This window comes from Arachis hypogaea, chromosome 9 (assembly GCF_003086295.3).
Source record: "Arachis hypogaea cultivar Tifrunner chromosome 9, arahy.Tifrunner.gnm2.J5K5, whole genome shotgun sequence".
Taxonomy (NCBI): Eukaryota; Viridiplantae; Streptophyta; class Magnoliopsida; order Fabales; family Fabaceae; genus Arachis; species Arachis hypogaea.
In genome coordinates this window covers 10,601,449-10,662,396 of record NC_092044.1, presented here as the reverse complement: position 1 = coordinate 10,662,396, position 60,948 = coordinate 10,601,449, and the positions used below count along the sequence as shown (strand labels likewise).

At 31.9% G+C, this 60,948-nt stretch overlaps 3 protein-coding genes across 22 annotated transcripts; 1 reads left to right on the top strand and 2 right to left on the bottom strand.

Moving 5' to 3' along the window:
- Positions 1–292: 292 nt before the first annotated feature.
- LOC112710336 (uncharacterized) lies at positions 293–3,139 on the bottom strand. Its single transcript, XM_025762510.3, has 2 exons — positions 2,720–3,139; positions 293–2,511 (listed from the first exon to the last, which is right to left on the bottom strand). The coding sequence occupies exon 2, from the start codon at positions 2,501–2,503 to the stop codon at positions 1,517–1,519; it is 987 nt and encodes a 328-aa protein (XP_025618295.1). The 5' UTR covers positions 2,504–2,511; positions 2,720–3,139; the 3' UTR covers positions 293–1,516.
- An 847-nt stretch (positions 3,140–3,986) lies between these two features.
- Positions 3,987–32,273, bottom strand: LOC112710334 (uncharacterized). 20 transcript variants are annotated; one of them, XR_011865355.1, is made up of 47 exons: positions 32,102–32,239; positions 31,951–32,011; positions 31,630–31,735; positions 31,400–31,538; positions 28,178–28,253; positions 27,263–27,343; positions 27,094–27,174; positions 26,411–26,487; positions 26,235–26,289; positions 26,069–26,117; positions 25,701–25,838; positions 24,956–25,034; positions 23,963–24,041; positions 23,811–23,860; positions 23,498–23,692; positions 22,748–22,823; positions 21,548–21,628; positions 21,364–21,444; positions 19,922–19,998; positions 19,782–19,836; positions 19,624–19,672; positions 19,290–19,427; positions 18,978–19,059; positions 18,790–18,868; positions 18,164–18,210; positions 17,355–17,566; positions 16,832–16,919; positions 16,367–16,486; positions 16,154–16,272; positions 15,993–16,065; positions 15,773–15,892; positions 15,524–15,592; positions 15,255–15,425; positions 15,125–15,172; positions 14,798–14,939; positions 14,342–14,439; positions 13,655–13,799; positions 13,455–13,543; positions 13,253–13,363; positions 13,072–13,146; positions 7,585–7,650; positions 7,248–7,436; positions 7,049–7,159; positions 6,812–6,892; positions 6,368–6,603; positions 5,834–5,959; positions 5,747–5,773 (listed from the first exon to the last, which is right to left on the bottom strand). XR_011865355.1 is itself a non-coding variant. In XM_072202487.1 (45 exons), exons 4-45 carry the CDS (start codon positions 31,499–31,501, stop codon positions 6,424–6,426), a joined length of 4,134 nt encoding a protein of 1,377 aa, XP_072058588.1. In that variant the 5' UTR covers positions 31,502–31,509; positions 31,630–31,735; positions 31,951–32,011; positions 32,102–32,273; the 3' UTR covers positions 6,306–6,423. The 20 variants fall into 20 exon arrangements, 7 of the variants coding, with proteins under 7 accessions (XP_072058588.1, XP_072058587.1, XP_029144729.1 ...); XR_011865357.1 differs by lacking the exons at positions 5,747–5,773; positions 5,834–5,959 and adding an exon at positions 3,987–4,496; XR_003811629.2 differs by having other exon boundaries at positions 5,394–5,959; positions 31,400–31,509; positions 32,102–32,273.
- A 10,452-nt stretch (positions 32,274–42,725) lies between these two features.
- LOC112710333 (uncharacterized) lies at positions 42,726–46,137 on the top strand. Its single transcript, XM_025762500.3, has 4 exons — positions 42,726–42,976; positions 43,747–44,191; positions 44,271–44,496; positions 45,475–46,137. The coding sequence occupies exons 2-4, from the start codon at positions 43,754–43,756 to the stop codon at positions 45,993–45,995; spliced, it is 1,185 nt and encodes a 394-aa protein (XP_025618285.1). The 5' UTR covers positions 42,726–42,976; positions 43,747–43,753; the 3' UTR covers positions 45,996–46,137.
- Positions 46,138–60,948: the final 14,811 nt, after the last annotated feature.

Genomic DNA, 60,948 nt, shown 5'->3' with positions numbered 1-60,948 from the left:
AAAGAGAAGTCTTTGTTCTGTCATAGTTAATATTTTTGAATGATATTGGCATAATATGGATTGTTCCTAATCTATACTAGTTTGATTTTCATGTGATACATTGATGTAGATACACAATGTTTGAACTTGTTGCTGCAATCTAAAATGATTCTGATAACATTAAGGATCAAACAGTAAGCTGAAAATTAGCAACCTGATAATTTTGCTTTTCAATATATGAGTAAGGAACAAATTGGATGACGAAAATGTTGTAACAATAACAAAAGTGATATCAAAAAGAGGCAAAAGATGGCAGGTATATAATTGCCTTAACAAGTAAATTGTTCATTATATATATATATATGGATGCTGGAGGCACCAAATATTCTGATATTAGACAAAAAAGTCAAGTACTGGCCACTGAATTTACACCCTCAAAAAAAGCCTTACTAAGTCAAAACTAAGCAATAGGATGAAAATGCATCAGAAAACACAAGAGTTATGTATCTCACAAGTGTAACCTAAAAACAACAAAAAGCCAGATTCCAAATTTTGCAGTATTAGTCTATGATATTGGGGTCGAGTTACTGCTCCCGCTTGATAAACCATTTTTTCCTCTACTTGATCCCCGTATCCTGCCTCAACCTCTACCTTGACCTCTCCCTCTATCAGATGTGCCTGGACCTGTAGCTGTTGGAGTCACAACTCCAGGTGTGGGCATGAACTGCATAAACCGGGTGCTTGTTCCTGCACTAGCACCTTGTAGTGGATGTGGTGTAGTTTGAGAGTTGTGTGTGGAGGGAGTTGTTGCTGGCTGGTTGGCAGCTGGTGTACTTGGCTGCTGTCTTCAAAGCAAACATAGATCCTCAAAAAAACTGGATTTAAATAAGGCATGAGATTTGTTTGTATCCTTACTGTCGAACCTGGATTAGTCTTCAATATCTGGTTACCATAATCACGAAGTCGTGCATATTGTGCAATCTCAGAACCTTCAATCCGCTCTTTTGCTTTCTTCATAGATCTATAAATTTTCCTTTTATTGATTAGTACATCATACTCGGATCTGAAGTATTGGTCAGCCTCTCTAACTGTCAAGTTTGGCTGCACTCGAATCCTCTCCTCCAACTCATCTATGACCCACTTTCCATCTGCTGACTTACATCGATTGTCCCTACTACATGTATGTTCATTTACGAATGTCTTTACCTGAAAACTTGCTGGAAATGTTCTCTTGGCACAGTATATTTGCCAAGGACACTCCTCATCATAGCATATAGCCTTCGATCTTGTAGAATCACATCGAGCAAAGAATATGCTCCTTCCAATATTGATATTAAACTTTCTAACAGCCTTCCTGAAGTGGCTTAGAGTTTCAAACTCCATCCCAACCTCCAACCGAACCTGGTTAACTGGAGCATCAGGATTGCTCTGAGGAAAAACTGGAGTTTGTTCGGTATCGTCGTCACTTGCTATGCTATGCAATTCCTCTGATTCATAGCAATGATGACCAGGATTTTCATCAGAGAAATCATCATCATCAACGGGGACGTAGAAGGTTGGAGGCTTGTCTGGATCGGGGTTTGGAATGAAAGACTGGCCTGTAGGGGGGCCTCCCAGTTGATCTCCTCTTATTCACCTTTGGCCTTCCCTGAACCTCCTCTGAAGGATTGCTCTGATCATTCTGGGGAGTCCTATTGGTGTCAGAGGGTGGGACTGTCTGAGAGATTGATTGTGAGAGTGGATTCCCATATGGATGAGGGGTGTATTGGGTTAGTTGTTCTGGTTCAAGAGGTGCAGAGACATTGGGTTCAGAAGCAGGGACTGAGTCTGAACAAGCAGTGTGTGTTGGGTGCTGATCTTGTTCAATAGGTGGCTGGGAAGGTTGGGACTGACTTGGTGGTGGTTTATCTGGTATGCCAGGTGTTGGGGGAGGCTGAGAAACCTGTCCTGCCTCAACAGATCCTGAGAGTTGTGGGTCTGCTGTCTCCTCTTCCATAGTGATATTGTGGTTTATCTGGGCCTTACTCCTTTTTCGGTCATCCATCCCAACTTGCAGATTACTTACAATATCAGCATCATCCTCATCTTCTACTACTATCAACCTTCTTTTGGGACTCTTTTTCGGAGTTGGAACCCTTTTAGCACAACGCTTTACTCTCATCTTTGATGGAGTCATGTTGTTCTCCTCCACTAACACGGGCTCATCCACCGGATGCTCTGTATATACATTTACTCTGTTACTGTTCTTCACAGCTGTCTCATACATCCTAATTATATCCATGTCAACCTTGAGGTCCCTCAACCCATCATCAAGCCCTTTCCAAGGTTCCAGCCAGAAAAATTTAGAAACAGATGTATATCCTATGTCCTTCACCAAATCAGATACGAAAAAACCATTCAAGGTATCAACATTAACCCTCTCTATCTCTGTGACTTCACCACCAACATAAGTAAGCTTCCCACACGACCCTCTCTCAAACTGTCCTCTATGATTAATACACAGTGTTATATGGATGGTGGCCATTCCTGAAACTGAAATAAACCAGCACATTCTAAGATAACAGTGCACGTTACTACATCTAACACAAACCATAAATCAACTACTTCAGCACCTAACAGAAACCCTAAATCAATTAATCAACTAATTTAGCAACTCTCAGCCATGATTTCATATGGTAATGTAATCTGTCCAACTAGTCTCAGTGACATTTGAAATAAATTAACACTGGCAATGACATACCTCAGCTCTCTGCCGAGCAAAGGGGGTGACCTCTACACTGTCGGCGACGAAATCCCAGGGTTCGAGCTCCGCTGCCTATTCCTTGCAAGTTCCTCTTCCAGGTTCTCGTTTTGATGGCTCTGTACTGCTCCAAATGCCTTTTCCAACTTCCGAATGACAACGTTGAAAGCCGTAGCTTCAGGGTGATGGTTTGGGAGTGTTCCCGGCGTCTTCTCCGGCTAGGAAACAAAAGGACGTTCTCTGCTAGAGCATAGTCAGGGTCCCGCGAATTTCTCTTCAATGTTAAATTCCACGTGGATTGGGCTTTGGGGGTTCGGATTGCCATGTAGGACTATACAAACCCGAAGCAGGTGCCAACCCAAGCCAGGCTATTTTTGTCACACGGAGCCCATCTCTCATGGTTACAAAGTCAGTTTCCTTCTACGATGGGTATATTTGTCAGCGTTCTGAACTATCATGGGTACAAATGGTCAATTATTCTTAAAATTAATTATTAATAATTATAATTAATTGAATTGTTCACTTTTTAACTGGTTAGGCACTTGATTCTTTATATTTTTCTTATATTTATATATAAAAAGATTTTTTTTAAAAAAAGTAAAAAATCAATTGATCTTTTGAATTATTTTTTTATTATTTTTTGATAATTCACACATATGCAACACAAAGTATGAGAACTCAAAATATACAATCCACTATAAAAAGAGAACAAAGAGAAATAACAAAACACAAAAACAAACAACACAAAATACCTCAAAACAATACCTATACTAGCCCATAGATCATTAAATTATGTATCAAAAGATCATCTTTTTATATCTTTTTATTTGTTTTAGACTTAATATTTGTACTTATATGCACATCAATTACTCCTATATTATCAATTTTGACACAATCATTTTATTTATTCTATAACTTCTTCTTTTAATTTTTCTATTACTAATATTCCATTATTAAAGATAATATTATTTTTATATCTCTATGTGTATCATATTACAAAAAAAAAAATACCATTCACACTTCCTTTATATCTTTTCTTATTTCCAAACCTTAAAGCATTTTTTGGTAATTCTAGGCCAAATCTAATTCACACTTCATTCCACCAAGATTGATCCCTACACCTTTCATATACAATCACATGAGAAAAATAAGTGATGTACAGTTTTCAGTATGTTTTATCAACTTTTAAATGACAGAAATTTCTTGGTGTTTTATCAATATTTTTTTAATTGATTCATTTGTTTAATCAATTTTTGAATGACAGAAATTATTTTTAATATAGACAATATTTATGTATTATGCAGTTATACTTCATCAGTGTGTCATGCCACAATATAAAACTACAACATTGTCTGACTCAACATACAAGTTATGTAACTTGTATTGCTTTAACTTGAACCAACTTTTGTAGAAAAGAGGGATATATGGCAAGCTCTTATCTAGGAGCAGAACTAGATGAAATATTAAAAGGAGTTAAAAATATTTACATAATAAAATAAAATTTTAAAAAAAATTAAATTAAAATTTACATATAATTTATGTATAAAAAATTAAAATTAGGGGACCATTATCCCTCTTTCCCATTATGTGGCTCCCCATCAACACACAAGTAGCATGTTGCCTATGGTGGAAGCAGCTTTTTCAGCAAAGCAGGACGCATGTCGAGCCAACCTTAACATGGAGGCCGCGTGCTGCAACAGGTGGTGTAGAGATTCCTTTTCTTTTCCAAAGAATCTGCACAACTTTTCAGTGTTTGCATGCAGGGGATATGGTTGCTCTGAAAAGAAACGATGCAACAGAAGTTGGCTTTAAAAGCTTCCCACCTGAGTTTCCCTCCTCACTCATTGAATCATATTGTGAAGAGAGTTGAGAGTGTTTAAAGTTCAGAGTTTAGAGGATGAAGAGAATTTTCAGTGTTTTATTGAAAGTATTTAGTAAGATTTATATATAAAAAATTATAAACACATATTTAATAAAAATGGTACATAATTATATGTCAGCAGCATAATATATTATCAACTATTTGAGCCAACATAACTAATTTAAAGCTTATTATTTGATTAATATCTTAAATGTAATTATTTTGGTTAATATTATTATTAGCAATATCAGTATAGTTAATTATTTGATTTTTTTTAGATTTTCTATGATGATAATATTGTTATTATTTTTTCAATTTTTTGTTATTAATTTTTATTTCCTATTATTATTTTATTAATTAATAATAAATATATTTTTTGGATATGCTATAATTTTTTTATTTTCTGTTATAATATAATATTTTATATTTTTTTAATATTAAAATTAATAAATAATATACATATAAATTTTTTTTGGAATTTTCTGTATTAATTTTTTTATTTTCTGTTATAATATTATTATGTTATTTTAAATTTTAATTATTAAAATTAATAAATAATATAAATATTAATAAAAAGTTTGAATTTTCTGTCACTCCCATAGTCATCTTCGTTCTCGTCACAGGCTTCGTATATAACTTCGAACTATTCTTTGCTAATTGCTATCACTGTTCATTCGTTTGTACACTTCAATTCTGTCATCTTGAACGTCTCGATTATGTTGAATCTCATCCACAACTATATATTCAAACTCAATATACAACTTAATCTTTGGGTGTTGCACCTGAGTTTGCTACTGAATATGAAACATATACTTGTTTCGTCAATGATCGGCATAAATCTCAAACTGTATTAAGCCACTAAATACGATAACTGGACTCCTGTAGAGAATATTGCCCACCCTCTTTAAAATATCATTCTCTATGCTTTGACAGACCGTATTATAGTTCTGCAAACGTGATAGTGTATGGAACCACAAATGAAAACAGATTCTCACACGCAAAGATCATCTCCCATATGTATTTCGTATAATCTCACCGTTGTGATAAACCACTATATTTGCGGTGCCCTCCATTACACTAACAATGCACTAAAACACCTTTCTCGCAATGAAGTAAATTGGTAGCGAGTTTTGGTTTTTATAAGCAGAGGACCTACCTCGCAGGTTACATGTTGGTATCGCATCGAATCAGCAGCTGTTACGTGTCCAACACGCAGTATGCGTGTTGCTTTCGTTGCTCACCACGTGTCTAACACGCAGGGTGTGTGTTGTGCCTGATCTCGACACATGTCCATCATGCTTCATACATGCAAAATCAGCACATAATGACCTGGGTATTGGGCCTGCCATACTTGCAACGTCCACTCACCTGTATATATACTAAAAAAGCCAATTTTCAACAAAAACCCACATTTTTTCCATATTAAAAGAAAAGCTTTTGAATGATTCATTTGCAGTAATTTTCTTTTTGCCTTGGAACAGAGAGATCAAAGTGGCTGGGTTAAATTAGTTGGTCTTATTCAATTCTCAAAACATTGCTATTTTTCTTTTTTTGGCGGAAAATTTTTCCCAATAATTCTCCAAGGTAAAAGAAGCAATTCAGTAATGGTCATTGGTATATGAATGTAGGTACAAGGCAAGTTTTAGGGATTTGGAAATATATTATTATTATTATTATTATTATTATTATTATTATTATTATTATTATTATTATTATAGAAGAAAATAATGAGATCCATGATGTTATTAAATTCTTATCAGAAGGCAATACAACAGCAAAAACCATACATGATTGATAATCTGCAATGGAATCCTAGCTACTTCGGCTTGCAAACATGCAGAAATCATGCCTTTCCTGCTGAACCAAAGAGATGCATCTTTTCTGCAACCACAGCTTTCATGGCTTCCTTTGCAGAGGCCATAACATGAACTAGATCTTTCTGTGGAGTATTGAGGGAATCCATGTAGGCCTTCCTTACTTCAGTATTAACATTGAACTTCCTAACACCAAGGTTTATGCATTCCTGTCAAGAATTAAAGAGGGGGTTGGCACTATACATTGATAAAATAAGGATAATTTGTTGCATCATTAGGGTAACTTCCAAATATTGTAATGTATACCAATTTTGTAACTTGAGCTCAATGCACAAAGCATGCTAAAGTTTAATTTGACTGACAAAAACATAAAGGGGAAACACTGAGAATCGCGACGTATCACCACTATAACGGTACCTTAACAAGTTCTTCGGATAAGCCAGATGCTCCATGAAGCACCAGGAAAACTCCTTTCTTCAAGCTCAATGCATGCAGTTCCTAAACAAATTTAGAACGCCAGTTTCAGAATTGATGAAAAAACATGAATTTCTGTTCAGGTATAGTCTTCAAAGTTCTATATCCTTTTTTTCTTTTAAGAAAATAATAGTATATAATAAAGTTTCATAAAGAATATGATTAGAAAATTATTACTACCTTCAGTAAATCAAATTTGAGATTTGGACCACTTGCAGGGTATTTTCCATGCACATTTCCAATACACACTGCCAAAGCATCTATGCCGGTCTCATCGATGAATTTTTCTGCCTGAAATTGATGAGAACAACGTTAACAGATTTAGCAATTTCAAGCACAGAAGAAAATTTGAGTTGATAGCATAGAGGAAGATAATAACCATCTTAACATCTGTTAGCTTTGCTTCATATTCTTCCACAGTCAAATCATCTTCCGTCCCAGACAACCTTCCTAGCTCAGCTTCAACCAATATCCCTTTCGAGTGAGCCAGCAGTGATATAAATTTTGTGTATGCAGTGTTTTCATTGAAGGAAAGATGTGAACCATCTACCATCACAGAATTGAATCCCTAATATCATTGCATCACAGATGCAGTTTCAACTTAGAGAATTATGGAGATCATAAAGCAATAACTAAACATGAATGCACCACATCATTTTTGTGATTAAAATGGTTTCTATAAGCAGGAATGTAAGTTTTCCAAACGTGCAAATTACCAGATCAAGAGCTTCCACAAGATCTTGCTTTGAAGTTCCATGATCAAAGTGAACAGTAATCGGGACCTGCCACATATATACATGATTATGCAGTGAGATTTAAGCTACTTCAACTAATAGTTATCTAAAACATATCTTTGTGCTCAACTCATAGGTATTCCATGTGAAAATTAGTAAAGCTAATTTTAGAAAATAAATAAATAAATAAATAATAACTAAATAAAATGAAAGGTAATAAACAATCCTAGTTTATAACCTTAGGATTTTAATGGTTGAAAAAGAAAAGAATTATATACCTCTAATTGATGGATGGTTCATATTGAAGAGACTCACCTATAAATTGAGTTTTTCTTTAATTCATTTCAATCAAGTCATCCAAAGAGAATAACATAATATTTCTTTGAGTAGTTTTCTTCTATATATATAGAGAGAAGTGTGTTCTCCTTTTGTCAAGAGAGAGTGTTATTGTAGTCTCCTTGTGAGAGAGAGAAGTAGTAATTCTCAAAGAAAGTTATTCAATTGTTTCCATATTTTATACAAATTTCTAATTTTTCATCTCTATATTTTGCTGTGTCATTTGTCTGGTACCTAACAGTGGTATCAGAGCCAAAGGTTGCTGATTAAGATTTTTTTTTCCGCTGCGAGTTACCGTCTAAAAAAAAAAATGACAGCAAAATATGAAATTCCAAAATTCAGTGGGAGTAATTTTTCCATATGGAAATTGAAGATAAAAGCCATTATGAGAAAAGACAATTGCGTGACAGCAATTGAAGGTAGACCCACTGGAATTACAGATGAAAAATGGAAGGAGATGGACAACAATGCTGTTGCAAACTTACACTTGGCACTAGCTGACTCAGTTTTATCAAGTGTAGCAGAGAAAAAGACAGCAAAGGAAATTTGGGATGCTCTCACAAAATTATATGAAGTCAAGTCACTTCACAACAAGATATTCTTGAAGAGAAGACTTTATACTCTTCGAATGAGTGAGTCCACATCGGCAACGGATCACATCAACAATCTAAATACGCTATTTTCCCAACTCTCATCGTTGGAATATACCATAGTGGAAAATGAACGTGCAGAGCTCTTACTTCAAAGTCTACCAGATTCATATGATCAGCTAATCATTAACTTAACTAATAATGTTTTGACTGATTATCTTTCTTTTGATGACATGGCTGCTGCGATTCTTGAAGAAGAATCTAGGCGCAAGAATAAGGAAGATAGATTAGAGAGCTCAAAACAAGCAGAGGCTTTGTTGATGACAAGAGGAAGATCAATGGAGCGTGGTTCCAGTGGGAGTCAAAGTAGACCAAAGTCACAAAGTAAGAAGCAGATCAAATGCTACAATTGTGGTAAGAGAGGGCACTTCAAGAAAGATTGTTGGAATAAGAAGAGTATAGAGAAGGTTACAGAAGGATCAAGTTCTCAAGGATGTGTTGCGAGTACCTCTGATGATGGAGAAATCCTGTATGGCGAAGCAACAATTGGTTCTAAAGGCAGCAAACAGCTCACTGATGTTTGGATTGTTGATTCAGGAGCAACATGGCACATGACTCCTCATCGTGATTGGTTTTGTACATATGAACCTGTCTTAGAAGGATCTGTGTTTATGGGAAACGATCATGCCTTAGAAATTGTTGGAATAGGTACTGTCAAAATAAAAATGTTTGATGGTTCTATTCGTTCACTTCAAGGGGTAAGACATGTGAAGGGCTTGAAGAAGAACTTGTTGTCGATTGGGCAACTGGATGAACTTGGCTGCAAGACCCATATTGAAGGTGGGATCTTGAAAGTTGTTAAAGGAGCTCTTGTGGTAATAAAAGCAGAAAAGATTGCAGCAAATCTATATATGCTTGTGGGAGATACTTTGCAAGAAGCAGAGGCATCAGTTGCTTCAACAAGCCAAGAAGAAATGACGATGATATGGCATTGCAAACTAGGCCACATGTCAGAACGAGGTTTGAAGATTCTTGTAGAACGTAATCTCATTCCCGGGCTCAAATCGGTAAACTTACCGTTTTGTAAGCACTGCGTTACAAGCAAACAACATAGATTGACGTTTGGTAGATCAACTGCTCGGAGCAAGCACATATTGGAGTTGATTCATTCTGATGTGTGGGAATCGCCGGAGATGTCCCTAGGAGGAGCAAAATATCTTGTATCATTTATTGATGATTACTCTAGGAGGCTATGGGTGTTCCCGATCAAGAAGAAGTCAGACGTGTTTGCGATGTTCAAAGAGTTTAAAGCAAAGTTAGAACTTGAATCTGGAAAGAAGATCAAGTGTTTAAGGACAGATAATGGAGGAGAATATGTCGATGGCGATTTTCTAACATTTTGCAAGCAAGCAGGTATTCAACGACAATTCACAGTTGCATATACGCCTCAGCAAAATGGTGTAGCAGAGCGAATGAATAGGACTCTCCTAGAAAGAGCACGAGCTATGTTGCAAACTGCAGGTTTAGCCAAGTCTTTTTGGGCAGAAGCTGTTAAAACTGCCTGTTATGTGATAAATCGGTCACCATCAACTGCAATTGGGTTAAAGACACCAATGGAGATGTGGCAAGGTAAGCCACCTAATTATTCTTCTTTACATATATTTGGTTGTCCTGTGTACGTGATGTACAATTCCCAAGAAAGAACAAAGCTAGACCCAAAGTCTAGAAAATGTATATTCTTGGGTTATGCTGACGGTGTTAAGGGGTATCGCCTGTGGGATCCCACTGCCCGCAAGGTAGTTGTCAGTAGAGATGTGATATTTGCAGAAGATGAATTGCAAAAAGAACAAGAAAATGACAGCACTATTAAAGAGATAACCACTGTTCAAATAGATGAAAAATGCAGAGAAGGTGATCTTTCTGAAGCAGAACCACAGCACGAAGAACAAGAAGCAGAGGCTAATGACATAGAAGTTCGTCGATCCACTCGACAAAGAAGAACACCATCATGGCACTCAAATTATGTTTTGACAAACCATGATGCATATTGTCTTTTGACAGAAGATGGAGAGCCAACAACTTTTATGGAGGCTATGCGCAATCCAGACGCTTCTATGTGGATGACAGCAATGCAAGAAGAAATTGAGGCATTATATAGGAACCATACCTGGAAGCTTGTTGAACTTCCAGCAGGTCGGAAAGCCATTGGTAACAAATGGGTTTACAAGATCAAACGAGATAGTAATGATCAGGTGGAACGATATCGTGCGAGATTGGTTGTCAAGGGATATGCTCAGAAAGAAGGTATTGACTTCAATGAAATATTTTCTCCGGTGGTGAGACTAACTACTATTAGAGTAGTTTTGGCTATGTGTGCTGCATTTGATTTACATCTAGAGCAATTAGATGTAAAGACTGCTTTTCTTCATGGAGAACTTGAAGAAGAGATATATATGCTCCAACCAGAAGGTTTTGAAGAACAAGGAAAAGAAAACTTGGTTTGCAGGTTAACTAAATCTCTGTACGGTCTAAAGCAGGCGCCAAGGTGTTGGTACAAGAGATTTGATTCTTTCATTATTAGCCTTGGATACAACAGACTTAGTTCAGATCATTGTACTTATTACAAGAGGTCTGGTGATAATGATTTCATCATTCTGCTGTTGTATGTGGATGACATGTTGGTGGTAGGTCCCAACAAAGATCAAATCCAAGAATTGAAGGCACAGTTGGCTAGGGAGTTTGATATGAAAGACTTGGGACCAGCAAACAAGATTTTAGGGATGCAAATTCACCGAGACAAAAAAGATAGGAAGATTTGGCTATCGCAAAAGAATTATTTGAAGAAAATATTGCAACGCTTCAATATGCAAGAATGTAAGCCAATTTCAACCCCACTTCCTATGAATTTCAAATTATCCTCAAGTATGTGCCCTAGTAGTGAAGCAGAGAGGATGGAAATGTCTCGAGTACCGTATGCATCAGCGGTGGGAAGCCTTATGTATGCCATGATCTGTACAAGACCAGATATTGCTCAAGCAGTTGCGGTAGTAAGTCAATTTATGGCAGATCCAGGTAAAGAGCATTGGAATGTTGTTAAGAGGATCTTGAGATACATCAAAGGAACCTCGAATGTTGCATTATGTTTTGGAGGATCAGAATTCATTGTCAATGGATATGTCGATTCAGACTTTGCAGGTGATCTTGATAAACGAAAATCTACTACAGGCTATGTGTTTACACTTGCAGGAGGAGCTGTAAGCTGGCTATCTAAATTACAGACTGTTGTGGCTTTATCTACTACAGAAGCTGAATATATGGCAGCTACACAAGCATGCAAGGAAGCTATTTGGATCCAAAGGTTGATAGACGAACTCGGGCACAAACAACAGAAGATTTCTGTGTATTGTGACAGTCAGAGTGCCTTGCACATTGCAAGGAATCCTGCCTTTCATTCAAGAACAAAACACATTGGAGTACAATATCACTTTGTTCGGGAAGTAGTAGAAGAAGGAAGTATTGATATGCAGAAGATTCACACTAAAGACAACCTAGCAGATGCCATGACAAAACCAATCAACACAGAAAAGTTTGAATGGTGTAGATCCTCATACGGCCTATGGAATACATAAGCAACATGAATTTTGAAAATTTATCAAAATTAGCTTTAAGTGGGAGATTGTGAAAATTAGTAAAGCTAATTTTAGAAAATAAATAAATAAATAAATAATAACTAAATAAAATGAAAGGTAATAAACAATCCTAGTTTATAACCTTAGGATTTTAATGGTTGAAAAAGAAAAGAATTATATACCTCTAATTGATGGATGGTTCATATTGAAGAGACTCACCTATAAATTGAGTTTTTCTTTAATTCATTTCAATCAAGTCATCCAAAGAGAATAACATAATATTTCTTTGAGTAGTTTTCTTCTATATATATAGAGAGAAGTGTGTTCTCCTTTTGTCAAGAGAGAGTGTTATTGTAGTCTCCTTGTGAGAGAGAGAAGTAGTAATTCTCAAAGAAAGTTATTCAATTGTTTCCATATTTTATACAAATTTCTAATTTTTCATCTCTATATTTTGCTGTGTCATTTGTCTGGTACCTAACATTCCATATAACTTGGTAAGCTTATAAATAAACAACTTGATTTGAATATTTTCAGCATTGGAGATAATTGAGTAGTGTGTATGTTCATGCCTTATTTAAGTAGATAAGGATGAACAGGGGCTACTTAAAAAACATATAGCTATGACTCTACTAAAAACATTAATATTTGATGTACTGATAAATAGCTATGATTTCCTTAATATAACACCATCATTTGTTTTCTTGTTTCTTTGGTTTGATCCTGAATACTGAAAACTAATATTTCAAACTTTATAAATTCAACTTCTAAGATTTTCATCATTAAAATTTGTTATATGAATTTCAAAGTTAAACATTTGCTGTTATCAATCATGGCTTCATTCCAGCTTAACGATGACCATTGCATTTTGTATTTCACTTGAGATACTCGATTATTAAGAATATAACGCCACTTACACTGGCTTGCTCTGCAGCAGAAATGCAACAAGCAACCAAGGGAATTCCTCCTTGCTTCAAGGCACCAGGATGGATCTGAAGATATTATATAACAAGAATTCAAAACAAGTTTAGAGGAACCAAGTTCTTATGGGAGAAAATAGAACAACTTCGAAAGTCACTTAAGATGATTATTTCTGACCTGTAATATAGCAGGACTTTGTTCTTCCTCTGCTGCAGAAATAACAGCCTCAACTCCTTCCAAATTGTAGACATTAAATGCTCCAACAGCATACCCTCCCTTTTCAGCATTCTTTAATCGAAAAAAAAAAAGAAAATATAGATAACATTAATTGGTATCAAGGAGAATCAGTAGAAAAAACTTGAAGCAGCTAATCCCTTACGCTAAGAATCTCCTTTGTTGATGTAAGTCTGATTGGATGAGTCCAGGACTTGACTACTTCAGCCAAAGCTCTGCTATCACCAACATTGCCTAACAAAGGCAGATCTCTTTGATGGTAAAGAAGAATATTGAAGAATAAAGGATACAGATTTTACAGCAGTGGATGCTCAAAAAAGAAAAAAGCTGGGAAAATCAACTTACCAGGAAAGACAATGTATGGAACTCCTGGATGCTTACTTTCTGGTCCTAATTGCCACAAGGGAATTCCAGCAAGTGCTTGTCCAACTATCTTGGCACATCTAGCACCAAGGGCTTTTGTAGCAAGGTCTGAAGAAGTAATACCACCCTAAAAAGGTATTATATGTGAGTGTTTGACTAAAACCTTAAGGCCTGTCAGAAAAGACATTAAAGGATACAGGACCAGGTCTAGCATCCCCAAACTGATTTTGTGAGTAAATATCAAGATGCAAGAAATTATATTATGTAACTTGTAGAAAACAGTCGAGGAGTTTTTCATACACAATAAGAATTTTTTAGTACCAGCTATAATACAAAGTTACAAACTCAATAAACAAAACTAAAGTGTTTTTAAAGGAATAAGTTCTAGCACTCTCGAGCATAAAATCTTGTGTAGGCCTTTTTTAAAGTGTCACTAAAATTTTTTATGGGATTTGTTCCTCAATAACTTAATTTCTCAAGTAATCAACCTTGTCTTGGTGCATATCTAAAACCTTGTCATGTGACTATACTGTGGTAAAACATATAATTCCGACCCAGATAGTGTAGCGCCTATTTTGGAATATGAAAGGAAAAAAGACGAGGAAAAAAGGAATATGAAATTTTTCATACCAAAATGCAGGTTGACCAACAAGTCCTTTAAACATGTACCTTTGCAAGTATATAGCGAGGTTTTGTAGTTATTCTTTTCACTATTTCCACCAAAGCAGAGCTCACTTTAAAATTAATGTTCAAACTTTCAGATGCAGCTGCACATTTGAAAATAAAATGGAAGATCAGATTGATGGACATGAAATTATATTTCTAACATTTAAAAGCACTTTGCCGTGGTTATTTAGAAGTTCAGATGAAGAACAATGGTAAGCTATCTTAGGATGATATAGAAAGCTGATAGAGTCAGGATTATTAATAATTTAATAGTAAGCTTGGGATTGTACTAGTAACAATAGAACTTGACCTGATTGGAAAACAAGTGAATTAGGCTACTGTATTATTGAAGATCATCTTACTATTAATGCCATAATATAGTTCCTCTTTTTCTCTAACCCTATGCCTATAATTGAGGTGGAGAGAAGATAAAGAAAAGGAAAATGGAGAAAGACAAACTTTTTCCAGTTATGAGATTCCGGCTGGTCATTATAAGGGTGTCTTTATGAGCTTTAAGGTATGCATCTGCTAATTCAGCTGCTCGACTGACTTCCTCCTCCCGCTCCTCGACAGGCCTCATTGCAAGTTTTTCAACTGAGACCTATTTAAAAAAAGATCATATTAGGCTGAAAAAATAATTTTGGAAAGAAAGTATTTTCGTTAGGCACAAAGCTAATGCCTCTGATAACAGTTAACAAAAATATATATATTATAAGTTATACCATGAAAGGAACAATGATGGATTCGTAATAAAATGGCAAAAAGGAAATTTAAGATGTCAATCACCTCAATGCTTTTCAAGAACTGACCACACTGTAATTTAAGTTCTTCAACCTGTGGATAAACTTGCATGAGCGCAAAATGGGTATGCCAAGGAGACTTGATTTGAATAATTTATCAAAATTTCATTTTCCACCTGCTTTGTTGTTTTTGGAACATATGATCCCACAACTATCAAACCACCATTCCTTTCTCTAGTAATTCCTAGATCCTTTGGCAATATTGGGGGCCTCGAGATAATTCCAATTCGGGAAGAAACAAAACTAGCAGCAGTACGACATAAGAAGTGTTTTCCCATCAATTCTGCCTGTTAACAGGACAAAACAATAAAGCAGCATTAACATCTATAAACAATCATGCAAAAAAAGGGCCAAATAAATACAATTAACATGAATGAAATTCTACCTTGGTCATTCCAAGTGCAAATACAGCCATGTCTCTTTCACTAGCTGCATTAACTACACATGCTGAACCCTGCTTTTACAATAGAAACACAGTAAGGGAACCCTGCTTTTACAATAGAAACACAGTAAGGGGACTGGTAATAGACACACACTAATTCATAATATTCTAACAAGAAAAAGTCAAGTCACTGGTTTTCTTCTTATAACTTAAGAATGTAGAAACTAAAGTGCATTATCAATTTCTGTATACCTTTTTCAGACTGCATAGATGCTGGCAAACTGCATCTGGTCCTCCTTTCCTCAAAAGTTCAATGGAAACAGATGCAACAGTGGATGCAGGTATTCGACCACCAGTCTTCTCTTCTACCCACTATAATTGGATGAAGATCTTTTAAAAAATTTATTCTATGCCAATATCAAAATAAAAGTCAGCACAATCCAGTAATAAAAAGGAACAAAGAGGCTTTTACATCACGCAGATTCGAAGATTTGTAGCCAAAGGCAGCATCTTTAGCAAACTCTGTGTCCCCTGCAGGAACAAGCCTGCAGACAAAAAGTGAAGTAAGCAAGGTTTCTAATGTCCATTCCTAATTCCTTTCAACCAAGTTAAATGAAGAATGGCAAGACATACGTATCAGAATCAGCAACATAGTGTATGTCATTGATAGTGTAGCGGCCTCCTTGAAGGAAAAAGGGACAAATTATCCATGCATCCATTTCACCTAACACCGAAACAGCAGCATCTGCTTCCTGTGCACAATAACTGAGTGTCATTTTGCATATTGAATAATAAGTATCATCATTCACTGGAACATGTTGTTAAGCTAAAGAATATCATTCTTGCCTCAGGAAAATGGCCACGCAAAGTTGAGTCTCCCCTCAAAACAATTGTATAATCAATGTTGTCAACTGTTTTTGCTGCAGTGTCTAGATTTCTGCATATCTCTGTTATAAGTGCACTGGCCTGTCAAAGATTAAATGAAATATTACAAAATTGATAGACGACCATATTGCTTACTATTGAAATATCCAATAACCTTAACCATGGATAATTTATAATTCAGGTTACTTTTTCAGGGATTACTAATAGAGTAGATACTTGAATGCTGGAATTACTATAGCTCTAAATTTATTTATCTCAAACCTTGCTTGTTTTACCTTTGGATATGATTCTTATTAATTCACGCATGATTATAAGTGGACTTATTGCAGAATGGAGACAGATAAGAAGAGTTTTTTATTTTTATTTTTTTAATTTTCCTATAACATTTATGAATTTACTGGTGCAAATGAAAAGATATTTATTTACCTTCTCAGAACTCAGTGACCTGGAGTTTGTCAAAATGAAAAAGCACTTTGGACCTTTTCTAAACTGCCCAGTCAGTGATTCAATACTCCTGCAGAAGAACATACCCAACTGAGTAACATGAGAATTTTCTTCAGGCAGGATTTCTTAATTTCAGCTCCCAATCTCATGATCAAAGTATAATCGATTGAGAATAAATGACAGCCTGGTGCACAAGCATCCCGGATCAATGAGTCTGGGAAAAGGCCGTATCAAAAGGGTGTAATGTAAGCAGCCTAACTTAATGATTACGTCATTGATTGATTTTACGGCTTGAATTTGTGACCTTGAGGTCACATGGAGACAACTCAACTATTGCTCTAAGGCTCCCCCTCAATTAATTTGGAATATGAATGAGAAATAGAACTAATTGAACTACCTTGCCCGAGGAAGTTTGGTTTAAGATAGTACTATGCGGCTCATTATGAACAGTAGTATTGATTATGCCAAAAGGGTAGAATGACAAAAGGATACGAAGTTCACGTACCATTCTGTTAATACCTCTATATCATGAACAGTTTGTGTTCCTGTTGGATCATCATCAAGAACTACCAAAATCTTGGAACTTTTTTCAGTGAGTTTTTGTATGTCAAGGAGAGGATCTTGAGGCCACTCAGATGGAAGAGAATGCAACACAGTGTCTTTCCTCAGAACCTGGAGTTTCCCTTCAACTCTGACACCGGTTAGTGTCTCATAAACCTGTATAGTTGAAACAGCCCGTCTGAATTATTCAGTCATTGTGTTTATCACATATTAAGGAAATGTGGATCATCTGTAAATATGGTTTGTGATGTAATAAGGAGCAGAAGACTAGAAACCAATATCATAGATAATCTCAAGTAAATAATGCAATAGGAAAAGACAAAACAGAAATCTATAGATGATTGGTGCTTATATCATCATGTAAACAATTGCAACAATTTTCAACATCCAATAGAAATCCAGTCATATTTAACTAAGAGAGTGTTTGGTATTTGTGTTTTCTTCATAATCAGTTGATATGATTGTGTTAAACATTTCCTAACAAAATATTGAAAAGAGGAAACAGAACATAAGAATGTTGCATTCTTCAATTACTGGTAAAAAAAGCATGCCAACTGAAAATTTAAACATAAAAAAAACCTTATAAATTGTCATCTATATCCTAAACAAATCAAACCATGTGTAACTACTTTGATAGAGCTTCTTAAGATTACAAAACATTTTGAGCATGCTAATTGCATCTTATTTGATTCCAATGTATCAGAAAATAAAATAAATTTAGAGGTTCCGTTGGTCAACATTAGTTGCTCATACCTTAACCACACCAGCATCATCTTGCCGTCCCCAACCAGCAGCAGAACCTACACAGAAACATAAAGCATTTGAGACAGTACTTATCCTAACAGTATTATTCAAATTCAATATTTTTCTTCCCTATTTCCAGGCTCCTTTCTGCCATGTAAATGCTTCATTTTTCTTGTTTTGCAGAGGATAGCAACATGGACACTTAAATTTCAGCCGTCCCAAAGTATTCAAATCAGTTCTAGTAGCATGGTCCGGGTGGCTTATTATTTACATATATGAATAGTGCTATCCTCCTTCATATTGACACTGTCTGTCATATGCAGAAGATTTGATTTCCACAAATTTTTCAACTGTTTAAGATAGCAGGATCCTAATTTATGTGACATAAAGGTCACTGGAAAATATGAGCATGAAGAATTATATCCTAAATGTACCATCCTTTGTTCATCAGCCAATACATCAAATGGACAAGCTCAATTTCCTCCCCCTTTTCTTCCTTTAATTTTGTATGATATAATTCAAAAACAAAACTTCATTGCAATTTCCTGTTTCTTATTTATGTTGAATAAAATGGAATATTGATGATCAAGTTGAACCGAAGGAAACATAAACCCATATATATTGCATTAGAGCACCTGACAGATACAGTTGATGAGCAATAGTTGATAGTTGAAGTGGAACTTTCAAAGAAGCTGATTCACGAGTAACGATTCCCTGAATATGAGAATATATATTAATAGCACAAAATTATGACAACTTATTTGAAAAAAGTGTTACACTAATATTCCTGCCAAACAGTGAAAAAAAATTTATTGATGCTGACCATGTCCTTCACAAAGATATCAAGTGCTGAATATGGTGTGTAATCATTATCTAGCATGTGTGGGACACGATTTTCAAGCATCCTGCAACAGTAGAGAGAAAAATTGTTTTAAAAATTAAGATATGATAATAGAAAGCTCTCTATGACAAATTCTTTTGAAACAGCCATGAGAAGAGTAACAAGAGTAGCAACACAACCATAACCACACATGATTGATTATGAATGTGACTATAAAGCAAGCAAGTTCTTTAAATTTTTCTTAAGGTCAAAGAGGGAACAACGGAGAACAATCACTTCATCGACGACACATACCAGGATGTACCCCCACTAATTGTAATAAAATCAAACAACAGTCTTGTATTCAGACCCAGTCTTGCTGCAAATGCCATTGCCTCAGCAGCTGATGCTATGTGAACTCCAGCAAGCAATTGATTAACCATCTTTATACCACTAGAGAACAAAATATACCAAAATTATATCATTAGACATTCATTTGAAATAAAATTTACTATGTCCACTCAATTTCATTGTCAACTTGAGTCACATTTATCATTGCATTACTTGTCTCAAGCAGATAAAAAGCAGTACTAGCCAAAGGACAAAAATAGATAAAGAACTGCTGACTCATAATTAACTAAAAAAATACCTTCCAGCACCACAGCCACCTTTAATAATGTAAAGCTTCTCACTTAAGGCTGATCACAAAAAACTCAAAATCAATTAAAAGTGATTATTGAATTTACTGCAACCCCAGAATCAAAATTAAAATTTTGCATTTTATGATAAACACTTATTAGTTATTACCTGCTAAGACTAAACCAACGCTCTTAAGAGCATCATCGGATCCCGAAGCCATTATCTGGGAAATAGACAAGATTTGACTTACTCAGTTCATAAATGATGAGGGGAATTTCAAAAAAAGTCCCAAAGATGAAATTTCAGACCGTAAGTGTTCCCATTGAGGCCCTCTTAACTCCACCAGAAACAGGGGCATCCACTAACTTCAAACTTTTACCCTCATCTGCGTTATATTCAGTTCAACGGTCACAACCACATCCTTCAATAAAAGCATAAAAGGGTGCAGTGGACTAAACTAAAAAAAACATTCGAACTGCAGAAAATAACATCCGTTCTGGTGAGCAGAAACATGGACAAGGCAATATTAGCATAATTCTCTGTCATGCTTTACTTTCATTGCAGAGAAGAATTTTATCTGTTAGTGAATAAACAACCTAAAAGAGTTCATATTTTACACATTTAAATTTGTATTGTCAAATAATTTCTAAAAAATTGAAGTGAATTCATGAGAATGCAAGAGAAAGTACAAATTTCCTTTAGAGCTTTAAGCATTAGCAAACATTTATACAACATTATGTAAAAGTTATATAACTTCAGTCAGGAGCATCTAATGTGGCATGTTATAGTCTATGATTGCAGTAGTCTGCTGCTGTTAATTTTGAGAGAAAAGGACAAATAGGTCCTTGACCTTTTGGCCTGCAGATATTTAAGTCTCCAAAGATTTGAAAATACATTTAAGTCCCTGACCTTCTCAAAATCTGAACACATCAATCCCTCTGTTCACTTGGGTCTGCCAAACCCAACGGAAAAATCAAATGTGTCTCCGTTGTACTAATCTGTCCAATACGGCTGCAAACGTGGGAGAGTTTTTAAAATAGGACAAATTAGACCCAGGGATCGATGTGTCCAGATTTTAAGGAAATCAGAAACTTAAATGTATTTTCAAATCCTCAGAGACATAAATGTCCACATACCAAAAAATTAGGGATCAATTTGTCATTTTCTCTAATTTTTAAGCATGGCTCTCGCAGACATTTGTCACTTACTAAAATTCATTAAGCATATTGGGTGGTTGAGCGTTCAACTTAAGATTGTAAATAAGAAAATATTCCCATCAATTCCACAAAAGTGCAAACTATCAGCAGAAAAATATCTACTTCTCATTAATATTTTTTATTTCAAAATATACTTTATTAAATATCTAGCTTCATTTTACACATCCATTTGCATGACACCAATAATGTGACAGATAACTTCTACCTCTTTAACATTCTCTAAATCATAATGCACCTTTCTTCTGTCCCTTGATTAGTTAGAGATTTACAGCCAATAAAAAAAATCATGCAAGTTATCCTTTGACTTGTATTTATATCTACTAAGATACTTTAAACTAGGAGAATCAACTCTGACTAGTTCTCCTTCTACTTGTACGGGGCAGTATTCACTCATTAAAATTTAGGCCACATTTTAAGAGTAGCCAATTTAGATGGGAAAATTCACTCTTCTTCTGCATATAAAGAAAGGAAGAAAAAAAATTCTGATATCAAATACAGATCACATAACCATGTATCTGGGAGTAGTAACTCACTATGCAATCTACGCTCTAGCTGACTCACATATGCCGGAGAAACAGTAGAAGAAAGAATTATAGATGCTCCCGGTGAAAGAGCTACATAATGCAGAAAGAAGGATTAGTATATTTTGTTTTTTTTTTTTTTGGGGGGGGGGGGGGGTGGTCATAATACAGAGATAATTGAGAAATTTATATGCACCTGAAACTGCACCAGATTCTCCATACAATACATTTTCTGCTTGTGCTTCGTTTGCAACCATGATTATGAGAACATCAACATCTGAAAGAAATAATATGTAAATATTTATGTGCTTGAGATTTCCATTTTTCACTTTTTCTTTTTTGGACAAATGTTGTTTTTTGTAAGGAAAAGACAGCGTTAAAAGACAAAATAAAACAAAAGAATTCAATAAATTATGTATACACTTTTCTTTTGCTTTCTCAGATGTAATTTACATGAAATTTTCTTAGTCCTAATACCTATAGCAAAGAAGTTTATGATGATATTTTGTTGACTATTACACTATCAAAATTAATCCCTTTCTCAAATAATTTAATTTTGATACAGTTTGTCAACGGAAAAGATTTTTAGAAGTCATCTCATCATGAACTGTCACATCATTTAAATTAGGGTAAACAAACTTTTAGTCCCTTTAAAATTAAGGTTAAATATTGCATGTATTTGTGCAATTAAGGACAAGTACGATTGGCTTACAACTAGTGTGGAATTACACTAAAGGTCATCTCTAAGCTCAAACTTTTTGAAACTAGTCTTAGAGATGCTTACTGATCAATTCTCAGAGTCCATACCATAGTGCATTTTTTTTTCCGATGACATCGTCTTTATGGGAGAATCACAGAAAGATTTAAACAAGAAGCTAGATTTGAGGATACTAGCTTTGAAAGTGCATGATTTGCGCACAAGTCGCATTAAAATGGAGTATATGGGAAGAAAATTCATAATGGGAAGAGAAAACACCAACCCAGAAGTGAAAATTAGAGAAAACAATATACCACAAGTAAAACGAATTTAAGTATCTTGGCTCTATTATTTAGAACAATGGAGAAATAGAGGATGACGTAAACCATAAGATTCAAGAGGGTTGGTTACAATGGTGGAGTGTTTAAAGCTTTATATGCAACAAAAATTAACTTTACAAGGTGGATAAATGCATTAATAACAAAATCCATGGTAAGGGTCAACTTCATTTGCCATGGCATACCAGCTTAGGAAAACAATTCCAACCATGATCAATGACCAATGTATCAGGCTTTTCATTTCTAGACTAGAAGCAGGATTGAAAGGAATGAATTTATTCACCATCTCGTACACTAATCGAATTGTACAAGCTTATTTGTAGTTGTAGGTTTGTAAGTATGCATTAAACTACTAATTTACCTTTACTCACTTCAGCTGGAGAGTTCCCAATAAAGCCACCAGCATTTGCAAATCGTGTTAGAGTTGGTTTATACACCTAGAAGCAAAAACAGAAGTATTGGAAAGAAGCTTATGGTGCTCATTTTACTTTCTGTCATGATATATAAATAAAATTTTATCACAGTAGCATCCAGATCATGCACAAATACGTAATGGACTCTGCACACATTAATGCAAAGAAAAATATCAATGTGCCTGCATATGTGAAAAACACAATGGATGACAAAGTTAGCGGGACAGAACACATGAAGATACATAAACATTGAAGCACAAGCATGCTGCTAAACTCTTGATAGAATATGGTAAGAACAAGGTTTAGTCAAATAAATCGGTGCTTGTGCATCTTGGCCCAGATGAACTTTTAATATTGATATTGATGCATGCCAGTTCAATTGTTTTGTTACAATTATTGTAAAATATGCTGGTACCTTGCCTTCTTCACCCATATCCTTATTAAAACATAAATAACTTTTCAATGTCTTAAAGTTCTCAGAAATGAATACACTATGATCTGACTTTAGATTTTCAGTTTCTGACAGAAAAGTTGAAATTTACTTGTGGATTTCAATGCTGTTGATCATGTAGGAAAATGTATGCATTGCTTGCTAAGATGGTTGCCAACTCACTGCCATGATACTACCATCAATTTTTGGAACAAATTTTCCATTTGTTCAATGCGATATAGATAAAGAATTGAAAGTGAGGAATTACATCAAAACCATTGACGCTGAACTTTGAATTCACCAAATGAGTTGCCATGCCAAATCCCATTGCTCCAAGGCCTACAAAACCAACTCTTCTCCCACTCTTAGAATCCGAAGTGATTTCCGATGCCAATTGTTCAGGGCTATATAAATCTTCATTTGCAGCATCTGAAACTTTTACTCCATAAATTTTCTCCCAAACCTATCAAGAAAATGATGAAGAAATATCTAAAGAAAAAAAAACATATATCCATGAAAAAAAATGAAAGCTAAAAATTAATCTTTTTAATTGAAATTTGCTGAAACAGATGTCCATTTACCTTAATTAATGATGTACTATCATCTTCTCCACAAGAAACATTTGAGATCCCTGAAATGTGAATTTGGTGAATCATATAAGCTGAAAGAGCTAGGTTGTTCTTAATGAAAAGGATCATCAAAATCACTGTTTAGTTTTCAAAGATTTTTGTACCATGAATAAGTTGTTGATGAGTGGTAGCCAAAAGTGGAAGTGGAAAAGTAAGTGACTTGGCCATATCCAAAATGATTTCCTTGAATAAAGAACAGTCAATAGCCATAATGAAAATATCAAGTATTAAAAAGAATAACAATAACCATATGAATTAAAAACAGAAAGTTAAAAGAGCCAATTTTGAAAATCAAAAGACATTAATACAAATATACAATATTGTAGCTCTTTTCCAACCAGAAAGAAACAAGCAGTGAATGTTTTATATCACTAGCACTTCTACTCCTCACATGAGAGCTTTCTGGTGTTAGAGCATGTAAAAAGTACAGTTCTGATCAAGCCCTGTGCTAAAACTAAAATTTAATTTGAAGAAGGCAAGCAGTTGGAATCAAACTCTGTTTCACTTGGTCATAAACTTGCTCATAATACCATATTATTTAATTTATCATGATGTGTAATCTCGTACATAATAAATTTATCATAACGTGTCAAAATTGAATTGAAGTCCATATGTTACTCAATCAACCAATGATAAACTAAAGAGTAGTGCTAGGGAGCCAATGGCCTAAACGTACAATGTGTACAATGGGCTAAATTTTTGGTTTATGAATAAAATGAACATCACCTATACTATCCAGAATGACCATCCGGATACCAGGGATAACCATCCGGATACCAGGGATAATAAACATCTCATATTATAAAAAGCTAATTTTGGGTTCACCAAGGTTCGAACTTTTGACCTTCCGGATCTGGAACTCTAATACCATGTCCTGAAACCACTCATCCCAAAAGCGTAACCTGATAGGACAATGTAACACTAATAATCATATCTCTAATACTTTCTAAACCTTCATTGTACACATTGTACGCTTAGGTCATTGGCTCCCTATACTTTCTCTAAACTAAAATATGTCAGTAGCATAACCATTTGACAAGCCAAAACACATGGTAAATGTAAAAAATTTAGCTGCTTTTGATCTCTATTAATCTTACCAAGTCCTTAACAATAGTGTTTAGAATTTGATGCTTAATCTCTCCCTTTAACAAAAGAGGAACATTATTCTTGAAAACCCTACAAAAGAAATGAAACAATCACATCCTACAATAAGTGGGGAGGGAAAAAAAGTGGGAAGGAGGATTAGAAAAAAGTAAGTTAAATGCAAAAGTTGTTTAAATGAAATATTTAAATAGCACATTTTGATATCAGCATTCAGCTGGTGAAAAAACAACTTTTGGAATGCTAGGAATTAGAATTCACTCAAGAGTTGAATTCTTTTTCTTGCTTTGGAACAACAAAAAATGAATAGTTTGAATTCCGTTGAGAATTCCAATTCTCATTTTTCCTTCATTTGTAAATCAGACCAAAAGGGGTCTGATTTCCAAATCCATTCACACACTCTTTAAATTTGAATTCTATTCTATTAATATATTATAGTCATTTCAAATCATGGAATTGATTTTCAAATAGAAATGAATTCTTTTCTTAAAGGAAATAGAATTCTTTTCTCATGTTAAATGGTTTCCAAACAAGCTCAGAAATAAATAAAATGGGTTATAATGTCAAGCTTCCTTTTTCAATAAATTTTAAGCCTATTTTCCTGCCTTAAATTTGTTTTCCCCAAAAAAATATAGTTATGCAATAATACACATCTAAAAGCATCCACATGAACACGCATGTGTGTAAGATTTTTTTTTTCTTTACTTGGAGTTGCCTATTTCATATTAATGAAACACACACCATGAATTTCCAGCAGCGTTGGAAATGATATCATAGATTATCCATGGGTGAATTCCAGCTTTGGCACCAAGAGAGAGAGCCTCCACTGAAGCAATGAAGTGAATTCCCTCAAGCAACTCAGTAACCATTTTAACCTTACTGCAATGCAAAAAGATTGGTAAGATTCAATAAATGCTAATACAGCCAACAAGACAGGACATCCTACAACAGAAGTTAGCTTTGTTGGTTAAGACATTATCAGAGCAATTTAGGACCATTATCTAAGTTTATCATGAAAACATCAACAAATAGATGAATTAAAAGGAGCGTTTGAAAAATTGTATCTAATAATATAAAGTAGGTTTGGCAAGACCAAAGAAAGAAATAACCTGCCACCACCAATTTCACCCTCAAAAGTGAAAAGCTTTTCACACATTGCTGTCCAAAAAGAGAGAGAGACAATTAGCTAATATAAAAATATATTAAAAAGAATTACACTTTTACATAAAAGTCAAGTTCGATTATAATATAACTAAATAGATCTCAATGCCTTACCAGAAAGCACAGGCCGAGCCTTTGCAATGGCATCCGGCCTTCCTGATGATGCAATCTATAGTTCGCGCATCAACAATTAATGTAAGGTATATTGGCTAATCATAAGCAGGAAGCTTGTGCATTTTAAAACTCAGCACGAAATCATAATTACAATCAAAATAAGAACAATAACTTACAGTGATTTTTCCATTGAAAGCATCAGACCTCCCAAGAGAGACATATGCATCAACAATGTAATTTATCTCATGAATTTCTACAAGATAAATAAATATGTTTATGACCTGTAACAATACATCACTAAATTCATCCCCCCTCTCCCCTTCCCCCCTTATAAAAAGAAACAGAAAAATTGACAATATCATTCTAGAAATGTGCAAGTTGAGTGTACAAAGTGTTCACCAAAATATCCAAGAGTAAATAAAATTGCAAAATTAATAGCCAATTTTGTGCCTCAGTGAGAAAAAATAAATAAAACAAAATAAAAACTCTGTGGATACATCAGAAAAATGAATACAAAAACTTTTTATTAGTCTTCAATCTCCATTAGCATCATTGACCCAACATTAGTATCCAGACCACAACAAATAATGTGAAATCCCTTAAACTTGTTTCACTTCTGTTTTAGAAATAATGTAATAGAAACATCACATATGTGAAAGGGAAATTGAACTCACAATATCCTCAAATGACCGACTATCAATCTATCATGAGTCATGACAAGTGAAAATATTTACAGTGATCAAGGGGTTAACTGATCAACTCTAATTCCAAAAGTATGAGAATGTGATGAGTTGTTAGGAACTCCTTTATGAAGAATCAACCTATCATATAGAGCCAAATTATCAAAGGCAGCTGTTACCTGCCAGTTCCTTCTCCAACTTTTGGAGAACTGATGGTGATATGGTTGAACGGAGGATTAGAACTGTATCCGATTTTAGACCTGCATATCCCAAAAAAAGAATTTTCTTTACAGGAACCATGATCCTTGGAAATAAATAATATATAATGTCTAAAAGCTTCATAGAGACCTTTCAAAACACCCTCTTCTCCAAAAATTAGATCTTTAGTTTGATCCGCATGGCATATTAGGACCACTAAAGCTGTAACATCTGCAAGCCAGAAACGCGAAAAAAAAAAAGCATTAGAAAGGAGTCAATATAACAGTGTAATTTACATAAATTTTTACAGGCAGTGGAACAGTTAGCACAACTATTCCTTTCATTTTCTTCAGAGAACATTACAATCCTAATAATAACTATAATATTAATAATTATTCTAAAGAATCTCTTTCTGAAGTCATGCAAAATAATAAACTGCTTAACTCAAAAAGATATAGGAGACCAGATTATATTCAGTACAAGATGTTTCTTGAACAAAGTTCATAACTTGATTACCATTCAGAAGTAATTATCTCAGAAGTTTAACTTCATTACTGCAAGTCATATAGATTCAGATACTAAACCTGCTTTAGCTTTGCAGTTAACAAACTTCAGAGACAAGTTGTCTATAAGATTCTATTTATGAAACCATAATAAGAGGAAGATGCACTAAAAATTGTTGAACTCAATAAACCTACATCTTTTCATGTTAAAAATTAAGAGATAAGCATCTAGTCACTAAAAAACCACCCAACTGTAAATACATACTAGTTTCTGCTTTTGTTTGATTATTGCCTCTCATAAATCAAAGATTCATTATAACTTTATAAGTTTTAGAATGAGAATGCTGACAACTGCTGCCCAACTCAATCCCTCATATCATAACAAGATTTGATTATGAATTTAAAACCAAATTTGTTATTTAATTTGAAATGATATTATACATCACAAGAATTTTAAAACAGGATACTACCATATTAGTAACCATAGCAAAGCTTACGAGAACATGTAAATCTAACAATAATTTATGAAATAGTCAACAATACAGCTGAGATATCAATTTACCTCTTCCCACTTCCGCAGGGCTTGAACATCTGCGTCCTCCAAGCTTCATAAGTTCATCTATGCTGGAATCAGTTATCTACAGAGAAATTCATTTCACTTCAATTAAAAATTTGTAAACAGTAACACAGCATTGCTATGAAATAAGAAGTTTCAACAAAAAGCAGAAACATAATAAAATAAACAAATAAATACATAAGAAAGGAAAAACAATCTCTTTGGGTATATATGGTTAATTGACACAATTTAACAAGTCATTATCTCTTGCCTGATAAATGATAATAGCTATTTGTTTACTAGACGGCAATTCTGTGTAACCAAATTGTGATATAATATTTTATTTGCACCCTTGGCAACTAAAAGCTTAGCAACATTCAGTTATTGTGGTAAGTCAAGATAAGTTATTATGTTAAACTCAACATTAAATCCTTGAGTGCTAGAATTTTGATAGTGATAACCAGATACTCTAGGATTATACTGGTTGTGGTTGTGATTGTTGAGAATGGATATCCGACATGTTTATTTTGTATATATGAAATATCCTATTTAAGGGAGTTCTACCGAATTTCAGAAAACTCAGACTACTAAATAGCTAATTCATAATATTAAGTTTAGAGCAATGTTACATGATTACTAAATATTATCATTTTTGACCAGCACTTGGCTAGCAATAATTTGTCCCTATATTTATAGACGTTCTACACACAAAAAACATATAATTTACACCTATATTAACTAGAGTTTTGCACACATAAGTCAATACAGTTTACACTCACATTTTTTAGAGTTTGCACACATGAATTAGTAAAATTTATTTGTTAAAAATAATTTAGTATTTGTACTGACCAATGATGGTTAAAAATACTAAAAATTGTTGGCCCCCCAAGAATTTCTCTTAAGTTTATCTTTATTATACTTGCTAAGGTCGTAAAATCTTGTGACATTTGGCACTCAGTAATACATGTAGCTCAGTTGGGAAACAACCTGGAAGTTGCTTGAATTATTAGAAGTAAGAGATGTTACTACATGCCACACACATTTTTCTTCATTGATTCATAAAGTTCCTATCATCAAAGCTAACATCCGGAATATCTATGAAATAAAAGGAAAATCATGATTGTTATAATAAAAGTTTTCAAAGTTTTTAAAGTTTTCAAATCATGCATACATGGTAATGAGAATCATCTAAACAAGTTTTCAAAGTTTTTACTTTTTAGTATCATTGTGTAATAAAAGGAAAATGCAGGCACAAGAAATGTCTCAAGTATTAATATGGAATAAAATTACTACCTCTATCTGAAAGCAATTGTTGAATTTTAAATACGCTCATAAATATAAAATAAAAATAAAAATTTCAATTTAAGAAAATTTGATATTTATGTTAAAAAATTAACTTCACTAAATTTCCTGTTTATAAGTTATCTCTTTGTTCGGTACATTAATATTTGAGTCACTTAACAATATTTTGAGTTTCAAGAACTACTAAATAAATATTTAATATTGTAAATTTAACTATTTGTAATTTTGGTTCTCATATATATATTTTTCTTTTTTCTAATTTTTTTAAAAGTCAGTGAAACTGGTTTCTTCTATTATCCTAGATTCAGATCAATTTGAAAATTGAGTATTAAAGCTTTAAAGGATTTTGGATTAGAATACCAAAAGAAATAAAATACAACTTTGTTTTTACCACATTTTGGTTTCTAAATCTCAAGAAGATTTTTGCCATTTGCACGATTTAAATCTACAATCATTGATTTTGAAACTCACGAATTTACCATTTTAGTTAATATCATATTGATTAATATTACAACTCTGATTATTTTTAAATTATAATATATATTTAATAAATGATTTATTAATCCACTAGTGATCATAATAATATAATCACCAAAAATCCTTCTCCAAAGAGATTAAGTAAATAAATATAATAATATTAAAAAGTAAAAATTATAATTCTTTTTAGTGATTATTAAAAATTATAATTGATGCATGGTAGATCCGTTTATTATTTATTGAGTAAACTATTAAAATGGTATCTAAAAATTCATTTTCTTAACAAAAATAATTCAAAAAGATACAAAAAACAAATAAATTCTCAAAATACTTATGACAAAAATGATAAAAAGATATTAATTTTTTATATTTGACAACGACTTTTAATCGGAGTAATTCAAAAATATATATGTAATTATTTAAATGATACATGTAAAAAATGGAGTAAAATTTTACCAAAATATCTCTTTTTATTTTTTTCAAAAATTTTATATCAATAAAAAAAGCAAAAAATTCACATGAGAAATTCTAAAGATAAAAATATTTTTTTTAATTATATTCGCAAAAAATTCATTTCAACCCTTGAACTCTAAAGTTTTTTAAAATATATATGGCTCATTTTTATCACCATTTTAAATTTTTTGAAAGAGCTCACTTATTTAGTACCAACGTATTAATTATATATCAATAATATTTGAAAGACAACAACAAAAATCAATTAAAATAGCCTAAACTTACTTTATTTAGTATTTATTAATTGTAATAAATTCTAAATAAAATAAATTTTAATATTTTTTATCTTTCTAATATTATTGTTGTTTTTTATGTTTTTTAAATTAGTTTTCTTCTAGTCACCAAAAAAAAATTGGTTTTCTTCTTTTTATTTTTAACTATAAAATTGGATTATATACAGATTGAAAACGCATAATTAATTATAAACATTTAACAATATATACAACCAAATACAAGTAATTAGATTGTAATATTTAAATATGTGAAATTAATAATTAAATAATTTCAATAATTTAATTAAATTATTAATAATTTTTAATTATCAATTTTATAAAAAAATACCTGCATCTAAATTTTCACTTATCTACTCAGGACATGCTCATGCCATTTACAGAAAGGGCAATATTTACTTTAGTATATACTCGGGAAATAAGTTGCAATTATGAAAAGTTTTGACCAATCAGAACACACTAAAAAAGAACGGTGTGATTTCTTCACCAAGTTACTGCGCCAGCGTTGCCCACAACAATAGTGGACCCAGAGAGAGAGAGAATGTTGAGGAACTGAGGAAGAGAGAGAGACTCGTGAACCCTTTTCGGTTTTTGCAGCCAAAAACAAGAGTTACTGTGTACCGATTTGGGAGTAAGAGTGAGTGGCACTATCACCAACCAAAATTAACAAATTTAATTAAATAAATAAAGGCATAAAGTGAAGAACCTCAAAAGCTTGAACTGCATAGCCATGGCGAATAAGCGAAGACGCCATCTGCAAGCTCAAATCGTCCAACCCAACGAACCCGACAACTTGGCGATTCGCCATTGCAGCACCTGAAACTTCTAATCTGAACCTCTCAGAGCTAATTGAATTGATAGAAGAACACAAATTAATAAATAGTAGATGGAAAGAGGAAGGAGGTTATAGAAGAAAGGAAAGAGGGAGGAAATTACTTGCGCAGTTTTTTTCTGTTTTGTGAGTAGTGATTATTTGTCCCTACAAAGCAAGTGATTGCTGTGTCGCCTTCTTTCGCCTTTATTTCTTGATTCAATCATCAATCTCATGACCCGTGCGATTTCAATGTGTCAGTGATTATTTATGTATTATCAAAATTATTTAATTAATTAACTATCCGAACGTTTAAAGTGTTATTAAAAAATTGTGTATATAAAGAATCATATTATTTTCTTATCAAGCAGTGACAGGTAATTGGTAGTTTCGTAAAAAAGTGACAAAGAAACATTGAAGCATATTCAAAAGACATGATCCAATACCATATATGATGCTGAGTCACTTCCTCGTCATGTACTCCATCTAGAGGTGATGTTCATGGGCCTATATGTTCCCAAAAAAAAAAATCGATGAAGTCATGATACTCAATAATTTTTTAGCCGAACGAAAATCCGGTTTAGAAGCTTCACTCACCTTATGTTATCACTTACCAATTCCCTTGATAAGCAATTAAGCACCAAGACCCCAAAAAAAAAAAAAAGAGCAATTAAGCACCATCAATTTGTTCTATGTGTAAGTCTAAGGATCACGACTGCAGCCGAGGCCTTGGATAAATGGCAGCATCATCTCCTTCACTAGAAACTGCATTCAAATTTGAATTCTCAATGAAGAATATAAAATTCATAAGAATCTTGACAATGTGTAATGGGCTGGTTATTTAGACCAATAGAGATAAATAATAAATTCAAAAATTCTTATTAAGTTATTTCACATCAAATTTTAAATTTCTAATTTTAAATTTTAAATTTAAAAAAATTAAATTAGTTATTTCAAAAAAATAATTATCTCAAATATTAATTTACTAAAATATTTCATTCCAATCTATCTATCTACTTCTACTTAATATACTAAAATTTGATTTTTCTCCCAACTAATGAAGGTGACGTATCAATTCCTGGTAAACCCATTTTTCTTCCAAAATGAATCTATTTAATGAATAATGTATAATTAATTATACTAATTTAAAAAATATCTTTATTATAATTATATAAAATCAATATTTAATACATTATTAAACTACTTATCAATTATCAATCGAAAATATTTTTAATCATTTTAATGAATAATGCATAATTATATTAATTTAGAAAAATATCTTTATTATAATTATATAAAATTAATATTTAATGCATTATTAAATTAATTATCAATCAAAAATATTGTTAATCATTTTTTTTTTTTTTGTTTCCCACGGTATCCCCCAACCCGGCAGGTCAAGGACTAATCCGTCGCGGTACTGAGCTCCATTTAAGGGTTTGCCGCTGGCCAATGGGTTGCTGCATGCACAAGGCGAGATTCGAACCCCCGACACTTGCTTAAGCGGACTAGTGAGCTAACCACTAGACCAACCCAACTTGGTTTTATTGTTAATCATTTTAATTATATTGATACCATTCTAATTCTTATTCATTATCCAATGATTTTATTAGTGGCAAGTTGTTACCTTAATGGTAACCCATTTATAATAATAATAATAATAATTTTATTAGGATAAATATCAAATTCTATTCTTAATATAAAAATACAAAATTTTATTCCTTCCATTTTTATTTTACCACTATAAAAGATCATGTATGCTAGAAGAAAATATTATTTGTTTACCAATTACTTTTTCATTGGATAGCTTTTACAACAATTCTTTTTGAAAATGGATCCTCTCCATTTTTAATTCTACTGGAGAGAATAAAGTGTGATCTTTCATCTTTAATTCTATAAGTGAGACCAAAAATTAATAAGAGAGAGAACAATGAATGATAAGATCTGGACACTATCCAATTTTTTTCTTACTGGAGAGGATCCACTCCCATTTTTTTTCTTCCTATGAGGCATCGTTGCAATAAGGCAACTATCGCGGATACAAACCACCACACTCTCCAATTTCGGTGCTCATCATTCGGTGCTCATCATTCGGAGCTATATATGATATGTTATCCATGAAGCATTTATAGACATTGATATGCATAAATAAAAAAAGTTTTGTATTTAAATTTAAGTCATTTACCTGTTTGTGGTATGTTGCAGTGTGAAATTACTTTCAATTTGTGTTTGCAATGATATTATGGTTTTTAAGTTTTTACTTTAAAACTGTATTATGATTTTATCTCATCATTTTTTTTAGATATCAAGTTGACGTATTTTTATTTATTATTATTATTCAAATTGATATGATATAAATTTACCAAAAAAAAAAGAAAAAACAAAAAAAACTCTCACTCAATTTATTTTATTGTAGTTTTTTATCTGTTCTATTTCTTTTTATTTTTTTCTTATTCATTTTATTGTCTTTTTAAATGTTATATAATTTATTATAATTTATACCAATTAATTGATTATAATTCATATTATATCAGTTAGTTTAATTCATTAATTTATAATATGCATAATAAAATAGATCATTTATTACTTATTATAACGTTAATTCTCTAAAATCTAAATCTGAATAATTATATTTTTACTTTTTGTAAATATTATTAATAATGAATAATAATTAACCACTCATACTTTAAATTAAAGTGTTTGGATGATTTTTATATTTATTAATATTAATTGTTGATTATTTTTTCGTATATAAATTGTATTATAAGTATATGTTAGTTCATAATTGATTAACAATTAATGTTCATGAAGCTATGTTACTCTAAATTTTATATTTTACAAATAATTTATTTAAATGTAATTTTTTTAAACATAAAATATATTATTTTTAATAATACCATACTTTTACTTTTTTTTATTCTAAATGAATATTTTATCCAATACTAATTAAAGTCATCATTCCATTTGCTTTTACTAATCTATTATCTAACTATTATATAAAATTAAAATCTTATTAATGAATTTAATATTAAAGTTAATTTGGCTTTTTTCTTGAATATTTTTCGATTTTTTTAGTCTAATCAACCAAAACTATTCAATTATGAATAGTCACTTCTATCTTATTTTATATTATTAGCTAATTAAAATTACTAAAATTTAATAATACAATTCTATTTTATATTTTTATATTTAGTCCAATCCATCCAAACTATATAATAATCATTTTAATTTTTATATTTTATGATGTAATACTATATATATTAATAGCAAAATAACATAATAAATTATCATATTTTAATATTAAATATAAAATTAATACGTACAAAAATTTTCAAACTTTTAAATCAATACGGATCATTGTAAGCAACAACAATGCTTACAATCATGAATTAAGAAAATATCTTCATTATATTTAAATCAAATCAATATTCAATGCATTATTAAACTAATTATCAATCATCAATATTTTTAATCATTCTAATTATATTAATTAATATAGTTCTAATTCTCATCCATGTACAATAATTTTATTAGTAGATAGTTAGTGCACACATTAATGGTGACCCATTTAATTTAATAATAATAATAATAATAATAATAATAATAATAATAATAATAATAATAATAATAATAATAATAATAATAATAATAAATGTCTAAACGGTACATACATTATATTTTAAAAAGGATTAGGATATCAATAATAAATTGTGATAGATTATCAATATTAATATACTTCTTATAAATATTTTTGTACTACTAAAGATTACATATTGTCCACTTTGGCACACAAGGCCTCACGGTTTTGCCTTTGACGATAGGGATACTAGCCAAGTATCCACACCCTTATAAGGCATGCTTCATTCTCCTCTCCAATCGATGTGGGTCTTACAATCCACCCTCTAAAGGAGCACATCGATCTGGGTTCTGGCTCTGATACCATCTGTAACAGCCCAGACCACCCGCTAGCACAATGTTGTCTACTTTGACACACAAGGCCTCACGGTTTTACCTTTGACGATAGAGATGCTAGCCAAAGCCCCCACACTCACTCGTCAAAACGCGTCATACTAGGGAGAGGTATCCACACCCTTATAAGGCATGCTTCGTTCTCCTCCCCAACCGATGTGGGCCTTACACATATAGTATTTTTTTGTGGAATAAAAAAGTTGTGGTTCATAATATTACCGTGAAATTATATTGTCTGGATACAAGATTAATTAGTTAACAAATTGAATATCAATGTAAATGTTTTATTTTCTACTCAAATTTTTATTTATTAGTTGTTGTACTTTTTATATTTACAGTAAATATTAAATATAAAAAAATAAAAAATAATATTGATGGTTATCTATTTTATTTATTTAAAGTCATAATTAAATTTGATATAATTATAGTAAGTATCTACAATTAATAATAACATGATACTATAATTTTAAGTTGTATAACATAATAAAAAAAGAACATACCAATATATATCTTCTTCCTGCATAGCTATAATATTATATATATTTATGTTTCTCCTCTTTTAACTCTTTTTTAAAAAGATTGGCATATAATTAATGTACATAAAATATATACGAGCAAGTATCTCTATTGAATTAATTATAAAATTTAATAAAATATAATGACATAATTTTCACTTAATTGTAGTATTTTCATTGAAAATATTGACTAATTATTACCGTGTACAATTAGTATATATATATATATATATATAATGAGTAACAGTAAATTTTTACAACTATTTATCATTTAGAAATTCGTACTTCACACGTAATTTTTTTTATAAACTATTTTAAAATTATGTTAATCATATAATTTTGTATACTAACATTGATATAATATTGTTTCAGGTATATATTTTGCAAGCATAAAAAGAGAGTGTTGAGTTATTTTTTAATAGATTTAAATTATTTATTATTTATTGGAGAACTTTGTGCATTAAAATTCTTTAATAATGTGTTGTTCATTTTGAGTTGATTTTGATATGTTCTTATTTCACAGTAAAAAAATATATAAAAATTTATCGGTGGGTTTAAATACTATCAGGTTATATCTATAGTCATAGTGAGTATATATGTGTGATTTATTGAATAAAATAGTTTACTAAAATAGATCTACTTATATTTACAATATACTAAAATTGAGTTTTCTCCTCTAAAATTGAGTTTTTTTTTTTTCTCTAAAACTGGATTTTCTCATTACTAATAAAAATAAGGTGTCAACTCCTCATGAATTTATTTTTTCTCCAAAATAAAAGTACTATTCTCTTTTTTAAATTTATTTTAAAAAAATATCTTTATTATAATTATATTATAATTATATTACAATTAGCATTTAATGAATAATGCATGATCATACTAATTTAGAAAAATATATTTATTATAATTATAGAAAATTAATATTTAATACATTTTCAACTAATGGCTACACGTTTTTATAATTTTACTTTCTCTTTATCTCTTTTTTTCACATTTATTTTTTTAATTTATTGAACTAAATCAATTATATTAATTATTTGCATTAACTAATTAAATACCTTTTAATGGATTATTATAACTGTGCCTTTAGACCATAGCTTAAAAATATTATAAAATTTTTTTTATAAAAGTTGTTGAAAAATAAATATTTTTAAAATATGTCTTTAAGACACAAATTAACTAAATTATTTTTCAATTTAATGTGTTTGACAGGGGTGTTCAAATCCAAATCGATCGAAATTAAACCGCTCATCCAATCCAATCCAAATCAAAAACCGATTAAAACCGCACTAATTCGGATTTGATTGAATTCTATTTTTTGCAAACTGTTGGATTGGATCGGATTTCGGATCTATTTTTCATAACCAGTCCAATCTAATCCAAACCGCACAATGTGCTATAATATTATTATTTTATTATTGTATTTACAATTATACTTATAACATGTTCAATTTGTTATATATTTTTCTATTATTCATGTATTATTACTATTTAATAAATATTTTATGTTTAAAATATTATTTATTTATTTATTTTAACTAACCTATAATTTTATTTCTATTGTTATGTTATCGTTGGTTTTTTAAGATATTGTTAAGACTTGTTATGTTATTATTAGTTATTTAAAATTTGATGTTGAGACTTATTATATGTATTTAATTTTTTTATTTAAAAAATCGCAAATCCAAACCGATCCAAACCGTTTGTAATCGGATGGAATTTCGAAAAAAAATTCATCCAATCTAAACCGCACCGTACGTAAATTAAGTGTTCGGATCGAATGACTTTTTTCCTTAAAAACCGAACCAAACCGTACCGCGAACACCCCTAGTGTTTGATTCATTCAATTATATTAATTACAACTAATCAATTATGTAATTTGATTTTATTAGGATAAATATTTCATCATTTAATATTTTATTTGATTCATTAAATTACATTAATCATAACTTCAAATATTTAATTTAATTAGAGTAAATATCAAATTAGTTTAAATTTTGCTTGATTCATTAAACCAAATTAATTATAACATTTGATTGAGATAAATATTAAATTATTTAATAAATAATATATAAAGCAATGAAATAAATGAACTCAATTAATTTAATTTATTATCTTATTATTTTATATATTTCTTTTTTCTCTCTATTTTGTACTTCAGAAAAAATATTTATAATTTTTTTATTTTTTATCTTAATTTTGCTAATATTTTTTTATAATTTTGTTTTATATTAATTCTTTTTTTATTTATTTTGACTAATAATTTTTAAGGGTATTATTATTTTATTTAAAGATAATTTAAATTTTTTGTAATATTTTTATAAAAGTTGATTAATAAGTTTTTTTAAATAATTTTTTGAAATTTTTTAATAAGATTGTATTTTGATTTTTCTCTTTTATTCTTTGTATTAATTAATTATATTAATCTTTTATTGCAATATATTTTTTATCTACTCCACACATTATTTTTTCTATCTTCTTTTATTTTTTTTAATTACTCTTTTTACTTTATTTTTAATTATTTATTTTACTTTTACTTCTCATATATAGATTTATTATAATTCATGACAAGTTCTTTTTTAATTTAAGTGATTTTTTGGGTTATATTTTACCATTGATGCTTTTATTTTATTTAGTGTATTTTTTTTAGTCTATGTTTAATATAATAATCTGTAAATATCTATTCTATTATATAAAAATTAAATTTATGTACTTAACAATAAAACTGTCATGACATGTTTTTGATGTATGTGTTTTTCAATTTATTTCTTTTAACTCATTAAATTCAATTTTTATAATAAATTAATTATATCAACTCATTTATTTGGTTAATTATTTAAATATCATACAATTTATTATAATTTCTATCAATCAATTAATTGTAATTCAAATTGAATGATTATTTTCTTACGAAATTATTATTTCCTAATCTATTTATAGGCAATACACATTAAATGACTTATATAATGGTTATCTCATTTATTATCATAAATACTGAATTAAATAAGTCATTATTGCTTTTGATTTAGAATCAAATGAAAATAAAACCAGAGATACTATTTTATTTGGCCTTTAGGATTTAATGGGTGTTACACTCAAATATAAATAGTGACTTCTGGATTTTGGCCTCCAACATATCAAAGCCACCTCTATAACTATTTTTCCATAAAAGGAATTGCAATTCAACTCTATCAGATCAGGGATACAGAAGATTTTCAAATAACAAGGGAATGGTCTGGATTTACACGAATTCCAAATGTTCGAACTTACGATATTGTTTCAATTGGTTGTCGTTACGAGAATGACTCTAATCTATATGTGTCTAAAAACTAAAATAGATTAAATATTATTTAAGTAATTTATTTCTAATATTGGTATTTGATTAAATTAGTTTTAGAGAATTTAAATTGTTGACTCAATTTATATATTACAACTATTCTTTTTGAATATATTATTTTTTATATTTTTAATATAAAATTTCTTTTTTTTTCTGATTTTAAGTTTATTTTCTTTCTTCGATATATGTATCACCTTTTTTTTCTCCTTTTATATTTCAGATTAGTAATGTAATTATTAAGAAAAATATATTTAAAAAAATATTAAAATATCACTATTAAAAAAAAGAAAGTTACGTGAAAATAGAAAAACAAAAAATTAAAACATTACTATTAGAAAAAATTATTAATATGCGTATGAATGAGGTCGGGATTGAGGAATATATATAGATATAAAAAATAAAAAATTATTGTACGATTGTAGAATAAAAAAATCATAAATATAAAACGAAATAATTATAACAAAAAAATAATTAATATATGTGATTCAAATATTTTTAATAATCGGTAACATAGAGTTTAACAAAATATAATTCATATATTTTTTTATTTATGTATATGTATAGAATTATTTATGTATATGTATATATATTAAAAAAAACTATCGATATATATATATATATATATAGAGAGAGAGAATTATTTAACAAAATTAATATATAAGGTCATGGAAAGTCTCATCCAAATTTAACAAGAACAAGACGACTTATATAGATAGAAATGGTTTTCATAGATAATAAGGTAAGTTGATTATTTTTCATGATTTTTTCAAGTGATGCTAGGTCTATTTTATAAATATTTTTGGTTCATATTTTAAGTTTATTTAATAAGTAAACCCTTACACGAATCAAAAATAGTACGATTTTAAAGATTTATAAGTGCTAATAGCCTTTATATTTAATTTGTTTTATAGTGTGATAATAGCCAATATATTTGTTGGTAAATTTAACTATTACTATATTATTTATTATCACATTCAGTATATATGTCTAATTCATTGAAGAAAGTAGATTATTAAAACCGATTAATAACTATTTTAGAGTTAATCCAATTAACACTAGATTAAAATAATGCATAACATGTTACTTTTTTATTAATCAAATTATTATAATATAAATTAATTTTAAAAAAATAATTTAAAATTATAATTTCAATCTTATCACGTGCACGACACGGGTAAATACATTTGTACTCGGGTGTCCGCGGATCGGATATGGCCGAAAATTCGATCCGATCCGCACAATTTCCATCGGATCGGATATGATATCGGCACTTTTTTTAGTGCCGGATCCGATCCGACCCGATCCGCAAATGTGCGGATCGGATATCGGATATCGGATATATCCTCATAATTAAACCTTCTCTTTTTAATTATATTTCAATGTAAAAAAATTCAATAAAAATATTTCTTTCATACTTTTAAACTTATTTATTCCTAAAATATTTTTAATCAAACTCTTTCTAAATAACAAAAATAAAATAATACAATATATGAATAATAATTACTAACTAAAACATACAAACAAGTAAATATAATACCAAACATATATATATATATATATATATATATATTAATTATTATTGTGCGGATTTGTGGATCCGCGGATCGGATACGCGGATGTAGAGGAGATATCCGCGATCCGATCCGCAAAGGGTGCGGATCGGATCGGATCCGATTAATTTGCGGATCAGATCGTATCCGCAATTTTTCAGGTCGGATACGGATATTTACCGCGGATCTGCGGATACGATCCGATTCATGGACACTCCTATGTACTCTCTTATTTTTCACCGGATAGCCACCCCCCACCTTCATCAATAATAATCTCATTTTGCTGTCGCTACTTGGCTTGCCATACGTCATTCACCCTTAGTAAAAATAACCATTCAATTAAGGATAAAAATAATCATCCGCACCTAATGAATTGAACATCTAACATATTTTAATTATATATAACTAAACTCAATCCAATCAAAATAATTATCTACATAAAAATTAAAATAATCATCCGTATACTACTCAACTGATGATCCTAAATTGACCATTAAAATAAAAAAAATAAATAAACAGAAGAAATAACTATGATCATCCAACAATTTAATTTTTATTAAAAAATATATATATATAATTTGACACATGAATCTTATAATTTAATATAACCATAAAATTGGAAAAAAAAAAACTTGAACAGATGAATTGTGATCACCAACTAAAAATGAACGATATTACACTTCATTTACGAACTTCTACGAGGTGACGGACGTATCAATGGACAAACACTTGTTACCCTTTCACCTTGCGCCGTCAACGTCAGGAGGAACACCCACGTCGGCTATGACGGAGTTGTTCCTAGTCTGGGTTGATGCAGTGCCGTGACAACGATCCACACAATTGATAGACACGGCTGGACGGCAATCAATCATAATTTATTTTAAATTTTAAATTAATAAATATTTAGAATTAATAAATTAATTATAATTTGATTTAAATTTTAATTTAATTGCATTATATATATTGTACACTAATGACATTCGCTTCTTATACTTTTTCTTATATTTTTTTTTTTATAATAGTGTGTGTTGTGTAAGACCAAACAACAAAAAAAAAAATCGTTACTCGTAAGAGCAAAATGATGCTCTTCCCGCTAAAGGCCATAACCATAATCTAAAATATAGTTTTTTATTTTATTTTTTTTCTTTTGGTGTCAAACCAAATATAGTAATGTGTCTATCAATTTATTTGTTCCGAATTTATTATGTATAATATTATTATTATTATTATTATTATTATTATTATTATTATTATTAATTAAGATAGTAAATAATATTTTTTTTATGGGGTGTTAGAAAATAAAGTTATACACCAAGCATCTCTCATAATTTAACTAAAGCTTTTAAATAATAAAAAATACTATGTACACTAAAATCAACTACTAAAATTAGTCATTATGTATTTATATATTTTAATTTATTTTTAATATGTATTTTATATTTTAATATATATTTTATATTAATAACTAATTTTAATTTTTTATTAGATTATAAAATATGTTAATCCATAATATTAGTTAAATATTATCTCTTACAGTTACAAAATTCATATTATTATTCTCTATTTCAATTTTAGTGACAATTTTTTTTTCTAAATTTGTCATAACTAATTAATTATATATTCAATAGAAATGATTAATAAATATTATTATTTTTTATTGGCATTTAATCAATAACAATTTGTACTTATTTTTAAAAATTTTACATATAAAAAATATATAATATATATTTATATTTTTTTAAATTTATACAAATAAAATAGAATTTATTTATTAAAAATAATTTAATATCTATGTTGACGAGCCAAAAATACTAAAAATTGTTATATATTTATTCAAAATTCAAACATAGTTGGAGTATTTGTTAACGAGATGTAGTGGAGCCGCAGGAACTGCTTCTGCCCTTCTGCTATTGACGTACAATCAGGTTGATTCTGCCACCGCTGCATTGCCCTGTTCCGCCGTGGTTGCTCTTCCATTCTCCCTTTCTCCGCTGCTGCTGCGAGCTATGGCGGTTGTCGATATCGCTGCCGCTGATGACTGAGGACGCTCGCTGCTGCACCGCCAATTTCTACACTTCACTTGCGAATTACTCACTTTGAGGTAGGGGATCTTTAATGAAAGTTAGTGCTATTCTCTCAAACTCTAGGTCACGGGACTATGATTTACGAGTTATCATGCTCCTGTATGAATTTGATTGTGCTGAATTGTGATGGGTTGATTATGTTATATACTTATATGTGATTGAACATGTTGTTAGATTGGGTAATTACTCTTCTGAACATGGATTAAGTTTATTTTTGTACAAGTGATTAATTAAGATTGAGATGGGTTATGTAGTGCTGAAGTTTTGGTTTGTGTGACTAAAGAGCTATTTGGATTAGGTAGTCATGGATTAAGGAATAGATTAGTAAATTAAACTAGAAAACTTGTTAATGAATAATATTAGTATTACTGAGTGCGATTTGAGTTTTTTAGTGAACACTGAAGAGTATTCTAACCATTTAACATTTGCGTTAAGGGCACATGCTCAATGACCCCTTAGGGTGCCCATGTTAAGCGAAAAGTTTAAAAATTTATTACCTGAAAATCTTAAACTATAAATTTCTTTTTAGAGAGATTAAATGATTAAATTAAGAGTAACGGTTAATGAATACTATTCATTAACATATGCTTTCATGAACAAAATTTTTTGTCTTTTAGTCCTATACATGGAATTGTTTGGCTTTTAGCCTATGTGCATGAATGGAGTGGGGGGAAAGGGGTTAAAAAAGGTATAAACAAAATGAGCCTTTCATTGATTTATATTTTAATGGTAGAACAATTTTTGTTTCCATATTCCATTTTCTAACTCACATCTGTTGATGTCCTAGTTGTTAAATGGATAGTTCTGATGAGGAAAAGGATGGAGTCTCTGGGAATCATGTACCCAAAGATCTGAGTTGCTTGGCATCTAAAGGTGAAAAGTTTGTAGATGCAGTACTTAATGGTCAAAATGAACTTTGTCTAGAGAACTTCCGCATGGATAAGAGTATATTCTACAAGTTGTGTGATATGCTGCAAGCCAAGGGTTTATTACGCCACACAAATCGAATCAAAATTGAGGAGCAACTGGCCATATTTATGTTCATTATTGGACATAATCTGCGGACAAGGGCCGTTCAAGAGTTATTTCGTTATTCTGGAGAAACTATTAGTAGACATTTTAACAACGTCTTGAATGCAATATTGTCAATTTCATTGGATTATTTTCAGCCTCCTGGTTCTGAAGTTCCTCCGAAAATCTTTGAAGATCCTAGATTCTGTCCATATTTTAAAGTAAGATATCTTGAAATGTGTTTGATGACAACCTTGTTTGGGATTGATTCTATCTCATTGTGTCAATATTGTTTAATAGGATTGTGTGGGAGCAGTTGACAGTATACATGTACCTGTGACAGTTGGTGTGGATGAGCAAGGACCTTTCCGTAATAAGAACGGTTTACTTTCACAGAATATTTTGGCAGCATGCTCATTTGACCTCAAATTCTGTTATGTTTTGGCTGGCTGGGAAGGATCCGCCACAGATTTACAGGTTTTTAACTCTGCAATCACCAGGCAGAATAGATTGCAGGTTCCTGAAGGTAATTTTAGTCAGTATAATGGAGTTTTCATTTGCATAGTTGAATTTGTTCACTTCATTTTGAACACTACTTCTAAGAATTTATAGTGATTTGTTTTTATGATTATGCAGAACTTTTTAACAGGAAAAATAAATGATTAGGAATAACTAACCCTTTTGTCTAAAGTTCACATCAGTAATGTTTTGTTTTTTTAAGCCAAAAAAATTTTCTGTTCCATTATGTCCTAAATTTTTATCAGCATTTCAGCTTGTTAACAAAATTTTATTACATGTTTCCTGCTTGGCATTTCCACCTTCCACTTAAAAGTGAAGACCGACTATTGAATGGGAAAAAAAAATTTCTTACTCAGAAGAAGAATTTGCTTGTATGATTCATTATTAGTTGTGAGCTTAGAAAGTGATGCAGCCAACCCCCATCATAAAATATTAGACATCAATCCTGCAAATTCACTTATCTTTCCTTTTCTCTATAAAACTTTCTGCATATATTGCGGTCAAACTTTTTCAATCTGTTTCACTCCCTCAATAAATCGATTTGGCTCATGTCAGTTTGTCAACTTGCCCGTGCATAAGCTCCTGGAAAGGTTCCAGTCTCTTTAGTTATGACTCTTCCATTGATACAGAGGTGATATTGGAGCTGAGCTTTTAAGTGAACAAAGCCCACCTTGGAGTCATTGACTACTTGTCAGGTTTATTGGATTTTTGGTTCTCTATGCAAATGTTTTAGCTAATGTATTTGGTTGAAATTGTAAGAGACTGATAGGAAGAAATGCATGTCAATGCCACTTTGAGGTCGCTAGTGACTATTGAATTAGTCATTTGGAAAGCGTTGCGCCTTTTCGTTAGAATCAAGTTAAATTTTTTGTGATCAAAATGAAACTTAGAACTCAATGGATGAATACTCGGTTTTATGTATGACTACTGTACAATTTTATTTCAATTGTTAGATTAGCAGATTAACACACTTTTTATCACACAGGTAAATACTACCTTGTAGATAGCAAGTTTCCAAATGTGCCAGGTTTCATTGCTCCATATTCCAATACTCCATATCACTCCAAGGAATTCCCAAGTGGTCACACCCCGCAGCATGCAGGTGAACTGTTCAATCAACGGCACTCGTTATTGCACAGTATCTCCGATCGAACTTTCGGGGCTTTAAAGGCACGGTTCCCCATATTGATGTCTGCTCCTTCATACCCATTACAAACACAGGTGAAGTTAGTGGTGGCAACAAGTGCATTGCACAATTACATTCGCAGTGAGAAACCGGATGATTGGATTTTCAAAATGTATGGAGAGGGGATGCCATTTTCAATGGAGGAATCGCTACCATCTTTAGAAGAGGAAGTTCTGCCAATGTCACGCATTGAGTCGCACACGCATCCGCCGCTAGATTCTACTTTTTATGCAGATGAAATTGCTCTTGCTTCGCAGTTGAGAGACTCAATTGCAACTGAAATCTGGAATGATTATATCCATGGTTTGCCTCCCATGTAGATTTCTTTAATTGAGCCAATTCTTAAACTTAGATTTTGATATTTTCCCAGGATTTATAGGATATAAGATAGATTCGAACTTTGATAGTGTACAGTAGATATCATTTATATTTTAAGTGAAACTAAATTATTAAAACTTCAAAGTCCAAGTTTCAAAATCCAAGAATCTCACAAGACAAGTATAACAGTTCCTTCTTTAATAAAGATGATACAGGAAAAGAGATAAAAATCGAACATACGACTTGGAGTTCAAATGAGGTTCATAAAACTTCTTTGCTTAGCTTTTTGGTGACTGAACATAACACAGAAAAAGGACCTAAGAAAAGGAGTACTTATTAGGGGGCAGTAACCATTCTAAGTACACCTGCTTGTTTAAAACAGCAGTCTTAGCTATTAAATCAGTCGCTCTGTTTGCTGTGCGCTGGATGAGCACTAAAATAGCTGTCCAATTGCGTTGAAACATCTCTTTGATTTTGTCAAGCAGATCAGAGTCATTCGTAATCATACTGGTTGTGCCTCGCGAAACAAGAAGAAACGCATCAAGATTATCGGTTTCACATATGACCTCTTTGCACTCGCAATCCCAAGCCATAACAAGCCCTCTCCAAATAGCATGAAGCTCACAAGAGAGAACACTAGAAAACGCTTACATCCAAATTCCCATGTTGTCTCTAATAATACATCCAAAGCCAGCTAATTGCTCATTTTCAAAAACGCTTGCATCACAGTTCACTTTACAGACATTCATTGGAGGTGGTTCCCAGTTATATTGCAAAGAGGAAGGAATAATATGTTTTTGGTTGGTAACAACCTTAGAGAAATCTCAAGCAGCATGTTGAACTAAGTGAACAATTTTCTCTTTACTCCATGGATCATCTTGATGGAAGATGTCATTATTCCTATCCCTCCAAATCCACCAAAAGGCCGCTGCAAAGAGAAACTCATTTTTGTTGAGGTTAGAACGAATCCAAGACACAAAATCCAAACTAGAGTCCTCAACGGTCATTCTTAAATTTAAGCTAATCCAAATCTGACGAACTTTTTAGCAAGTCCTAAAGCAGTGGTTAATATTCTCTGGAGTAATATAACATCTCTGACAAAAATCAGAAATAGCAAGACCTCTTTGAAACCGGTAATTAGTTGTGGGAATTCCGTTGTTGAGACAAATACAGAGTAGACACTTTATCTTCTCCGGTAGTCTCAAGCGCCAAAGCCAAAGCCAATTTTCATTATCATTCCAGCCAAATTTCTTCTTCAATAGCTATTTATACCCGCTTTTAGTCGAGTAGATGAGAGTATTTGAGTTTGTCCAAAACCAACCTGTTTTATCTCCTGCCTGCTTGATAGGATCAAAGAGCATCAAATCAAGTTTAACTTCTTCCGAAATCATTGTACATTCTTTGCTTAGCTTTGATTTCCACTCTCACTTAGAGAAAAAAAATATCCTAAATGGCCCAACAATTATCTGAAAAGTCAATGAGGTTCTTAACAAAAAGAAAAATACCTTTTTTAATCTCTGATTTTTAATTTTATGAGACTGATTAGTCTTTCCGTCAATATTTTTATTGGTATTAACAAAATATACCTATATGATATGTTAAACTGTTGATTTATCCATTAAAAACCAATTAGGATTAAAAAAAATTTTTGTTGAGAATTTCGTTATCTTTTAAGGATGATTATCAAGGTTGTTTAGTTTTTATTTTTATTTTTCTATTACATTTTTAAAGACATTAGCTAGATTTACTGTATAAAACTAAGAAATATTAGTGATTTTTAAATTATTTTTATTTATAAAAATTAAATGGAAGATATATTAGTGATTAATGTGTCACGTAAGCATGTTTTGAAGAGAGATCATTGACACAGGGCTAACCAGTCTCACAAAATTAAATATCAATGATCGAAAAAAGTATTTTTTTTTTGTTTGGAGGCCTCGTAGTCCTTTTGAAAAAATTATCAAGAGTCGGGTGGGTATTCACTCTCTAACTTATATTTCTATAGTTTCACGATATTTATTACTTTGAAATATTAAAAAAATTTAATTATTCTTTAGATACTTATAATTTTATTGAATTTTTAATTAGATTTTTACGTTTACTTTCTTTTCAATTGAGTCTCTAAATCATAAAAAAAATTTTAATTTAGTCTCTACCGTAACAAAAACGTTTAAGATAATAAAATATTTTGTCAAAAAAATGAATATTCTCACGATTAAGGTTAGAAATTTAATTAAGGACATCTCCGTATTTCTAAAATTTCAAAATAATCCTTGGCATTTTGTCCCCGTTCACACCTTGCTCTAAGTTCTTCGTTGAGCTCCCTGTCGCTGCGTCTCCTTCGCTCGCACGTCCGTCGCGTTCTTGTCATTCCTTGCATGCTCGTCACCCTCTGCCTCGTCCACCTAGGGGTGGCAATAGATAGGGTAGGGTAGGGTTTGGATCAAATCCTAATTCTACTCGTAGGTTGAGATTTTTATATAAGCTCAACCCTACTCTATCCATCGGTTAAGAATATCACAATCCTAACCCTATTCGTTCTTAACCTGCGACCTTACCTACGGTTTACCAAATGATGCAACATTATTATATAACTTGATGTTAATTTAAAATAGAGTTAACCACCAAAAACGCCCCCGAATTATTTAAACGCTGACAAAAATACACCCGAGTTTTACTATCAACAAAAATGCCTTCAAATAATTTAAAAGACAACAACAATACCCAACAGTAAATATATATTTTCAAAAAATACCTTAGAGATTGAATTTTGATGCAATTTTTTATAAGAATGATTATAAAAATAATATATTATTATACATAAAAATTGGTGATTTTTTGTTAAGTATATAATTTTTTTATAATTGTTTTTGTTAACAACCAATAATACTTTTAAAATCAAAATAATATATACTTAACAAAAAATCACCAAATTTTAAGAATAATAATATCTCATTTTTCTAATTATGCTTGCAAAAAATTACATCAAAATTCAATCTCTAATGTATTTTTTGCGAAATACATATTTAATGTTAATTTTTTTTTGCAAGATTATCTAACATTAAATATGTATTTCTCAAAAAAATTTTAGAAATTGAATTTTGATACAATTTTTTACAAGCATGATTAAAAAAATGAGATATTAGTATCCTTAAAATTTAGTGATTTTTCGTTGAGTATATATATATTTTTTTGTAATTTTTTTATTAACAACTAATAATACTTTTAAAAAATCACAAAAAATATATATATATACTTAAAAAAAAATTATCAAATTTTAAGAATAATAATAATATCTCATTTTTTAAATTATTCTTGTAAAAAATTACATCAAAATTCAATCTCTAAGCCATTTTTTGAAAATATATATTTACTGTTAGGTATTGTTGTTATGTTTTTAAATTATTTAAAGGTATTTTTGTCGATAGTAAAATTCGGGTGCATTTTTGTTAGTGTTTGAATAATTCGGGGGCTTTTTTGTGGTTAATCCTTTAAAATATAACTGACTTTTATGTAAAAAAAAGTATTAAATTATCAATTAATGATCTTTTTTTAGTGACTACGGATCTTTTATATTTAGTGAAAGGTCTTTAATTCAACATCTACTTAAAATATATTTTTATATAAGTATATATTATATACATATATAATGTGCATGTCAGTCGGATAAAATTGAAACTCAACCCGCACTCAACGTCTCAACTCTATCCGCACGAGAACCCTACCGGCTACGGATTGGGTTGACAATGCTATCCAACCGAATTGGATTAAATTAGATACCCACAAATAGAGTGCATATTACCACCCTTACGTCCACCTCTCATCCGCCATCTCTCTGACTCTTGATTCACTGATTAAAATTCTTTACTGTTCTTCTCGGTTCCTATTCTATTCTACTCAGGTTTGCTTCTTAGAACGCTAGTTTCTTTGAAATTTTTCATTTACTTAAAGGTTTGGATTTTTATTTTAAGATTTCATTTAATTTTATTATCATTTGCGATATGGTAATTTGAAGAGTTGGAGAGCAAAATTAAAGTATTTGAGGTGGTTTTGTTTGATTTCTCATTGAACGATGTAAATATTTTGTGCCTCATGATTCTTGTGATTAGATTTTTGTTTGAGTTTCAGAAGACATCAATGAGCAATGAAAGGGTCTAATTCATGAAAATACTCTGTGCTTCATGATATCTAGATTGGATTTTTGTTTTATAGTGTTGGTGGTCTCCAATTTAAATAAGGCCCATATTTTAAATAAAACAAAACAAATAATAAAAAAAAGAAAGTAATTTTAAGCCATGGTAAAAGAAGAGAGAGAGAGTTTGAATCTGTCTTTTTTTAGTAATACACAAATAGGTTTCTAAAAGTTTACAGTGGGACAGATTTGTCTTCAACAAAATTTAACTAAAATTTTGACTCTAACATTTTTAGTTATACACTAATCATACGTCCCCATAGCAGTTTGACCCGGTCAGGACGTCTTACGTGGAGGTTAAAGAGTTGACATGTCAGGTTAACTACCACATGTTACCTCCAAGACAATTTGGTCTCCGTTTAAACTGGACAAAACAACATCGTATTGGATCATGAGGCGAACGACCTCGTTTCGTGAAGGACAAATTCGTCCCCACCAGACCTATCTGCCTGTTCAAGGGGACCTATTTGTCTGATGATTATACTTTTATAGGGATCTATTTGTCTGATAACATAATGTTTGGGGACCTATCTGACTTATAATTGGTGACATTACCCTCAAATATATTCATTGTCTTTTTTTGGTTTCATTGAAAACACAAGCTGATGTATCTTGACCTGCTAACTTGTAAAATTCTAATCCTCTCTCTCATGATGCTCAAATTGAAAATTCTCATTCACATGTCACGAAAAAATGTCTCACGCAATCCCAAAGTATGCTAATTTTGAAGACTTAATGCGTATGTTGAATTATCTTTTTTGTCTGATTTGAGATAACTATTTTGTGGAAGGTTTATGTTAATTTTATCAGTTTTAATGATGTATTTTATTAATTGTTGAGATATTCTAGTGCTACTAAGAAGACTGATTTTATACTTTTTGTCTTTCTTTTAGGAAATTTTTTCACGATAAAAATTTCAGTATTTGATTATTTAATTTCTGTCATTATATTTACTGTTTGAAATATCTTTAGAATTGCCTATTTAATTACACAGATTATAAAAAATATTTTGGTGCTTTCGCTATTAGATAAATTCTTACTTGAACCTCAATTTTTCCAGCACATAGTATTATAGCTATTATAACAATAAGGAGACTAAACATTTGAGTCGTACAACATCACCAACATGTAAGTATTGGCTAGTTGGGAGATGTCACAGAAATTCTTGTAGATTTTCGCATAATTTATCAACATTGCAATTCATATTCTTATTCTTATGTAAAAGAGAAAAAATGAGATTGGAGAAATTTTAGACAAATATGAACCTTTTATAAGTAGAAAATAAGGGTATATAAATAAATTAACAATTTACTAATTATTTTTAGACGTTCAACGTTAATAGAAATTAAATTAAAAAAAATTTATAGTATAGAGACTCAATTAAAAAAATATAGGAATCTAATTAAAAATAAGTTAAAATTATAGAGACATATAAAATAATTAAACCAATTGATGCAGGAGTATATATCTTTATATTTGTGTCGTTAATTATAGTAGTTTAGTTTAACATATATTGTTATATTGTGTTATGAGTTAGTCCCATATTGCCCAAGTCATGAAGGTTCTCCCTCTCCTACTAGTATAAATATGTGTATGTACCTTTTTTGCTAATGAAGTTGAATTGATTGAGTTATATATTAAATAAGTTGTGTGCTTATTTTCTTCTAGACTCTTTGAGAGTATGAAGTGTATTCTTGGCTTAGCCAACCAAAGTAGGTTCTTGGCTATTTTCACCATAGTGGGGTTGTTAACCTCGCCAAAATTGGTGACCCAAACGACATTCTGACGTCAATTTGGTATCCAAGCAAGGTCGGATTTCGACTTACTCCAGTAAAATTTTATTTGATTCGTGGGCACGAGTCTTTAGTTCGATGCTCTCGCTGTTGGTACAAGCTGTGCGCAATATCTGTGGAATTTCAGGTAATATCGTTTTTTTCTTTTGGTGTCTTTTCTGTTGGTAATTATCTTAGTGCATTCCTATTAGTGCATTCCCATTATTATCATTATTGGTGCATTCCTATCATCATTGTGCATCATCATCATAATATCAACGTCTAAGCATCAACCTCATTGCATAGTAGTAAAAGATCGCTCCAAAGCGTAGAACTACTTAAGAGATTAAAATGGAGCAATTTGCAAAATATGAAGCCGCTCTAAATAATCATGGCAAGTAGAGTGAAGACAATTCTTCTAGCAAAGATGATAATGGAAATCCATTTCATTATTCTTCTTTGTCTAAAAATTTGTCCACATGAAAAGCACGACACAACAACACGAAAGCAAAAGACTTAGGAATCAAAATTAATATTCCTGAGTTTGAAGGGAGACTCCAACTTGATGATTTCATCGATTGGCTTTGTACAGTAAAAAGAGTGTTCGAGTTAAAAGACATTCCAGACGACAAGCGTGTGAAGCTTGTAACTATCAAGTTGAAGAAGCATGCATCAGTATGGTACAATGGGAGAATCTCAAGCATCCATGAGAAAGAGAAGGAAGAAGAAAGATTAAGACATGGGATAAAATGCATCGTGAGCTCAAACGCAAGTTTTTTCCTGAATATTACAGGTAAAACACCTTCATCAAATTTCACAATTTAAGGTAAAAGTCATTATCTATAGAAGAATATATAGTGAACTTCGAAAAGTTGCATATGAAGTGTGACATTCACGAACCTGAAAAACAAACAATTGCTCATTATCTTGGAGGACTAAATCAAGAAATTTCTGATGTCGTTTAGCTGCAATCATATTAGACTTTAGATGATGTCATTAGGTTATCATTAAAGATTGAAAAGCAAAGAATACAAAGGAGTAGCACTCAATCATTGAAGGACAAAGAAGTCATCCTTGATGTTCAACAAGAAGTGAAGACAAGATCTTTTAAAAGCAACAAGGAGCGTAGATCATTAGGTAAAAAATGCTTCAAATATCATGATTTTGGACAAGTTGCTACTGATTATTCAAACAGAAGAGTTATCTGATGCGTGAGCATCTTTCCTATCTTTTCCTAGTGAATTTGCATCTAATTTGTTGAGTTTAATAAAGAATTAATTATCTTTTAGCCAATATGGATGCTACTTTGAGTCTTTTGCAATCTTGTTTATTTTAGGTAGTATTCTGTTGGATTTGATGGAGTTTCTGTAGCACAAGAACAAAAGGAGATGGCAGCGAGGAGCGATGCGTATGCGTGACTGACACGTGCGCGTGATTTGGAGCTTTCCATGGCGACGCGTGCGCGTGACTGGCGCGTACCCGTGATTTGAAGATTTGCTCAGCGACGCGTATGCGTGACTGACGCGTGCGCGTGACTGACGCGTGCGCGTGACATACGCCACATGCAGAAAACGCAGAAAAACGCTGGGGTGATTTCTGGGCTGTTTTGACTCAGTTTTCAGCCCAGAAAACACAGATTGGAAGCTGCAGAATGGACAAAACGAGTGGTCCCCACCCATCAACTGAAGACTTGTTAATTAATTCTAATTTAAATTCAAATAATATTTTTAGGAAAAGATATTATTTTAGTTTTAGAAGATAGATTTTAAATTTATTAGGATTAGGTATAAAAGGGGATTGGAATTAGTTAACTTTTCATTCCATCTCAGACAATTTATTAGAATCCTTATTTTCTTCTCTAAACCATGTGCAACTAATCCTCCATTGTTAAGGTTGGGAGCTCTGTCTATTTATATGGATTGGTTTTATTAATTTTTCTATTTTAATTCATGTATGGATTTATAATTTAAGAATTATTTTCGCTCTTTATCTTATGAATTTGGGTGGAACGGAAGAATGACCCTCTTTCTATTTGAGTTCTTGTAAAACTTGGAAAATCTCTTTACTTGAACAACAACTTGAAAAAATATTCTCCTAAATTTTAATTATCTAGATTTAACAGGATACGTGATATATAATCCTTTTATTTTTGGGTAATTAGAGTTTTTGTGGCATATAAACTGGAATTTGATCATGCAGCTTCTAATTGAAATTAATTGACCAAGGAATTGGTAGTTAATAAATTTTAGAGGAGACTAGAAAGGTCTAAGGAATTAGGGTCTAGTCACATATAGTTTGCCATAAATTAAAATCCTACATGATTAAAATATTTAGTAAGAAAAGTTAATTCGAAAGAATAGATAACTCTGAAACCTTAACTATTTTCTCCATATTTTCTTCCCAATTTATTTACTTGCCTTCCTTCAATATTCTTATTATTGTTTAATGTCTTTTATATTGCCCAAACATTACTTTCTGTTTACCTGACTAAGTCCATCACTCAATTATTGTTGCTTGATCCATCAATCCTCGTGGGATTGACCCTCACTCACCTGAGGTATTACTTGGTACGATCCGGTGCACTTGCCGGTTAGTTTGTGGGTTGTAAATCCCACACCAAGTTTTTGGCGCCATTTCCAGGGATTGACTGTGATTAACAACTATTAGTTGTTTGATTGCTTAGGTTAGGCGTTTTATTTTTAATTTTATTAAAATCTATTTAATATTTTTGAAAAAAATAAAAAAATTGAAAAAAAATCTGTTCTGTCTTCTTTACTTTCCTGTTTACCACATGGTGCGTTTAATTCTGTTTGGTATTTTGTGCTAAGAAAAAATAATGGAGAGAGATCACATGGGTTACTACTCACACCCAAGTAGTGATTCATATTATGGTGGATGGAGGAACTATCCAAATTTTGGTTGGCAAAGTCAAAACTAAAGAAACTTCAATGCTCCATGTTCCAACTATCAAGAGCCACCACCTCCATATTCATACCAAGAAAGAGGAGAACTAGAAATAACTTAGAAGGGAGCGACATGATGAAGTCGGCCCGACAAAGCTACAAAAAGTTATAAAAGTAATTCATAAAAAGAGACCTGACAAGGTCCAAATAAAATGGATTACTAGAAATAACTTGGAAAGGGACTGACATCAAGAAGTCGACCCAAGCCGATTAAAGCGACAGAGTTATAAAAAGTAAATCGATAAAAAAGAGATCCAACGAGGTCCAAATAAAAATGGATTACTAGAAATAACTCGAGGAGATCCGACAAGAAAAGTCGACCAACAGAAAGCGTGCGCTAAAAGGGACACAGCTTTGCCCAAAAAGCCATGACTCCACGACAAGGCTATCAAAATTGTTCAGACTGACTAAAAAGCGTTCTACGAGAACACTAAAAAGTTGTCGGACAAATTAGCCCCAAGGATCACCCCGACAAACAAAAAGAGGTTGGACAACAAAGAACCAACACTCTACAAAGATCCACAAAAAGGGACAAAGACATCTCGCAAACGACCAGAGAAAGGCTAGGAATGCTTTGCTGAAAGGCATGAAGTCTTGAAAAAAGACACTACTTAAAAAACAAGAGCACAAATCAAAACGGCGCTAAAAAGTCATCCAAACAAACTATAAAAAGGTTTCCCATCGGAACACTACCTAAAAAGTTGTTGAATTATGACTAAAAAGCCCGAACAGTAAAGACAAACAAGTCGGAACAAGGCTGAAATGCCCCCTCAAACAAACTAAAAGGGGCAATACCAGACTCGCACAAGGAGAAACTACTCAAAGTCAGGATGCTTGAGCACGACTTCCTCAAAGAGATCGAAGCTCTGAAAGCACGATCTCACGGAAAGGTCCGAACTCAAGCAGTGGCACTGTTTATGCATCGGTTCCAGCTATAAAGGACTGGGTTGGCCGACCTCTTAGAAGGTTGGCCCATGACCGACCTCTTGGAAGTTGGCTCATTACCGACTGATGATTTGATTTTTGATGGTTTAGAATTTCACAAATGAATTCTCGTTGCAAGTATAGTTCCTAAACCAAGCAATAATCTTTTCATACAAAAAGTTGTTTGTCACTAAAACAAACCCCTAAATTTATAAACCGAAGTATTCAAACCTCGGGTCGTTCTCCCTAAGAGTTACAATAAAGTGTCTTGTTATTGGTTGTGAATTATTTTGGGGTTTTGATATGAAGCATGAAAGATAAATGGCAAGAAAGTAAACTAAGGCCTAAAAAAGTCTTGGCAAGGGTTGGTGGTCAAGGATCTCTATCCTAATCATTAACCACAATATGAGAATTGGCAAGGATTAATCTCATTAAATCATCCTCTAACTAGTAGCAAAGGAAAGTCAAATGAGCTATATCAATCCTAGTCCATAAGTCCTAACTCTCCATTAATTCAATTAGTGAGAACTAGAGTAAATGGCTCCCAATCATCAATTACTTGGACATTAGTAACTCAAGAGGTCCTAAGTTACCTTTCCAAGCCAAGAGTATAAAATTCTACTCTAAAATCCAACCAAGCATTTCATCAAACACTTGGAAGGCATAAAAGGAAAGCATAGTAAAATTGCAAGAAAAGTAAATCTACACTATTCAATTGAAAGGAATTAAACAACAACAAATCAAATGAACACAATTATTATGAATTACCTCTAATTGAATTGAAAGAGAATAGGAGGAACAAAAGTAGATTCACAACAAAACATAAGAACAACATAAAGGAAATTACAACAAAAGAATGGAAGAAGAATGAATGTAACTACAAGGAATTGAAAGGTAGAAGTAGAAGAAAGCAAAGATTAAAATCTAGATCTAAGAACTAAACCTAATCCTAATCCTAATTCTAGAGAGAAGTGAGAGCTTCTCTCTCTAGAAACTACTTCTGACTACTAAAACTATGACTAATGGTAACTAACATCTAAAGTATGAGAGTATGTTCATTCCCCCTTCAATCCTTGGCTTAAATAGCATCAGAAATGAGTTGGATTGGGCCCACAAGGCTTCTAAAATCGCTGGCCACGTTTTGCTTTAAGTGAACCAGGTGGCAGCAACGACGCGTGCACGTACTATGCCCGTGCGCGCCACCATACCTGTAGCAACTATGGCAAATCTTATATCGTTTCGAAGCCCCGGATGTTATCTTTCTAACCCAACTGAAACCGCATCATTTGGACCTCTGTAGCTCAAGTTATGGTTGTTTAAGTGCGAAGAGGTCGGCTTGACAGCTTTCCGGTTCTTTCATTTCTTCATGAGTTCTCCAACTTTTCATGCTTTCTTTCTTCATTCCCTTGATCCAATCTTTGCCTCCTAAACATTAAATCACTTAACAAACATATCAAGGCATCTAATAGAATCAAGGAGAATTAGATTTAGCTATTTTAAGTCCTAAAAAGCATGTTTTCACTCTTAAGCACAATTAAAGGAGAATATACAAAACCATGCTATTTCATTGAATAAATGTGGGTAAAAGGTGATAAAATCCCCTAAAATCAATACAAGATAAGCCCTACAAATTGAGTTTATCACCGACCTCTTCTCAAAGAGCTCGGCTGAATCGCCATAAGAGGCCCAAGCAGGCCCAAACGAAATGAGTAAGGGTATGGCATTTATTCAATGGGAACTAACTAAATGCGTGATGCAATCTACCTATATGCAACTATCTAAATGAATGCAATTTGCTTAGTTAAAATAAATCAATTTCCGAGAAGCATATATGCATGAGGGCTAAAGGACTAGCAAGTCTAATCCACAATTGAATTGAGCTATTAAATATATTATTTTTTACAAACTTGCATGAAAGGAGATGATCATAGGTGGAGATATGTAATTGAGCATCAAACTCTCACCGGATGTGTTTGCACTCTATTCGCTCAAGTGTTTAGGGTTGACTCTCTCAATTCTCCTCTATTTCATGCTTTCTAAGATTTGTTTTTCTTCTAACAATCAACAAATATTTCATGCATGCATACATATATCATGAGGTCTTTTCATAAGTTGTAATGGGGCTAGGGTTAGGGTTGGATGCATATTTGGTCAAGTGAGCTTAAAATTTGAATCTTTGATAAACTTAGACTTCTCACTTAACCTATGACATCCTATACAATTTCAAAGCTAGCCTAACTACCCATTTTTCACCTTTTCACATACTCATGCATTTTCTTTTTTCATTTCACAACACTTATGCATTGATCTTATTGAGCTTCACTTTGGGGCATTTTGTCCCCTTTTTATTATTTTTCTTCTTTTTCTTTCTTTTTCTATTTTTTTTCTTTTCCATATTATTTTTTCTTTTCTTTTTCTTTTTCTCATTTTCCTTTTTTTTTATATACAAGAACATCAATGCATAAGGTTTTACATTTGATCAATATATGAGTATGTACCCAATTCTCAATATTTTCAACAAAATATAAAATATACCCTTTTATTCACCCAATGTCCCAAGTTTTCCCATTCTTGAATGATGCTCACACACACTAGCCTAAGCTAATCAAAGATCCAAATAAGGAACAATTATTGTTTTTCACTTAAAGGCTTGTAATGTGCTAAAATAAGAACAAGTGGGTTAAGCGTAGGCTCAAATTAGCTAACAATGGAAGATAAAAAGTAAGGCTATTTGGGTAAGTAAGCTCAATGAAATGATGGCCTCAATCATATAAATGCATGAATACACAAAATAATGGACATAAAGAATCAAACAAATCAAAGGTTACAATCATAGAAAGAGAATAATGCACACAAGAAGGAAAAATAAGTGGTTATAAGATGTAACCACACCATTAGGCTTAAATCTCACTTGCTTGTGTTCTTAGCTCAAAAACATGATCCACAATATATATAATTCAAGCAAGTTCTATGAAAAGTTTTTACTCAAATCAATTGGTGCCCTATAGATAGAATTCTTGAAAAATTTCATTATTTTGACTAAGCTTATTGTGTATATATATGCAAAAATAAAAAAAATGCAAGTAAAAATCCTAAAAACCTAAAATGAATATGAAAAAGTGTTGGGATTAGAAATTCGTCACCCAAAATCGCCGATCAGTCGGACGACCTCCCCACACTTAAAAGTTTGCACCGTCCTCGGTGCACTCAAAGATGAGCAAGGGGGTACGGCGAATCTCCGGATTGCTGCGTGTTCTTTCTTTCGCTTCCATGTTTGCTTGTGGTGCATTGTTCATGGAAAACAAAAATATAACACCATAAGATGAGACAATACAAAATCAAGGAAGCATACTTTGTTGAGTGAGGTAAATCACTAGAATTGAGTGAGTGAATTAGTGTGACATTAATGACAAATAGGTGTGTGAATTCTAAATTGCGCGGTTTAGAACACACATTAGCATAAAAGTTATGTCACAAAAGAAGCATGCACTTTACTCATTCTAGTATGCTTGAGATGCTTTAAGTGAACTTGTAAGGTAAAACAAGCATTAAAGAAGCATGAAAGCATTCAAGCTAAACATATATGGATGCATAAAATCAAGAAAGACAATGCATTAGGATAAATGCACAACATCATCCATCAAGAAATTGCCTAATCATAGAATAAGGCTCAAATCACATGGTGGCTAGCTACAACATGCAATTCAAAAGAGTTACAAGCTCAAATGCAATTCTCATCACTTGGTATTCTTAAAAGGTAAGCATCAAAAACTCAAAACCAAGTAGCAAAATATAACCTCAATTAAATAGTCCAACAAAGATTATCGAAAAACATTCATGCTAAAATAGCATTTAGGCAATAAGAGGCAACAATGTGTAGTAAACAAAGTCAATAATCCAACACTTATGATGAAAAGAGAGAAAATAAAATGAAAACTAAACTAAAACTAACTAATTAACTAACCAACTAACTAATTAACTAACTAAAATAAATGGTTATCAATGGTGTTTGGAAGTGTTGGATGAGGGGTAGAAGAAGGGAATGAAGAAAGGAGAAGGAAAGAAATGGAAAGAGGGGCAGAAGAGAAATGGATGGAAGAAAGGACATCCACGCGTACGCACGCATGACGCGCGCGCGTCGATGGCTTATTTCGAGAGTGGCGCGTACGCGTCATGTGCGCGAGCGCGCAAATAGGTTTGTGCCTCAGGCCCAATTTCCGCACAGTGCAGGCCTAACTCTCGGGTCAAGGTATGGAAGGTGGAACTTCTCAATCCACGCGTACGCGTGCATGGCGCGCTCGCGTGGATGGTCCAAAACGCTTGATGCACGCGTACGCATGGATGGTGCTCTGTTTTTCAAAAAAATTTTGCTATGTTTTTGCACCAATCCAAGCATTCCAAACCTCCAAACAGCTACCCAAAATACCATAAAACCTTATTTAACATACTAAAATACCAATTAAACTCATCAAATCAATCAAAACAAGGATTTAAACTAATTCTATCAATATGTACAAAAAGAGAAAATGAAAAGAAGTTACCATGGTGGGGTGTCTCCTACCTAGCACTTTTGTTTATTGTCCTTAAGTTGGACTTATGGGGAGCTTCTCTCAAGGTGGCTTGTGCTTGTACTCATCTTGGAACTTCCACCAATGCTTGGACTTCCAATAAGCTCCATCATTCAAGATTAATATCTCCAAGCTTTGATGGAGTTCTTCACAAACCATGGGCTCCCAATGTTGATCCTCATGTGTTCCCGGATCCCATATTTTGTCTTCACACCCATCTCCAAGTTGATTATCATTAATCCATGTGGGTGGTGAGCAAGGTGAATTCTCAACAAAGTGACCAAACATCATCCTAGACCCAAGCAATCTAGTTCTACACCAACTCTTGCTATTAAGCTTTGAACATGTAACCATGGTGAACCTAGAATGGCATTTCCAACCACTAACCATCTCCTTTTTACTCTTAAAGCCACAAATATATCTAAGTTGACCATCCGTTTCAAGCAAACTATATTCAAGGGGAATAATAAAGCTTGAGTATAAGGAATTTACCCACTTGAATGAGAGAGTGGATGGTGGTGGCTTGGGGAGAGGTA

Excerpts from the sequence above, each read along its gene's own strand:
- LOC112710336 (XM_025762510.3), bottom strand. The coding sequence starts at position 2,503 with ATGGCCACCATCCATATAACACTGTGTATTAATCATAGAGGACAGTTT.
- LOC112710334 (XM_072202487.1), bottom strand. The coding sequence starts at position 31,501 with ATGGCGAATCGCCAAGTTGTCGGGTTCGTTGGGTTGGACGATTTGAGC. Across the intron at positions 18,869-18,977 it reads ATATCTTTGTGAAGGACATG|GGAATCGTTACTCGTGAATC; the intron begins GTCAGCATCAAT and ends TCTCATATTCAG. Across the intron at positions 16,920-17,354 it reads ATAGAGGTATTAACAGAATG|GAGTATTGAATCACTGACTG; the intron begins GTACGTGAACTT and ends GTTCTTCTGCAG.
- LOC112710333 (XM_025762500.3), top strand. The coding sequence starts at position 43,754 with ATGGATAGTTCTGATGAGGAAAAGGATGGAGTCTCTGGGAATCATGTA. Across the intron at positions 44,192-44,270 it reads GATTCTGTCCATATTTTAAA|GATTGTGTGGGAGCAGTTGA; the intron begins GTAAGATATCTT and ends ATTGTTTAATAG. Across the intron at positions 44,497-45,474 it reads TAGATTGCAGGTTCCTGAAG|GTAAATACTACCTTGTAGAT; the intron begins GTAATTTTAGTC and ends TTTATCACACAG.